Raw genomic sequence first — 54,145 nt, forward strand, 5'->3', positions numbered from 1 at the left:
CATATCTTCAATTTGAGTTTTCGTCAATAATAAAGAGTTGGCTCAAGTCACAACCTCCGAATATGTATGCCGTCGATTCGTCTTCGTTCGGTCGAATCTCTCTCTCAAACCACCACCATCAAACTCGTCTCTTTAAAACGATTCTAACGAGACCGACCTCATTTAATTTGGCAAAGAATTTACGTAGATACAATGATTTTGATAATTTTAAACTGCTGGCAACGAGAATTTGGGGGGGGGGGGGTCGCCAGGGGTGTGGGGGTTGGGGGGCTATGGGGATAGGGTGGGTAGTTAGTTTTTTATTTTTAAATATATAATAATAATATATTTTTAAAATTTTAAATTATTTATATATAATATAAGTTAAATAATTTGTTGAATATAGACCTTTTATTTTTTTAAAATCTAACGGTTGAGATTAATTGATTAGATGTAACGATCAATATTTGATCGAAAAAGATCCAACGGTCATTAATATAAGAAATAATATATAATATGTAAGGGTATAACGGTTATTTTTAAAAAAATTAACACCGTTAGTTGGATTTAATAGAAATGGGGCAATTGAACTGAGTTTTACAAAACACAGGGGGGCTTTTAGCCTGTTCTTATAACAAAAGGGTTTATTTTGCAAACTTTTTAAGACACAGGGAGTTTTATGCATTTTATCCTAAAATATTTACTATGATTCTAACTTATAGCTAAATATTTTGAGTTCACTTGCTGAAGTAATAATTAATAGTCATTACAAAAAATGTAGTCAATTAGTATATTTCATGATTGTTCATTTATATAATATATATATATATATATATATATATGGAGAGAGAGAAAGAGAGAGAGAAAGAGAGATAGAGAGAGAGAGGGTGACGATTATCTCTATAAAATATGGAGTTGGCAAATGATGGTAGTAATTAACAAGGAATAGCCAATTAAAAGTGTTTAAGGATGTTAGAATGTAATTAATTGTTGTCGCATTTTTACTTTCTTGACTTTGGAGAAAAAGCGACTATAGAAGAACTACTTGTTTCCCAATAACAAGAGCGTGAAAAGCGATTCCCGTCATTCGATTTAAATAGTTTGAGATTCCATTGTCATTTTTCGCATATAATTTTATACTTTGATTACTAATATATTGAAATTAATCAATAATTATTATTAAAAATTATCAAAATAAATATAAAAATTCACACAATAATAGATTGTGAATATCATATAGAAGGAATCAATACAAATAGGGGATATTAAATGAGCAGCAAAAACGATAAACAAAACATAAAATAGGATCATATTCCACGTCAATCGGGTTGTTCGTGCATCCACACACCAACTAGTTGATACGAATAAAAAGATAAATAATTTTTTCAAACTAGTGGAATTTCATAACTTCAAAAGCTCTCTCTTCCGACAATAGTTTTTTGATTTTACCACACAAGAGCAAAACAATGCTTTCTCTAGCAAGTGAACCCAGCACTTTTGGTGTAAAAGAGGGAGAAATTAGCCTTAGGACAATGACAAACAACTGTAAGGTTAATACTAACGAGTTGATATCTTTTTCTTCTGCTTAAAAGGTTTACCAGCAAATATGGGAAAAATTAATTTCTCGCACAGGAATGAATCCAAGCAAGATCATAATCGAAACATCCGAATAATATAACAACGTCTAGATGTTAGAAGGGTCAAAATCAGAAGATATTCGAGAATGGTATGATTTTGGAGCTCTGACTTCAGTTCATGCTATGTCACCAAGTTCTGAAAATTTTAAAGCTTTCGGAATGGATTAGTGGGGCGATCTATGATTCATGGCTAAACAACCCCGACTTAAAACGAGGAGATATTTTGGAGTTAAAATTCATATCAATCACGAAACTATAGGAAAAGGATCTCATCCAGTATTCCATTTTATGAAGATGTAGAGACCAAACATGGTAGCTTTCAATAAAACCAGAATTGCCTCAAAAGAAGCTCCAATGTTGTCAGCTATAAGCGAGGATGAAGTCTCCATCAAAGAGAGCTTGGGGACTATGGGTCTGTCTCACCGAGATGGACAAAGTGAAGTATCCATTTAAAATCTTCTCAAATAGTTTAAATGGACCATTCTTGTTAAACTCCATAACAGGAAAAATGTATTAAGTTCGCAGAAAGCTTATTTGAAAATAAGAGAATGTTGATTTGAGAAAATAAGCTACCAACGACCGAAGATACAAGGATGAAGACATGCAACATGCTGCATGTTGTGCAATGGCATAACCATGTATGCCCTTACTGCGAAAAATAAAAAAAACCCCTGTTCGGGACAAAATTTCGGACCACTAAAAAGAAACCCAGAACATGGGTAAAAGAAAGAATTTTTACAAAGTGAAGTAAAAACCGCAGGATGTAAAGACTATTGGCAGAAAACGATAGAAGCCAACAATCAAAAAGCAAGAGAGTTAGCTAGCAATCACATGGCTGACAAGCCATCATGACCAATAGTTGGAAAGGACAAAGAGATGACGAACGCAGTGACGTCATGAAAAAAAAATAAATTGAAGTCCGCGGACAACTATAAATAAAAAGTAATGAAGCAGATGAGGATCATCAGAAATTTTCTCCAACTCTTCAAAGTATAATATTTTAAGTGTCCAAATCTTTGTAATTTTTTTGAATTCTTAGTTCATGGGGGTTTTTCTAATGAGTCAAGTCCTCTATCATATGAGAGGCTAAACAATTGTCTTCTCCAACGAAGGAAATAATATCTATGTAATATTTTATATATTCTTTGAATAAAAGTGATGCTTCTGTTTAATTTGTTGTCCAAAATTCTATTAAGTCTTTATATTGGAGTGTTTCCTACGCCCTAAAGTACAAAACGAAATAGGACTGTGTTGTTTGTTGTTGAAAAATCCAAGTACCTGTAAATCATCTACTATGGTAGTGTGGCTACAGGAAGTCCGTAAAATCAAGGACTTGGAATACCAGGTAATAAAGCGGTTGAAAAATGATACGAATTTATGAGGGCTTAATTTATTTTAGAAGCATGTTGGGCCTAACTTGGAGCTGTAGTGGACTATGGTTATTTTTTTGAAGGGCAAAAAGATCATAAAATAGGTTGAAGGACCAAAATCACGAATATTTGAAAGTTATAAGACCAAAATTGCCACCGCCAAAATTAGATGACCAAAATTGACAACCCCGTATAAATATAGAACCAAAATTGTAATAAACTCTAATCCATTTAATTAGATTTTGAAAAGATAGGAAGTAAAACCCACTGGTAACCTCTCCCTTTCTGTCTTGTTTAAAGGCCATTTTGCCCAAATAAAATGTCAATAGAATACCCATTCCCAAACTTATGTGAGAAACTTGGCTTGATTGTGTAGATTAAATTTTAGGCCTGGACAAATAATTAGACTTTTCAAGAAAAATCATATGCTTTATTTGGATATTACCTTTGATTAATTTTAAACTAATTTTAAGTGGTTAGTAAGAAAATCGATACAACTGATTGAACAAGAATTAAATTTAATGTTTGATGTTAAAATTTTGTCCTAGTTATGAATACAGATTGTAATATAGGCGGTGTCTTGTCGCGTGAGAAATTGTTGTTTTACCTTCATATAAGTCTCACAATTTTGTCTAGGGAAGACGTCTCGCTAGGAGGAGGAGGCATTGTGGCTACTAAGTGACTCAACTTTCTTGTTTGCAACTTATGTGCGGCTCTTGGCAACATCATCAGCCATGTAAATGAGAAGTTTGAGATGGGCAGATGACATTGTTCTATATACACCGTTAAATGATTGCGACATAATTGGTGCTCCATTATACAACATAATATCCACTCTCATTTCATATGAACCTCATGATTTTAATTTAAAAAGAAGACTCGCTATGGACATAAGGCCTTAAAACTTGCTCAGATTCTTGCCTGCAATTTATGTAGGATTGAGTGACAACATCATCAATCACAAATGAGTAAATCAAAGATAAGATATGCGATTTATATATTTAACTAGTGGTGTTTCCATCCAAATTTATTAATATTATATTTAACTACCCAAATTATGCCAAATTATGTTGTCAAACACATGCAATCTTTTACTCATTTTTTTTAATAAAATTAATGTTACAAAATATAATGGTAATATTATCTAGAGTAGTTCAAGATTCTATAAACAAATACAATGCCCTCTACCAATCAAATTTATAACCATGAAAAAGAAATGATGATTGGAGCATGCAATGGACAATCATTTGACTATTAAATCATAAAAGAATGAAACACAATTTCATTATTCATATTAATAGTAATATTAATTAATTAAAATAAAATAAGTAATCCCTTTTGCTATCCAACAAATACTCCATATGGGTGCTTCATTTGCTACCCATGTGAGCAACCAATCAAATAATTACACCTAATTCTACAATGTACAAGCATGGAAAATTCAATTATTATTATAGTTTTTAGGGTTGTTGGAAAAGTACTTCAATATTTAGTTCATTTGCTTTTGACCATTAGCTTTTTGTTTTTATATGAGAAAATAATTCTTATTATGACACATATAGCACTTGTACTATCAATACCCCACCTCCCCAAAAGGGGATTTTTTTAAATTAATTTCATATAATATTACACTATATTTAGTAAATATTATAATTTATATTTACTAATAATTTGCATTTAATTGTCAAAGTAGAAAATGAATAAATAGATAAATATTTGAAATCTTGATTTAGGTTTATTGTAAACACAATAGCTTAGAGCAATTTGATTTATCTTTTATTAGATCGTGAAAAATTTCTAAAAAAAGAGTCAATTCTGTTAAGGAATTCCGTTTTTTCAAATTCTGTTTAGTCAAACACAATTTCGGTCGTTACTTAATTTTTATTCTTAATTTCATTTAAATTTGACCAAAAAAATAAAAATATTAATATATTGATAAAGTTACCAAAAAAAGCTTGTAAATAACAAATCACCGACTCTAAAATTTTAACTGTCGTGTGAATTAAAATAAAATAAATGTGTATAAAATTTATCGTGGTATTTTACTCATCGTTGATTGGTGATCCATAAGCCGCTCCCTTTTTTTACTTAAATTAGCCAAAAGAAAAAAAGAAAAGAAAAGGGAAGGAATTTATAAAAATAGAAAATGATCAAAATAAAAGTAGTAAATTATGAAGAGAATAATAAAAAATTATATAAAAAATACTTTTTCTTTTACAATTTTCTTTCTCTCCTTATAAGTTTCCATCTTCCTTTTGTCTTCTCCTCTCTCTCTCTCTGTGAAATGATTTTTCTCACAGTTGCTTTCTTTTCTCTCTCTCTATCTGTATTCATTAACACACACAACACACACTGATACAGAGGAAGTTACACGCACTCAATCTGTATATATATTTGTGTATAGAATACATGTATATGCGCATACATATTATTATAACGTGAAAAGTTAGGTTTTCTTTTACCTTTTCTATTCCTCACACTGCAATCGAAGAGCGTACAGCTTCAGGGGTACGTTTCCTATATCCCAATCAATTTTGTGAATTCCGATAAGGGTCGTGGTTATCGCCGCGCGATCCTCATTTCGTTCCTTTATTGATTATGTTTCTTGGATCTTAAATTTGGTTGCGTTTTCTTATCCGGCGGTGATATTTGCTGAAACTGGTGTTATTAACCACTTCTCTTTGATCAGGTGGTATTATGCATCCTCCCACTGGTTTCAACCCATTACTAGAGTGCTATTCTATGAGATTTGTTGATTACAAACTCGGGTCCTTGGACCTAGGGTTTTGTTTGTTTGCTGAGTGTAGAAATTGGATTTTTGTGTGACTGATTATTTTGCGGTTGATGTATGGGGAAATGGGTTTTATTTCTTTTTGGCTAAAGTTTGAGCGTTAGGAAAATTTGTTGTTGCGACTCTGTTTGGTCGTGGGAGTGGTAGGTTTTTAAGGGTCAGTAGGGCATGGCTGATGTTCGGCAACAACTACAGCAGAAACCTGAGAGCACGGAGAACGACACTCATTCTGAATTTGAGAGGGGTTTGGAGGAGTTGATGCGTGGGCACTATGACGAGTATATGTCATTCGCCTCCTGCAGTTCACCCAGAACAACTAGTACTGAGGATGAGGAGGACGAAGGGGAGCAGCTTGTTAGAAGGCGGAGGAGGTCGGATCTTGATGGTGATGACCTGGCAGAGTCTTCTGCTGCCAGGAGACGTCAGTCAAGAATTTTGAGCAGGTGGGCTGCTCGTCAGGCGCAGGAGATGATAACAACCATTGAAAGGAGGAATCGCGAGTCAGAGTTGATGGCACTTGCTGGCTTGCACACGGTTTCAATGCTTGATTCATCATTCTTGAGGGAGTCACAGTCCCCAACGTCAAGGCGTCAGGGCAATGTTGAGAGGCTCAGCACCCGGGCCTCATCTATTTTGCAGATGTGGCGGGAGTTGGAGGATGAGCATGCACTTAACCGCGCTCGCGAGAGAGTACGAGAGAGATTGAGGCAGCGGAGAAGTGTGGAATCTAACACAAATGCATCTGTAACTATGTCAGAAGGCAGGGAAGGTGAGAATCAGGGTAGTCAGGCTGATGCTAGTGAGAGTGAGAATGACTATGGTACATGGTCCCATGATCAGTTGAGCCGACAGAATGAGAATAGGGACCATGACAATTCTAGCCGTGAGCAATCCCCTGATCTTGGAGAAGTTGAGAGGGAAAGGGTGAGGCAAATTGTTCGTGGATGGATGGAGAGTGGTATTAGTGATACTTCCTCTAATGTTATGCAGAGGAATGATAGTCCTAGAGCTGAATGGCTTGGGGAAACTGAGCGTGAGAGGGTGAGGATTGTGAGGGAGTGGATGCAAATGACAAGCCAGCAGAGAGGGTCTCGTAGTGGACGTAGGGAAGAACGAGATAATGAGCCTGGCCCGCAAGTTGACAGTGCTCGTGGAGGGTCTACCGTTGACCAAGATGAGGGTCAGCCAGAGCATATACGCAGGGACATGTTGAGGTTGCGAGGACGACAAGCTCTACTTGATTTGCTTGTAAGGATTGAAAGAGAAAGGCAACGAGAACTTCAAGGTTTACTGGAACATCGCGCTGTTTCTGATTTTGCACATCGCAACCGTATTCAGGTAGTTTGTAATTACTATTACATCTTTTTCATCTTAAAATATTGCATCATTCATAAAAGATTGTTAATTTGCTGCGCCTTGGTCTTTTGCCAGGTATATAGAGGATTTGGATATAATACATTAGTCGTTAATATATGAGTTCTATTTTAAAGTTAAAGTTATCAAGAGAAATTCAGCAATTTTTTATGTACCTTGGTAAGTTATCCACCATGGGAGAAATTGTCTTCTTAGTATCATGGTTCACATAATTGTACTATGAGTTGCTACCATATTTAAAGTGGGAAGACACTAATGCTTTCTGTTGGATTATTGCAACTGAGGTTGTAATATATTTTGGTTCATCTGATGCTTAACTGTTTTCTCTTCCAGGGTATAGGTAATTGTATATCTGGCAAAGATTCAACCCACCTGTTTAGCTTGATTACCTTGTTTATGAAAACTTACCTGTGGAGTTTCTCGGTTGTCCTGTAACTCCCTTCTTGTTCTGGGATTTGATATTGGATATTTGTTCCAATTTCATTCTTCTTGATTGTCAAGGGATTCGTGTTCATATCTTGAACATTTATTCAAGAAAATCTCTTTATGATTATTCTTCTTTGGGAAGTCCTCTTAAAATTGGCATATATATGAATCTTCAATAAGAACTTCATTGCTAGTGAGATGTTTAACTGCCAATTTTGTGATATTTGAATTAGTAGGTTAATCTAATACTTCCTAAGTAGTTGATTTTTCTGAAAAACTCTGTTAATTTTCTGCTGCCAACTTTTCTTTTATAATGGTAAATTATGATTATCTTTGATTTCTCAGTCGCTACTTAGAGGCAGATTCTTACGAAATGAGAGGCCTGCGGAGGAAGAGAGACCGCCATCAATGGCTGCTAGTGAGTTAAATCAGCTGAGACAGCGACAATCAGTCTCTGGCCTAAGGTATGTGCATTATCCAAGTCATGCATGTCAACTCTATTTTACTTGCAAAGTTTACCATTGATTTTTCCCCTTGCCTTCCTCTTATCTTTTATTTTTTTCTGTTGCAATTGTCTTTTCCTTTAGCTGACCAATCCAGTGATGAGATACAATTGTTGTATTCAAGATTTATGAGAGAAACACATTTCTTTATTATTATAAGGATAATATGTTGAAGCTTGACAAGATGTTGATCTTATGATTAAAGCAATTGAATGAGCTAAGCTACTGACTTGCTAACAGCTTGTAATTTGTAGACTGGAATGTAATGCCCCATTGCATGTCAAGATAGAGCTACTGTTAAGTTTTTGACAAGACTAATACAAACATGGTTTATTGCTTCAGTGCATAAATATTTTTCTTTCTTTGCTCTTTCCAGAAAATAGCAACACAATTTCAAGGACAAGTGGGAGGGAATTGGAAATTGAACATGATGCCTGATGGTTATGTTTAGGTCATGGAATGATTGAACCGTTTGTAAAAGCATGTTGCTTGGTTTACTGCTATATTTAACATAATGTACTTGAGTAGAATTGTTGATAACAAATTTACTTAATTTCTCTTCAGTAAGCTTGTTTCATGCGGATGCTGAGGCCTCTTCATGTGTGTGTGTATATATATATTTATATCTACCTTTTTCCCACTAAAACTCATCGCGTGCTCTACGTATCCTTGGACTTTTTAGTTGCTAGACACTCAGGGGGGGAAAAAAGAAAAAGAAAATTACGATTGGTTGCAGTTTTGATTGCACTAGGCTCTATATTGCAACAATGTAACCATAACCAGTACTAAGCGAAGAAGCTGTTCCACATATCTATGTCATGATCGCTCTGTTAAAGTGGATAATGTTTACTACTGAAGACCATGGTTGAGTAAATAATAGAAGAGGTTTTGAGGTTTAACTTTTAGCAGTAACTTTTAGGAAAGGTAGCCTTTTTTGGCTATTTTGTTGCCTTGAAACAAAAAATATTTTTAGTTATGTTGCATAAAATTGTTTCTGTTATTATTATATTTCACACTTTTCATCTATACAATTGGACATGACAAACCTCTTATAGCTCACATGTCAGATTTGGATGTTAGAGTTGGGTATAAGTTGTTCGTTTATCTCCCTCCAATCTGCATAGAAGCACTGCTAATACCTGGTAGGTTGAGGCAAAGGAGGAATCCTATGGAGGTTGAATTTGCATATTAAGTAGTTGGTGATGTAAATAGCTCACTAGGCAAAGTTGAGTAGCTGTCCGGAAGGATGACATCGGCATTTGATAGGAGTTTTTGGTATAAGAAAATTTAGATTATAGCTTTGAACAACAACTGCAGATAATAGCTTATCCGTCCTTTGCCAAAAGTAGTCGACCAGAAAAAAACAAAAAAAAAAAAGAAAGTCAACAAAGCAGTCAAACCTAAATTTGAGAAGTAGTTCAGAATTTTTTCAAGAATGCTTCTCAGAATAAAAGGTTCCATATGCATAACCAGATGTATTTGGCTGACGTCCGCCGAGAATGCTTCAATCCTTGTGTTTCTATAAGAAATGTCTTTTGGATTTCAAGTACCAGAGGATGTGCTTATGCTCATGGATAAAAGAGTTGGATACTTCGGTTCCTTTTCTCTTTTTCCAAAATTCCTGGTATTTCTATTTGACAAGACAATATATGTGATACTTATGTTGGGAACAACCTCAGTACCATACTTTTGGAAAGGATTTTGAATTCCAGAAACTTTCTTCATGTTTGGTTCTTATGATTTATTCTAGTCTGCAGTGTTCGTGAGGCCTTTTTACTAGCTGTATAATTTTGTTTACAGACTGATCATTCTCCATATAGTAGCTAAGGAAAAAATAAAAAAACCTATGACATTAAGTTGATGCATCGTTATTTACTTTCGTTCAGGGAAGGATTCCGCTCCAGATTGGAAAATATTGTTCGTGGTCAAGCAAGCAGCAATCCTGAGACCTCATTTGACAGTGGCAGCAATGATTCTAGAAATGATACGTATGCTTTGCAGGAGAGGCAACATGAGAATCAGGAAGTTGGTGTTCAATTGCCAGATCGCATGGGAAATACAAATGGCAGCACAGCTGTTCAGAGTTCAAATCAACATGTTGCACCTGATCAAGAGAGCCATAGGAATGGGCAGATTACTGAAGAGATAAGAGCAAACCAACAACAAAGAAATGAAATTTCAGACAACCAAGATGGGAATGGGCTGGTAAATGCAGTATCTGACTGGCCCTCAGAAGCAGTGGTGACTGAAGATGGAGGGCCACGTCGTTTGCAACAAGTGCATGAGGTTTGGCAAAATGATGGCTCACGAGAAACTGTGGACAATTGGTCAGATGGGCCTTCAGATCCTCCAAGAATGCGGCGATCTGTTCCATACCGAAGAGTTGCCAGGTTCCACCCACCTGATGATGATAATGTATACAGCATGGAACTCAGGGAGCTATTAAGCAGGTTATTATCTCACTCTTTCAGGTTCTCAGCGTTCTTATTTTCTTAGGTTGTTTCAGCTTATTTAAATCTTTTATTATAGGAGGAGTGTTTCCAATCTTCTTCGTAGTGGTTTCCGTGAGAGCCTGGATCAATTGATTCAATCTTATGTGGAAAGGCGAGGAAGAGCTCCTATGGATTGGGATCTCCACAGGAACCTGCCTCTTCCACCATCACCTGAGAGAGACCAGGACCAACAGAACAATGAGCAGAATGAGGATCAGCGTGCTGCTACTGATAGACCTACACTAGTTTTACCAACTCCTCCAGTTCCACCACCACAACCCCTTTGGCATCAGGATTTGCACCACTCTGGGTGGTCTCGTCACAATGTCCATCGTCCAGAAATTGTATGTCAATTTTCTCTTAATGATAATGCTCCAATGTTGTTGGTTTAACTTTGACATGTTATTGTTTTTTGTGTTTTCATAATAACTATTCTTGTTTTCTTATATGCCATAAGGGTCTTGCTTCCTGCTCTCTGTTAGGTGTTTGGATTGCAGTTTTTTGGCCTTAATGGTTGGAAATTTTGCATTGGATGATAATAGTCATGTTGATTGGTCTTGTGTATTGTGCTAATTTTGACACTTCCATCTTTGGAATTGTGTGATCATTGATTCCGGCCAACAGTCTTGTCTCTGATTTCTCTTTACCAGGTGTTGGGCATTCGATTATTCCAGAAATTCTTTTATGAAACAGAACAACTATTTCTGAAATGGTCTATACACCCACATAGGGACATGTCTGGGAATGTGATTGTGCAATTTTATCTTAACTCGATCCTCTCTTGCTAATATGAGCAGGAGTGGGAGATGATTAATGATCTGCGAGCAGACGTTGCAAAACTTCAGCAAGGAATGAATCACATGCAAAGGATGTTAGAAGCCTGCATGGACATGCAACTGGAGCTGCAACGCTCTGTTAGACAGGAAGTTTCAGCTGCTCTTAATCGATCATCTGGTGGACAAGGTCTGCTAGCAATCTTTCATGTGTTTGTGTGTTCCTTCCCATTTTCTGGGAAATAAATGAAATGCTATATCTGGCCTTCAAATCACTGCGAGTTTCTGCTATTCATCCTTTTATTTCTCCATCAAGCCTTTATAATTGAATGCTATTAATGCATATCTGCACATGCAGGGATTGCTGAGACATCAGAGGATGGGTCTAAATGGGGTCATGTTAGAAAGGGAACATGCTGCGTTTGCTGTGATAGTCATATCGATGCCCTACTGTACAGGTATGTTCAAAATCAGGCAAATGTTGTACACCTTAAACCAGACAAACATTTTCCTTTAGTTTTTTCTTTTCCCTTCTAAATACTAAGAATTTAGTGTTTCCTTTTCCTTGTTTAGCATCTTTTTCGTGACATTACTCTGTCTCTGTCACAATACAGATGTGGGCACATGTGCACTTGCTCAAAATGTGCAAATGAGTTGGTACGTGGAGGAGGAAAGTGTCCGTTGTGTCGTGCACCCATTGTTGAGGTGATTAGAGCTTATTCCATACTGTAAAAAGAAGGGGAAAAAAAAAAAAGATGTAGGAGAAGAAACGAATAAGCAGTTCAAACGAACTGAGTGGTAAGATGCGGTGGAGCTGTGGATGTTCTCTCATCTCTGAAGCTCCCCAGGTCTTATCTGTAGAGTCTTTAGTTTACCACTGTTTTCTTGATTATATATTTGAACACCTTGCGTTGTATGATTGGGTCGACAATTGGCTCTAACTGCTTCCCCATTCATTCGTAAATAATATATATATCAATTCTTTTCATCAGTATAGATATAGCAAGAGTTGCCCTTGATTGAATGTTGTCAAGTATAATAATGCTTTATCAGATGATCAATCTTATACAAGTTTGATGTGTGTGGCTCTGTTTCTGCAAACGGAGTCGAATGATTTTCCCATACAGAAGTTAGTTCAATTTATATTTGCTACTAGGTTTCGTTTGTCTCTGTTATTGTTAGAAAGAAATAGTTGCATCAGGAGTCACTGCAAAACATTTTTATACTGTTAGCTGTGCTCTTTGAGTCTTGATGTGATTGTAGAGATTGCTCACACCTTTTCCGAAAGAAGTCATGTGAAGTTATTCAACCCCAACTCTGCTCCTGTTTTCACAAAGTGTGCAACTTTTTTTGGTTAAATCAGAATGGCCTTCTGTGGAGTCAGTTGAGTTACCAATTATGCTTTTTCCTTTTTAAATTTATAAAATTCTTTCCTACAATTTTTTACTTTAAAATTTTCAAAAAGACGGATGGGAAAAAGATTAAATTACTCTTATTTATTTTTTTTAAAATCACAATTATTGAAATCTCATGGAGGTCAGTGTAATTGCTGAGTATGTAACAATTTTTTGAAATGACAAGAAGTTTTCAGTTTGAATATATAATACCTACATGCTACTTCTCCTTCCAATTCCAAGCTTATAGTGCCGCCTCCAAATTTTTTAAACATGTTTGGTCCTAGAATGGAGAAAATTGTATGTTGTTGCCAATTTTTCTGAAAATTTTGTTTTTGTAATGAATTTAGAAAAATTACAAATTTATTGGCCTCATTCCTCCTAATCTTGTATGAGAAAAATAAGAATAATTTCTCCAAATTTGTTTTCTTATTTTCAAAATGCTTATTTTCAAATGAAGTACATATTTATAGACCAGCAAAATGTTATAAGTACAAACATTATAGAAATACATAGCAAAGCGAAACCCCAAAACTTGAAACCCACAACCAAAACCCAAATCCTAAACCCATGCAATCCTGAGACGGCGCTCATCATTACTAGTGGTGGTTGAACATTCAATTTGCGTACTGTTGTGTTATGTCTAGCATCATTGGCTTGGGACTGTTGTGTTATGTCTAGCATCGTTGGCTTGGGCTTACAAAGCGTGAAGCGAATTGTTGGACCTTCATGCCTCCAATTGTAATCCCAGGTCAGGCGGGATTACATGTTGACTTTAGACTTATCAATAAGTGGAAAGAACTTGCATGGATTTCCCTAATAAGGGCAAGCGGATCGAGAATAGCTCACCTTAAGAATTGAGCAGCTTCGCATTCTGCATTGTAGCTTGGAGAAATTGAAGCTTGGAGAAATCTCTTCAATACGGATTGGGCCCAAGTCCCTAAAGAGGGTGAGGTCCTCATCATGTCCAGATCCTATCGTACCACAATGTGTTGTCTGCGAATTGGATTGTTTGAAAATATAGCTTCAATGGTGTGATTGATTCAATCCAAAATAAATACTAGCAATAAAGCTATTATATCTGACGGGGGAAGGTTAATGCTCATCAAGAGTGTTCTCTTTCCTATGCGGATTTATGTGGTTCAAACTCCAACCACAAAAATGCGCGCTACTTGGAGGAGCAATGTGATCATGTCTGGCTGGGCACTGTCAAACTCTTCTGGACTTATGGGACATGGAATGTTGAAAAAAACACTGTGTCCTCATCTCCCTCCCATCAAATCAAGTGGTGCATGATGCTATATTTTCTCACATCCCAATCAATATTCATTCCAAATATACAATACTTTTCTTTAAAAACAAATACAATCGCAATTTTAATCTAAGGAAGAAAGAAATATTTTAGTGTTTTATGTTTTTGCTTCACTTCCTTCTCACACCATCATATATTTTGAAGTTTGAATATCCATATCCTACTTTTAACTTCTTTAAGTTCTAATTCCCTTCGCTTCTTCTCTTTTCTTTTAATATTACAATTCAAATACATTTTTATAAATAACAATTACAAAAATTACAATTTGAGATGCAAACCCCATAATGAAAACCAAAATTTTGGGCTTCCCAAACAAGTTGGAGTGAGTTACAGTTACTGCAAAAGAGATGCATGATTAGGGTGGTGAGGAGGATGATAATGATGGAAGGTAGACGGCGGGGAAGGCGGGGCAGTGCTCGGACGCTTCTACCTATGCGCTCCCCCACCAGGCCACTTTCCAGCACCGTCTCTTGCTGGTAAAGAATACCACTTGATAATTTCCTTTTCTCTTGCTGGTTTTTGTATTATCTAATCACTTGAATCGTATAGGTATTGTGATTTCAAGTTCTCGGCCCTCAATGAACCCTTGTTTCGATTCGGTCGCAGATACTCTAGGTTTGCGCCTTTCTTTTCTCTTGTAATTTTGTTTTGACGCCATTATAGATGGAGGAATAATATTTTCTTGGACTTTCTTGCAGGTACTTGCGAGTCTGGTTTTCCATGGGAGTTGGGTTTAGTTTAGCTGCCCTCCTTGGAGTTTCAATAGTCAGTGGCTTCTTAGAATTCTCATCTTTCATTTTCTTTTTTTTTTTGGCTCTGGAGCATAGCTACTTGTCTTTACATCGCTCAATGAATTCTTGTGTGGTATTGTCAGATTCTTCTTTGTGAATTTGCCCGTGCACCACTTGTGTTTGCTGGAAAAGCCCAGCGTGGTAACTTCTTATCCGGGCTTTCCATTTTGGTAACTGTTCAATGCCCTAATTGGCTCTGGTTCTATGACGTGATATGTTTGAACTTCATCTATTCAGTTAACAAATTATATTATCTAAAAGCTGGAGTGTGTTGATAGCTATGGAAATTGTCCTTTCTCTTGTGTAGATTGCTGGATTGAACATCTCACTTCCTAGTATGGGATACTTGTGCATATCTTCTATCATTGGTGTAATTGTGCATGAGTTGGGGCATGGTCTTGCTGCAGCAAGGTTAAGATTCTTCCACTTTCTCTTAACACCTACAATGCCCAATAAAATGTAAAAGGGCATAAAACTTCTCTATTTGTCATTCTTTTCTACAAGTAGGTAAACGCAATTGCTAAACCAATCCTAGCAGATGTGATGATTTCTATCTCAAACGAAAGCTAAAAGGATGGCCTTTCAGTCCTGTGTAAAAATTGTTTTATCCGTAAATTAAAAATATGAAGAAGTACTCTTGAAGTGAAGATTATCTACACTTTGGTTGTAGAGTTTGATGGTAACAATTCTCAGGATATAATAATTTTCCAGTTGTTTATAGTAATCCATGTAAAATGTTGTCATGCTAAGATTGGAGAGGAGAACAAGTCACCGGCTTGATCTATCTCGTATATTTTACATGCAACTTCTCTTGGGTGCAGTGAAGGTGTGCAAGTGGAGTATATAGCTGTCTTCTTGGCTATGTTGTTTCCAGGAGCTTTGGTGGCTTTCAATCACGCATCACTGGACATATTGCCTGACATGGCTTCTCTCCGTATATACTGTGCTGGTATTTGGCACAATGCAGTTGTAAGTCCACAATATTTTGTTCTCTATTGTTATGTAATCTATATACCAGCTGCAATATGTGTCTAATTATGGTCTTGTGCAGTTTTGTGCAGTTTGCACCTTGTCTTTGCTCCTTCTTCCCCTCATTTTGAGTCCATTATACATACATGGTGAAAGCCCCATGGTATAAAAACACAAGCAGTTTACAGTGATATGAGTTTGTCAGTTACTTCTGAATGCTCATTAGTTAATACTTTTTTTAAACTGAAACAACTTGCTGCTCTGCCACAGGTTTTGGATGTGCCTTCTGGGTCACCATTATATGGTTATCTGTCACCTTATGATGTTATTTTTTCTTTGGATGACTTCCGAATTCATACTGCAGAAGAGTGGAAGCAGATGATTGCTATGTTGACTGAGCAGACCCACCTAGTTACCTCTGGTGGATCTAGTGGAATAGATGTTGGAAAAGGTTATTGTGTTCCTCATTCTTTGATTAAACAAAGCAATCATGTTCAATTCGAAAGGAATCAAACATATTGTCCAAATGAACTTATTGCATTTGCATCGATGACATGTCTGGATGTGAGCAAGTACAGTGATGGTGGCAATAAAAATAATCATAAGAACACAAGAGAAAGCGTTCATTGTTTGGATCCCAAGGATGTCATAAAGCTCAAAAGATGTGCATACAGTGAACAAACTCCAAGAAATGAAAGTGGCTGCCTTTGTTCTGAGGTAATCTACATTTGTCTTGATGCAAATGTCTACAAAGCCATTGGCAAAAACTACTGTGTATATTTATTTGGCCTATGACACATGTGGACGCAGGTTGAGAGATGCTTGAAGCCGGTGCAACTGCCAGGTCTAGGATGGGTCGAGATAACATATTCAAGTCTAGATTGCCAGGATCACATGAGAAGTTTATTTTCAGATGACAAGCATTCCAATTTTCGAGAAAAAAGCTGCCTTCAAACTTTTGTCTTTGTTGGTGATCTCATGTCTATTGCACATTCAATTCGTTTGACTTCATATCAGCCTCGTTGGTTAATTTATTCTGCTACAAATATTCCAAGTCTGTTGGAGAAACTTTTCACATCTGCCTTCCATGTCTCTATGGTACTTGCTCTTTTGAACAGCCTGCCGGTAGGTCAACAATTCATTTTATGTTTAACCTACTTGATAACCAGTAAGTAACATGCATTCGTGCAAAACTCTGCATTTCATTGCTTGTTAATCCATTGGCAACCTACTTGTGCCTTATGCTAGAAGAGATCGTATTGGACTTTGTGCTATAGGTCTGAAAAAAATTTAGACTCAGAATACTTTTCTTAGTCTTTAATAAATGTACTCTCACCTTCTACTTGGCATGATTTATTTTTGCATTAATTTTACCACTCTTCTGCTGTTAAGGTAATTACACAAACCTCATATCATAGTAAATTTTTTAGGATAAAATATATACCTATTCCCCAAGTTTCACCATGATGTAATTTTGTAACTGAGTGTTTATATATGATTTAATTGGTACTTGTGTCTACTACTATTGTAAAAAATGGTACCTGTTAGATGAATTTCATCTGTATGTCTGTTATATATTTATATAAAGACTATTACATTCTATGTAAACTATAGCAGTTGTGCAAGTAGGAGCTCATTCCTGACATTGTCGCTTCAAAATAGTTGAGTTCACCATGATTCTATAAGATATTGAGTTGTGTGGTTGGGAGCAGTCTTATTCAGACGTCTTGGTTCTCGTTTATTTATGGCAGCTTCCAATGGGAAAGGCGCGGATTAAGAGTCATAAGGAGGAATTACTTGGATTATGCAAACATAATGTGATCTTTTGTATTGACGTTTGAGAAATCCTTATTCAGGGTTCCTTTGCTCTTTGTTCTTCGTACTTTTCTTTGCTTTGGAGATGAAGATCTTTTTTCCTTTACCTGTTTTATAGTTTGCTAAGTACATAACCTGTGCCCATGATACATGTTATGTTTATCTTGATAAGAAGTTTCTCTTGAAGTGCATGTTAGACTTGGTTTTACAATTCTAATTTGCTCAAGGTGGTCATAATCATTAGATACTTTTTTGGATGTCAGCAGTAGTCGTGATATACTCATGGGAAAATTGTTTTCTGAAAATATCAGGTATTTTTCCTCGACGGTGAATCCATCCTAGAAGTGAGCCTAAACTACTTTGGTTCTTTCAGCTCCAGGATGAAGCGATCGATTCTGTGGGCCTGCCTGCTTGTAGGGACCTTTGGTTCTACCTATTTTATCTTGCAGACAATCATTGTCGCCGCAATAATGTGATTTCCTCCTCTCATCAAATGGCCATCTGTACTCCGTCCGAACTAGGCTCTATGTTAAACATGGAAGTTGAAGGTGGCAGTCCCTTGGCGGTGTTTTGTTTATAGTGATTTCAACACCCTTTGAAATTACAGTTAATTACACAAACACCCTTTGTCTTTATAAATTATAGATACACCTCTTTAGGGGTGTTGGTACAATGCACCCGTAGGGTGTTTGTGTAAAGTTTTGATAGGAGCTGAATTTGTAATTACAACTGCAATTTTGAAAGACATTTATAGTTTTGCAAATAGGGGTGTTTATGCAATTAAACTTAATCTCATGGTGTTTTTCTTTTCCCTTTCTTTTTCTTTTTGATGAGTTGAGAATTCATTCAAAAACTCAAAATACAACGATTTAACGTATCAAAAAGCTTCTTGGGGGACTCAGAAGGTGGTATGAAACCACACCGGTTAGACCTGCTTGGGCTACCGATGAGTACAACCTCTATGATTTTTCTTGATTCTCCAGCGGGGCCACTTTTCCCAAAGTTCTTTGGCATTTAACTTATGCCCAAGCTATCCAGGTCATGTCTGGCGAATGATTTTTGATCGATGCAGCAGCTAAAAGAGAATAGTCTAAAAAATGGCTTTGTCAATCTTTGCATTATCCAAAATAAGATGGACAGATTTCAGAGCTAAAATTTTGTTGCGGTTCAACCATGAGGCCAAACCCACTCGCTTTTCACACTAATAATTGTACCTTAATAGTTACGAATAGCAGCCATTCCCTCACCATCAGAAAATGCAACATCAGTACTAACCTTAAAGCCATCCTTCAGGTGGTGTCAAAGGAAGAGGGAGTAGCTTTGAGGCTTTTGAGCACTTGAGCTTGTAAGTGTTTGATGGTGCAGACCTGTGCAATTCTGGCAATGGCATCTGCCTTCACTTTTGTTTTTCCATGGAGAATATTGTTTCGGTTCCTCCAAATCATATCCATTCCTAAAATCCAAGAGGTGATGATGAATTCCTCTTGTGTACCGTTAGGAGGACAAAATCTTTGATCCTGCCCATAATTGCCAAACAGCTTTTAGCATAGCTGCAAGTGCTTAATCCAGCACATGCGACCAAGAAAACAGATACTTTCCACATAAACAAGGAGAAAGATACATTAATCAGGAAAGCACATGAGATGATACACAAGTTTTTAATTTTTAGCATCTTACTAGTTCCAGATATCGACTGAAACTAGAGAACAACTGGAGAATATTTTCTCAAATGCAATGTTACTATTTTCAACAAAATTGACCTGGTTATCTATCTACACCACCACATAAAGACTGATAAGGCAATTTTCTTCCCAAGAACTTTATATGGTTGCCAATCATATCTCTAAATTCTGCTGGTACAATGCTGGCTGCAACATCGACCTAAGACATGAACACGAAAAGAACATATGATCTCCACATTCTACAGCAAAATCACATTATATATACAACTTGCCAACACCTTTTGCATGCAAACTTGGCAAGCCAACCATGGCAACCTGGAATGCCTTCTTTGTGTTCCATCAAAGTTGAATGTCTTCAAGAGAGTGTAATCTGGAGGAGCCCTACAGAATTCTTTCATTAGATGACATCTTCTGTTATACCCCAACATTGCATCGTACGGCTCTTGGAGTTGCTCCAGTTCTGTTAGATGTTTGGTGGTCCTGATGAGTGCCACTACTCAAAACATGTTTTCTCGATCATGATTCACAGATGACGTTCACGTTTCCGTAATTATATATTGAATGGAGCCAGAGATCAGCAGAAAATTCTACTAGAGTTGGATGTTTTTTTGAGGCTAGTGCAGCAGTAGTTATGAGCAAGCAGCGAACAAGAACACTGTGCTAGAATTCCCTAATTTTCTCTGCTTTCATCTGTTGAGAGCTTTCAGTTTCATGACAAGCTGTTCTCTTTGAGCCTCCACCTCTGCGTACTTCAGGCTTATTTGGAGGTAGCGTTCACGAATTTCTTGTAGCTCAGCCTCAAGCAGTGATATCTTATTTTCAGTGTTTGAAGTTCCAGTGGTTTCTTTAGGTTCTGATTTGATAGAAGCAACTGCCAGAACACTGCCAGACCATAAACCAAAAACGCAGTGAAAATGGTGCAGTTATTCCATGAAGCATAACATTAGCTTGTCAAAATAATTTGTATTGTGCAAGACCGGAATCTTAAAATATCACAATGAATATGCTCATGAGGTTCCATTTTTAAAGTCCCACTTCATGTAATTTCCTATATACTCTTTATTTGGCATGCAAAGAAACAAAAGTAGGACTAAGATTTCTTCACAAAATCTTTAACTGATTTGGCCAATGAAAACCTGCAGACATTTAGGTCTATCGGATCAATAATTCATATAAATCTTTAAAATATTAGTTGGAAATTTGTCGTCGTGTATGAGTAAGAAACTTACATGAATAGCAAATGTGTGGTTACATACCTCTCAAGCTGTGATTTGTACATGTCCCTGGAGTCCAAAGCTTTGACAAGCTCATCCTCAAGAAGTTTTAATCTTGATTCATAATCCATTTCAGGAACTCGAGATCTTCTGAAACAACGATCTCGTTCACTAAAAGCCTGGAAAGAGGTGAAGGTTTCTAATCAAATTCCAAAGATTATATTCGCATATGAGATACCAGTTTCACAGACACTAAAATATAAACAAATAAATGAGACTGTGGATGCAATTTCAAAGTAGGCGAAGGAGAATTGTGAGACTAACCTGAACTTGGTGCACAGTGATGCCTATATTATCTTGAATATTTAAGTACTTATGAGACTGATGCGGATCAATAGACAATTTTCTCTGACCCACGGCCACGACTGTATCCTCTTCACCCTGTCCAAAAATTGAGAGACCAACACATGTTATAAATCTGATGTTGTATTGGTCCACAAGTAGCACATAAAACACTCGTGGTAAAAGCAGCAGGTATAGACCTTTGGAAGCTTTGACTGTTGAATCATATTTGCACCATGACATCTTGTCTGATTCAGTTCCTCTTCCAAGGCTTGCACCATTCTCTGTAAATCTTCTCGCACGTCTTCGAGATGTTTTACCTTCATCAGGAGTTGTCTGTTTGCCATTTTAATCTGATTGAGCTCATTTTTCATCTCAGCATCCTGGACAGATAATGCATCTTTGGCAACTAGATCTCCTTCTAGCCTTAGAATTTTCTCCTCCAGTGCATTCTTCTTACGTATAGAATCCTCTGCTTCTGACACTTCTTTCTGCATGCTAGAGATACTTTGAACCATGGAAACTCGTTCGTGTTTTAGTTCTTCATAATCTCCTGACACAGACTCGAGTGAAGCTTCGAGGAGCTGATTTTGGAACTTCATTTCTTTAAGCGAGACCCTTAGACTCAAAACTTCATTTTGAAGCTCAGGAACTATCTGCAGCTGCCTATGGAGAACGGAGTTTTCTTCCTCTAACCGAAACCTTTCTAGTTCAGAAAGTCCTATTCTTGATTCTAACTCATCAATGACGGATTTGCGTTTGGATTCATCATGCATGATATTGTTAAACAATTTCTGGAGCTTTTCCTGATTCCCTGCAAGAACTACCTTGTTTTCCCTCTCAGATCCTTCAAGATCGTCCTGCTGGACTCCATCTATACTCATCTCCAGTTTGCTTTTATCTAGATATCCATAATGCTTTTTAGCTACTGCTACTAAAGATCTCGGTTCCTTTTCAACATAAGTTGATACTTGACCACTTACATATGCAACCTTGAGTTCAAGGTTTGCAGCATCTTTTGCCTTCTCCATATATGTTTTATTCAGCAAGTACTTCTCTTTTAGAAGCTTGTCTTCATGTTCTTCTTCTGGGATATTGAAACAATCAAGTTCTGCATTCGGGATTTTCCCTTTTGCAGTAATTTCATCCGTCAGTAAAGAATATTTTACTTCTAAAGTTCCCATATTTTCTGCACAGCTGCAGCAAGAATCTTGAATCTTTCTCGCTTCTGCTTCCAAGACCATACACTGGTTTTGCAACTTCAACTTTTGTTCCCTTAGCTCTCCATTGAACTTTTGCAATGAGTTATATTCTTCAATAAGACTTTCAGTTGTGGTCTGCAGCCTTATGTTCAATTTGCTTAGACTTGTACACTCTTCCTGAGCTTCCGACCACCGTTTTTCCATTTCCAGTAACTTGTGCTTCATATTGAGCTTTTGTGACTCAATTTCTTCTTCCAGTCTTCTGATTTGGTTCTGAAGAACCACAACTTGAGATTCTGAATGCTGAAACTCCAAACGACTCAATTCCCTTGTATCAGTTAGATATCTTAGTTGAGCTTCCAAGCCAGAAACTCGTTGTGATAAGTAAATATTTTCTTCTTCCAGTTCAGTTAAGTGCTTCCCCCACTCTGTTTGGTTGTTTTCTGGCTCCATAAATGTAATTCTGTCAACTTTATTATGTGAAAGATGGGAAATTTTGCTACTATTGAGCAGAATCATATCACTTATCGAGTTGTGTGAACAATCAGAGGTGACAGTACCATCCCTATCAATAATTTCCATATTGTTCTGAAGTTTCATACTGCTCTTGGGATAACTTTGAGCCTCAATCTCTTTTTCATTCCTCAAAGTATCAGCATTAGGCTCAACTACCATGCAGTCACACGTACTTTCATCACTGGAATCCAATTCGTCTTTTGAGCTCATGCCTGGCTCAAGTGTGCTTTCCTCTAAACTAACAGACGCCTTTCTACTTTGGCCTTCACAGGCATTACTCTCGCCTTCTCGTCTAGCATCTTCTTCAATGTTTTGAAAATTGTTTTCATATTCCGTCAATGTGGTATCCAGTAATAGAACTATTCTATTTAAAACATCTTTCACTCTTGCTGTCTGAAATGAGTGGATAGATTCCAAACCATACATATCACAGATTGCATCCTTAGATCCATTTGCATGCAGCAGAGAAAGATCACTTTCCTTCTTTATACTGCCTAGGAAAGACTGAAGCTGCATCAATAATGCAGGAAACATTTCATCCACATCCCGTATAGTTCCTGATTTAAAGACGTTTTCCAGGATACCACCATCATTTGATCCAGGTTCACTTACTAACTGTTTTTGAAGTTCAACAATTTCAGATTCATTCTCTTCTTGTTCTTCATTAGATTTCTGGAGGTCAAGATCAAGATTACAATCTTTAACGATCGAAATCTGTGACTTAAGTTCCTTGTTCTTACCTTTCGCTGAAATATCATCACATGATGAAATGGGACGCACGATGCTATCTTCAGAAACATTCTTTCTTAACTCTTTAAGTACCAAGAGAAGTTCAAGATTTTCTTCTGTAAGCTCATTGCAATCTGTCTCCAGTTCTCTAACCTTTCCCTTTAACTTCTCAATCTCTCCACTTGCATCAACAAGGCTCCCATGTTCATATACTTCTCTTGGCTCATCACTAAGAGCTCTCGACAATGTGGATTCCAGATTCATGATTTCTTGCTCTTTAGCAGCTAATCTACGACTGGAATCAGCTAGGCACCCCTTAAGAATCTGATTCTTCAGATCTTGCTCAATTTCTGTTTCTATTACTTTGTCCTCAAGTTTACTCTCCAGAACCAGAATTTCACTCTGTAAAGCTCGTTTTAGCTCCTGTGAATTCACCAATTCAATCTCTAAGCTGCTACTATTATTCTCTTGTGGAACTTCTTCATGGCTATCTGCCTTCGACATCTCCGAAAGGCTTTTTATCTCAAGTTTCTGTTTCTCCATAGTCTCCTCCATTTCCTGAAGAATCGTAATCAACTCAAAGTTTGACTCTTGAGTTTTCTTAAGCTGTATGGATAAATTCTCATTTGCCTCCTTTAGCAACCTCATCTCATCTTCCAACTCTTTCTGTATACTGCTTGTTTCCGTTTCTTGATCAACTTTTTGCTTCTCTGCTGACTCCTCCAAGAGGGATTTCAAGTGTTTGATTTCTTCAGTTAATTTCCGACTCTCTGATTGCGAGTTAGCAAGTTCCGTATTCAGTTTCGTCATACTCAGTTTCTGATCAGACAACTCTTTCCTTAAACTTTCCATATCAACTGCCATCTTCCTCGCATTTTGTTCCCACATCCTTGCTTCTGCCTCAAGTTCTTGAACTATAGCATCATAGTCTTCCTTAAACATCTTCGAGGAACTGCCATGTTGCTGTAACAATGAGGCAGCAGCATGCGATAATCTTCTGAGTTCTTCTCTTTGATTGTTACTTTGGTTCTCCCTTGCCAACGGCCCCTGAAGTGAACGCACTGATCTGATGGGACCGTGGGGAGAATAAGAGCAGTAAGACGAACTATCATTGGATTCAATTGAATCTTGCCTTCCAAAAACATTGTTTGGCCCATTCCGCTCACTTTGAGAGGAAAAGCTTTGTCTTCCAATAGAATCATCCATTGAATCGAAGCTGTAGCGTGAGACTGAGGCAGAGAAACTTGTTTCCTGTTGCCAACAAGATTACATAAGTTCATTATGTAATGAAACAGTCTACAGTACGACATTTTTCAGACATTCTCCGAGTTCAAGAAATCAAAACCTCGAAAACACGATATCAGGCCTAAAGTCTTACCAATATACACCTAAGACTTTGTTCCATCCAAGTAAATGTTTCAGTTCAGCTGAATATGCTCTTGTTGATATTAAAGTTGCATTATAATTCACTAAGTAGCCATATGGACAGAGATGCATGGAAACTGGTGAACACATTTTAGCCTAATCTTAACAATTAGTATTGTAACTACAGACTTCTGAGAAGATAAGAATGTAAACTTTGTATAAGTGAATTACATAAATATAGATCATTTTTTTTAATCCTTGCTTTCTATTATAACAACTAAATTTACAGTGGAAAAACAACAGGGAAAACACCCTTATCCCTTCAAAGTTACAAGTACACCCCTGGGATTGTAATTGTAATATACATCGATGCCCCATTAGGGGCAAAAATGTACAAGCACACCTTCTAAGATAAATTATATCGACGCCTCCTTATTTGTAATTTTGCAAAAGGTAGGAGTTAGTGTATAATTAGACGTAATCTCATGAGGTCTCAATGTAATTTACATAAAAAAGAATGAAAGTAAATATGATTATTGGTGGGCCTGGAAATAACGTGTTTGGGAAAAGGAGGGGAATTTACCCTGCTACCGAGTTCCCTAGGACGAGATGAATTGCCAAAGTTACTACCGGAGTAAGACTCAGTACTCTTTGTAACTGTAGAATCGGATACTTCGGATCGATTTTCCATGTCGTCATTATCTGTAGTCTCATCCTTATGTGCATTCGTTTCTTTCCATTTCTCATCCCTGAGAATTCATCTTTGATAGTCACACTCAGAGTAAGATAAAATTACAGACAACAATCGTCAATGTAACAAACCTGAGATTTGTTTGTGGTGTCAGGCATCTAACTTCAACCTGCAGAGAAACAAAAACATATGCTTATGCTTGTAGTAGCAAACAAGAGCCAAGAAACCATTGTCTCAATCTGTAATGAATTTATGTTTATGATGTTAGCTACAAGCTGTTTGAGAACAGGGGCTCACTTGTAGACTTGTCCCATAACTGCACTTTTTCAAAGGTAATGAGACTAAAGTCGGAGACTCTGAACTCAAGAAGGCTGCTAAATTTAATGTAGTCTCTCCTAGAATACCAGATTTAGAAGATCCCTGTGATAAGCAGATTATCAGTTGATGTACAGTTTACAGAAAAACAAATACATAGAATCATCCAAACATAAAACGTCTCACCGTTGAAACAACAAATTTGAGATGATAATCACCACCAACATCTGAAGTGCATATTGATTCTGAAAGAATTTCTGTCCATTGACAAGTTCCATTCTTGACCGAGCCTTTTCCCGACTTACGAATCGTTTTTGCTGATTCTGAAGAGATCAAAGATATATAGAGTTTGTCCCATCCTTTTGGTACCTGATGAACCAATTAGATGAGTTATAAGTTCAGCAAGTTCGTACAGATACATATAAAACCACATCGAGCAGTAGCTTTATTAGATCATTCATTTCCAGCTAGTTCAAAGCACATTTTCAACTATATGAGTGACATCGGGTAGCTTGGACAATGAAAATCTGTCAATGCAATGATTCAGAACCCCAGAGAAAACTATTTACTTGAAGACCACTATGTTGGGAAACCGAAGATATATGGTGAAGTGTGTGCAAAGATCAAGAAGGAAAAATCAAAGCACAAGACAAAGTGAACTGCAGTTTAGATAATGATTCTCTGTCCAGGTTGCTCATGTTTCTCGTGCTAGTCATCCATTAGCTATTTAAACCAGAGGTCTTGTAAAATGTTACAGAATTACAAATTTTCCCTTAGGTGATGTTGTGCTCATTGTAATATCCGTCAGGCTCCAGATTTGAACAACTTAACCTTGAGCCATACTATACCCGTCGAACCTACTTGGATGTGAGGTCAAAACTTTGCTCTCTCTTCCTTATTCTTTTTGTGATCTTTAATCTTAGGTTTCTTTATCTTATCATTACCGTTTGGCAACTGATGAATATTGTCATCAAAAGCCAAAATAATTTCACTGTCCTAAAAACATCATTGACTACAAGCCATGTAATAATCAGGTCCCCTCTCACCAGATACTTTCCATTTTCAATCGAGTTGTTGGACTTTTAGTACATGGCAGAATCAATTGTAGAAACCACAATTAATCTGGTTAGCTATAAGAAGTATTCTCAGACATATATTGGTGCACACTTATGTTCTGTCAAAACTATATTTACACATTCAACAATCACTCATTAAACCAACATGTTAAAAGTCCCCATCTCATCAGTTCAAAAACATTTCCCTCTGCCAATTGATTACTGCCAATATTCATGTTACTTCCAGAATTTCCTTAAACCCTTCAACTACCTACTTCTGTCAAGAAAGAATAATATAATCCACATAAATACACAAGACAACTTGGTCCAGTGTCAGAAAATTCCAACCACCCCACGTTACTACAGAGCAATTTGGATAAAAGACATGTGCAGGTAAGGTCTCTCTCTCTCTCACACACACACACACAAAAATTGCATTAAAATTCCCAAATAGAATCACTTAGGATAAACAAGAAATAAACATGCAGAATAGAACAGTTCAAGAATTATAGATACACAGAATGTACATATACAAACACACACCAAGTATAGAGTGAGAAAGAGAACCTGGAGAGCCTGAATTTTGGAGAATGTGAAGTCAAATTTGTGTGCAGATGCATCAGTCCCAACTGATGATGGCTTGCGCCTGTGAACCCTGAAAATCTTTTCTCTTATCATCTCCTCTTATCTGTGTATATGACTCACAACACACACACACACACAGAGTGACACACCTGAAATAGAGTGTGAGTGTGTGTGTTTATGACAGAGTTGCAGAGAGAATGTGTTGGATATAGAGAGAATGTAAGCAATAATAATTGAGGTGGGCTAAGTAGGAGGAGGAGTGAGTGAAGAGGGGGTGGGGTCTGTGTTGGAGTTATTACAGTTGGTATTAGTTTTGGATTTTAGCTTTCTACCTGTTAAGTGTTAACTTTATTCACTCTCATCATTTCTTTCACTTTTGTTTGGTTTTTACGTAAACTTCTATGCACATAATTCAAATACTTCAATTCACCACCAATATATATATATATATAATCATAATTTTTAATTATATCTAACTTTTTAACATCGTCTCAAAAAAAAAAAAAAAGTCAGTCGTAATTAATTATTATAATATAATTAAAGAATAAATTCACTTTCCTCTATCGAGGTTTTGTGTAATTATACGTAAATCCTTCTTATTTGAAAAATTATATCAAATATCCCTGAGTGTTTGCTTCCGTTTAACAAATAGGTCCATCCGTTAGTGAAAATTAACTCAATTTGCTAATATTAACAAAAAAACTGAATAAAATTTGATTTCACCTTCGATTGACTTATTGTAGGTCCAATAATTTTTTCTTATTAAACTACTCTTACTACATTGAAAATATACCTCCTCGCATGCATTTGCGAAGTCGTATGAGGGTAACTTGATTATTTGATCTGCAATAAATCAGTAATAAGTTAATTGGTGGTAAATATCGATTTTTTTCTGTTTTTTATTAGTATCAGCAAATTCAGTGAATTTTGACTACCGGAGAGACTTATTTATCAGATGGAAGCAAACCTTAGGGTGCTACGTGAATTTTTTAAACCACAAAGAATCTACATATAATTATATAAAATCTCAGGTGGAGTGTAATATCCCTATAATTAATGTAAGTTTTTACACTCAATGTATATAATAGTGTCTTTTGATTTTATAACGAGTTATTGGATCCGGGTGGTTCTAGGGGATGTTTGCAATAATTTCTGCTTTAACGGTGAAAGTGAAAGTTGTAGTATTTGGAAATAAAAGTAAAAAGTAGATAAAAGTTGAAGTCTAAGCATTTGGGAGAAAAAATTTAATATGCACAATTTTATTAATAAATTATAAAATTGGTAAGAAATATTGTAATTTGAATTAAATCACATGTTAAATCCATATATTAAGAGGAAAGAAATTGAGAAAAGTGCATATCCCACGTAGGAATATGATGAGAAATAAAGGGCATTGATGTGTATATAAGGTGGATATGGGATGAATGTTTTTACACTCTAGTTTATCTCACATTGAAAGTTTATATCCAAAATAAACTCCTTATATTAAGTTCAAATCCAAATTGTGTTTGAAATGTTATGGAGACTAGAGCGAACATGGGGCTGCCCACACATGTGCGCGAGCTGTCAGCCTCAGATCTGGCGTAGATGTTAGGGCTAATGTCTCATGATATATCTTTATGCAATAGAGATATTTTTGTTTATATGGAGATAAACAAATACAACAGTTTTAAGTTAAAATAGTTTTAGAATTACATTTAAAATTTTTGACTGGCCGTTTTTGGCGGTTTCACTTGAACATTAAATGTCCAGCTTAATGACTGATTTAGTGGCTGTTGCTGGGAGTGCCTGTAAAAGGTTGATTCTTCCTTTATTCTCAAACACACCTTTCAACCGAGTTCTCTCGTCTCTCTCTAGCGCCCAAATTTTCTCTCTCAAAATTTCAGGTTTTGAGCTCTAGTTTCTGTAAGAGGCTACTGATGTTGGTCGAGGTGTTTGTCAATATAAATGCAATACTTAATAAACAGTATTTCGTCTTATCCTAAAAAGAATTGCGTAGTACTCGGTGCACTTTGCATAGGACATATAATTTTTTTAAGGCAAGCAGATTTTCTGCGATTCGATTAGCGTGTAATTTCCGTTGGATTGAGAAGTGTTACGATACAACTCTCCTTATAAGTTCTCCTTTAATGTTATCGTAAAACAACATATTTATCTGTTGCCTCTGTTATTTTGTTCCGACATGAATATTTGTGTTTGGTTTCGTAAACTAATTAATATATTCAATTGTTATTTCAAAAAGAAATTAAAATTATTCATACAATTTTCCCAACAAGAGAAACTTACAGTCGTTGACTTAAATAAATTTAATTTAAGCAATCTAAAAACATAAGTTATATTATTACAATTTATTTTCGACAAAAAAGTAATAAACACTTAAATTATGTAGTTGCAAGCAATTAAATCAAAAGTAGAATTCTTGATCTTGAAATATATATACATATATTTTGGAATTTATTTACTTAATGTATAAAATCTGAGATTTTAGTTGGTTGAAAAGAATGTAGGGGAAAACGACAGATGGAATAATTATATTTTGGATTCCTATAACTAACCACTTATTCAATTTTATTCCCTTAAAAATTTAATCCCCAATTTGGAAATCTGAAGGACCAAACTTTTGAGAAATTGAAATCGAAAAAATAGTTAAATCTAAGGACCAAAAATGTAATTATCCCTCGACTGATCAAATGCCCACAAATCGAAAAGAAATAAATAAAATAAAAGAAAGCAACTTAAGGGTATTATTGGTATAACAAAAAAATAATATCATGGTGTCATAAACTGTTGTTTATGAGTGAGAAAGATATTTCTTTTTAATATTAGTACCAGCTGTCGTGACATACTGTCTTTGAAGAATAATTCTTATATAAGATACGAAAATTAAAAAAGAAAGAAAAAGAAATCTAAAAGGTTAGTAATTTTTTAAATCTACAAATGTGATTTTTTTTTTTTTTCAGAAACTCTTTTTGAGTTAAACACAAAATTTAAGTCTTAGTTGGCCGGAGAATTATATAATTGATTAAAAAATAGTTGATTATTATATAATTAATTTTTTAATAATCAATTTTTTAAAAAATTGATTATAACTTTTGTATTCACAATTTTATAATTAATTATATAAATACAGATTATATATAAATTTTAAAATTAACCACATTTTGAAGGTTAAAGAAGGGATGCCAGCATAATTAGATGCACAGTTATTACGATGGGCTTAAAAGGTATAATTGTAATTTTTATCAAAACACGATTATAATCGCAAAAGCAAACGTCGATTCGATTAACAAATTGATCGCATTATGATAAATTGATAAATAAATTATAATAAACTTATATTAAATCGGATAAATTCTCATATGTCTTAGCTCAATAGTTATAGTACAATTAATATGAGTAAGTTTAAAATCATGAATTTAAATTCTAAGAATTTAGGTAAATGTAATTTTCATTAAATAAATAGTACATTTGTATAATACAACAGTGCTCAATGAGTGGCGTCTCCCTCGACAGGCCAAAGGATACGCCAAAGTTTATATAACGTACAAGAACTAACAGAGTGAGCTAAAAAAGCACTAAAAATCCTCTGTCTAACCTCTTCCACAATGAGTCCAACAAGTGCGGTAGGTTTTCGCTTAAATTGCTCAAAACGTCTCAAGTTACATTCCTTCTAAATATGATACAGATGAAGCCAGTAGCACATGATAAACCAAATTAATATTTACAAAATGAAGTTACTAAGTTTAGAAGTTAGAAGGGAGAGGTTGGCTAACTTGTCATCATGATATTTTGATTTGTAATCCACCTTTAAGGTACATGAGAAGGACCCCTGCTAGCTCCCTTTTTCCTTTCTCTTTTCTATCAGAAAATAATATTTTTTACTAAGGAATAATTATATTTATGCTTTCTAACCTATGATCTATTAATATAAATTATTCATAATTTTATAATTATATAAATTATTTCTGATAGTAAAAAAATAGAGGTAGTTTGTATAATAATATTGAGGTGTTGAATTACACATGATATCATCATCATATTAATCAATGATTTGCAGCTCACGGGGATATAAATGCACATGGACGGCACCAAAATTTTCAAAATTAGGGTTGATAGGATTCTCATAATGAGAGAATGTGATAACCCATATAAGAAAAATTTACTGCTGCCCATGTAAATTTGTACCCATATAAAGTGTGAATCGTTGCAGTTAAAAAAAAAAATTGTGAACCGTTGGATTAACTCATGATAAAGATATCATGTGTGACCTAATGCTTGATATTTTGTTTGGGTATAAACTCACATTGATGGCATCACACACATGAATTATAAGTTGTTAGATCGCAAGTGATATCATTATTAAATGTTAATTCAACGACTCAAGATTCATATGGATACAAATTTACATTGACAGCCCATATGAATTTACACTCAGATAATTAATATGGTATTTGGTTGAATGTATTAATTATCCAGTAGGATTCTTAACAAAAATAACAATAACATTTGCGAAAAAAAAAAGGAACCAAAAGACCTACACTCTCTTTTGTTTCTAGCAAGGGTCCAATTATCTATCTTATTTATTGAGAGGGAGACTCCTATCGTAATATTATGGTTGGCAAAATGGGAAGTTCCTAAAATACCCCTTATATTTATATATATATTATGCATATTATTATCAAGAAGGGCAACATGTCTTGGGTTGGGCTGATTTGGGCTGTAGATTTAGTGAAGCATGGGTCTGGTTAATCAAGCCTACCACACACTTGATTGTGCCGAATTTCTAATCCTATCATTCCTCAAGGTGGCATGCATACGAGACCTTAATGTGTTGACCTTTTTAATTTCAAGGGTAAGTTACAGCAATTTTTATTGAGAGGTTCGGTATAATTATAAATATTTTTAATTATTTAAAAAATTATAAATATTTTTACAAATAAAAAATAATTATGTATTCCTTAGATAATAAAGTAGAAATCACTATTTTATCCTTGTTATTTTTCGCCCCCTAATCCCTCCCTCCCCCCACAAAAAAAAAAAAAGGAAAAAGAAAACATTTGGAGAGATATAAAAAATATATATTTGAGAGGGTAAAGTAAACAATCCGTTGAACATATCAGTCCATATTAATATCTAAAAATATATACTATTGTAATTCATAATTTAAAAGGGCATTTTGAACAGTCTGTCAGAAAAGTTGGATATAAACCTGAAGGAGGCTAACGAGTTTGACTCGTTATTAAACGAACATTAAAATAAGAGAGTATTTATAATTTTTTAAATAATGAGAGGTTAATGCCAAACTTAATTTAGATACACGAGCTGTAATTACCCTTGCAAATTCCAGACTAAATGACATTGACATTCACGACATTTTTTGTGACGTACTATGACGGCATGTTCTCCTGCCAATTCTACACCATATTTGTAATGGGACTTTGCGACAAATCTTATGTCGCAAATATTTGTCAAAATTTTGTATTGATTTTTGCGACTGTCTGTGCACCTAAAGACCATCCGTCACAAATATATGTCAAATTGCATACCAATTTACAACGGTCTGTTTTCGTCCCAAAAATTCATACCTAATAACCTGTTATTTTGTATTCTTAATTCGACCAAATTAAAAAATTTACTAAACATTGCACTAATTTTGCATAGAAAACACTTACCATTTAATATCACCTGAATATAAAGAGATCAAAAAGAAAATCTTACATCGAAACGAATTTTCAAGAAATATTTCATAAAAAGGGTAAAATATTTTTTTAGTTCCATAAAATAAAGACCGAATTTGATTTAGTACCACAACTATGACATGTGTCGCTTTTGGTCCATAAAACTCATAATCATGTATTTCTAGTCCCAAAAAGTCATGTACGTTGTAATTTTGGGACTAAAAAGATGTGATTTTGAGTTTTATAAGATTAAAAGTGCCGCTTGCCAGAGTTGTGGTACCAAAAAAGAAAAATAATTCTGTCCTTATTTTATGGGACTAAAAAAGTATTTTGGCCTTTAAAAATATTCCACATCCAAACAAATTTTTCATCTGAAAAATTGTTTGATCCAAATATCATTATTGCACTTTTATCTCACATTCAAGCACATATTCGAAGTATTACATCCCTACCAAACCCATTTTATCTTATTTTTTCTTCATCGAGACAAGATAAAATGAGATGAAATCACAAACGACGACCACATCCAGCAGTCCACTGCGGATCATAAAATCGAGAACTATGAGGAGTTGATGGCAGCAGCAGTAGCTGCCTCTGCATGCATCTCATTCTTGATGGCAGTTGCTAGCTGATCATAGGCTTCTGCCCACGCACCATTCATCTCCTCACTCCATTTCTCCCCCGTCGCCTCCTTCACTGTTCTCAGCAATGCTTCTTTCACAACCTTAATGTTTGTACGTACATATAATGTTATAACATGTATGGTTTCTTGTCATGAATGAAGCAAGCTCAATTCTGAAAAGGATTATTGCAGAAAGAATAATAATTAATTACCTCAAAGTGTGGATCAATCACTCCCTTTTGTAGATGAACAGATCCCAACCACTTGAGAGTAGTGTCCGCAACCACCACTTCACCTTTCTCACGAAGTTGAATGGCTGATTCACATGTCTAATTACCTCAATTTTATTAATTAATTGTTAGTCTTTTCCAATGAATCAATATATATATATATATATATATATAATTGATATTGTACATGAGCAAATTACCTATACGAAAAAAAAATTTGAAATTTATCCTCTTGTGTTAATTAAAATGAAGCAATTCACCCATCTATTTAGGAAGGTAAATTGCTTCATTTTAAAAATACAAGAGGGTTGCATTTAAAATTGGAAAAATTGCAAAATTAGTTCTGTAACTAAGGGGAGTGGTGTTATTGGTCCTGTAACTTTACGATTAGCAATTCCAGTCCTGTAACTTCTAAAAAGGTTGCGATTTTAGTCCTCCACACGAATCTGGCAGAATTATGGACGATTTTATCCTTTCATAGCTTTAAAATGAGCATTTTAGTCTATTTTCGATTATTTTGCATCCTAATGCATATTCTTGACATGCTCGACTAGAATGGTATCAGAACTTAGATTTATTGAAAAAAATATTTATTTATATTGCATTTAAATATTATTTTTATACTAACGAAGGAGACTCTTTAAGAGAATGGAACCGAATGAAAGTTCGAGTTACAATAGGGAATACTTTCAGATTCTAAAAGATCGAAAATGGAAATTTTAAGAAATAGAGAGGATTATCTCCAAACACCATCAAATGATGGTTTGAGTGACAACCAGGAGTATTTTCAGATCTTGAAAAGACAAAAAAAGAATTTCGTCTTAGAAATTCTAGACAAGGCCACAACAACAATGAAGTGGGAACCTGAACCTCTTACAAAGGAAGAACAAGAAAAATGGTGGAGAATTCACCAGACCCGAAAGATGCTACCAGGGAATATGGTAAAGAGCCTACAAGCAATCGAAATCCATGGTAGAAGGCCAACAAGGAAAACCAGGCTGGGTAAATTCCTTTTTTAATACAGCTGTTAAAAGTTATGATTAAAGGAACTGATTGGAAAGAACTCGAAGTCGAATACCTCGAAGATCTCGCAAGATTTGAGAGAAATTCAAAAGACAGTTCCAAACTATAGATATAAGTTAATTCATATACCTTTGAAAATAGAATCCTTGAGCCAAAAAGTGGACGAGATCCTTAAAATCTTTCCATATCTACACAAGGATCTTACTAGAGGGAGATTATAGATCTAAAGAGAAACCAAAGGGAGAATCCTGATACATCCACCTCGCTATAGAACGATCTACGGGAACGAATTTAGAAGGCATCATCCTAAGGGATGACTAACAAGTTGAGGGAGCATGATCCTAAACATGCCCTTAGAGTGCAGGGCTCTAGACCTCGGATTCAAGTATCGATTATATGAGGCCATTGCTAGACTCTAGTGAAATGACAACAATTGGGATGTAGGAAGTCCAAACTCCTGATGATTCAAGTCAACCCAACACATCTAGGATTAAAGAGGGAGAGATGACACCTCTAAGGCTAAGGTTAATACTAACGAGTTGATATCTTCTTCTTCTTCTTCTTGGCAAGTATAGCAACAAATGTGGGAAAAATTAGTTTCGTGGAAAGGAATAAACCCAAGCAATACCATCATCGAAACATCCAGAAAATACAATAGAGTTTGGATGTTATAGGGATTCAAACCAGAATATGTTCGAAAATGGTATGATTTTGGAGCTTTGGCTTCAGTTCCTACTACATTACCAATTTTTTTGAAAATTTCAAAACTTCCGAATTAGATTAGTGGGGCAGTCTATGAATCTTAGCAAAACAACCCCCACTTGAAAAGAGGAGATATTTTGGAGTTAAAATTCGTAGAACAGCTCCAGAAATAGCAGAAAATGGGGCTCATTCAGCCTTCCATTTCGTCAAGCTGTAGAAACTGGATATGGTAGTTTTTAACAAAATTAAAGTTGCCTCAAGAAAAGCTCCCTTGGTATAAGCTATTAATGAAGACGATATCTCAACTTGAAGAGCTTGGGATTATAGGTCTGTTTCACTGAGATGGACAAAGTCAAATATCGATTCAAAATTTTCTTAAACAAAGTGAATAGATCATTCATGTTAAACTCCATGACAGGAAAAAATACTAAGTTCGCATTAAGCTTATTTGAAAAGAAAGGAATGTTGATCTAGAAAAATAAACTATCAGCGACCGAAGCAACAAGGATGGGCAATTGCATAACCATATATGTCCTTGCTGCTTGAAATAAGAAAAGCATCTGTTCGTGACAAAAAATTGGTTACCCAAAAGAAACCCGAACCAAATGAGGATAAGGGTAAAAGAAAGAATTTTTACAAAATAATGTAAAAGTTGGAGAATGTAAAAAAAGAAAAGTCAAGAATAAGACTGTTGGCAGAAAGCAACAAAAAGCAACAGTCAACAAAGCAGGAAAGCCAGCTAGCAATCATATGACCGACAAGCCATTATTACTAAAATCTGGAAAGGACACGGTGATGACGAATGCAATGACGCCATCCAAAAGAAACAAGATGATGACAAATGCAGTGACGTCAAAATTGCCAACCCCTTATAGATACACAAGCAAAATTGCAATAAGCCCTAAAAAATATAGAGGAGTAAATTGCTAAAAAAATATTTTTTCTACAGGAGTATAATTTGCTCATTTACAATGTTTATATATTAAGAAAATCACAAAATCCAATATCACCTAATTAGGAATCATTTTCTTTTTAACCTACTGTGAACGTATGCCAAAAATATAAAAAAAGAAAAATAACTGTAAGATACAGAATTTAGGTGGGTTGAAAAAAATTTCTGCATCTATGAATATTGCTTAAGATTGAATTTTTATAAAAATATAATTTCGAGTTAATCACAATAAAGTATCATCCTTCATAAAGTATAATTAGTTGGATCTGTAGTCATTGAGACTGAATGCAAAGTTGGGATAGGCTCCAACCCTAATAAATAGTTTTGATATGAATTTATATATTATATATACTCCGGTTTATATATATAAATATTTCAAATATAGAATATGGTTTATGCACTAGAAAAATATAACCACAGAGTAGATATACATTGGATATTATCATTTGGCGCAGAAAACCACAAAAAAAGAATTAAACCAATTCCTCAAATCAAATTTTGAGATAAAGTGGAACAAATTATGAAGACTAATAATAATAGTAGTAATATTAATATTAAATAAATAATGAAAAAAAATGAGTAGTAAGTAGAAAAGTAGTGACCATTTTGAAGACTTTAACAGCATGGGCTTTGAGCTTTGGGTTGTTTTGTGGGATTTCATCTGTGTCCTTTAGAAATGAGAACATGTTCTTTGCTGCTGGTGCTATCTCCAGAATCCTACAATAATATTCATTTTCATCATAATTATATCACTCTATATATATATGTATATGTATGTATATGCACACACACACTCACACACACACTTACAAAGTGAAGAAACGAAGACTGAGGTCAGGAATGTTGTGTTTCATCACTTCCCATGATTCTTTAACCAATGCTTCTTGCTTCTCACTCATACCCCCCATCTCTGTGTGTGTGTGTGTGCGTGTCTCTGTTAATTGTATGCGTATATATATATATATATATATAGAGATAGATAGGATAGAGCTAAGAGGATACAGACTGTGTGCATTTGGAGTAGCATATGCAGCCACCCATAAGATATTGTGCATCTATTTCAATACATTTTGGATTCATCGGTGAAATATTGTCATAAAACATTATATTAAGGATAGGGCAGCTGTCAGACAAACTATAAAAGAATTCAATTTTTGCTACTCTATAAATGATTTTGTCCATGGCATATGTTTTGACCAAACATGTAGAAACAACGGCCAATGACCGTTGTGAAGTCGTGGTTGATTTGTATTTGCCATAATTTTCTTCTTTTGGCCATAGTAATTAACCATACCCGAAAAAATTATATTTTTTCAAATGACATGATATAATGTCTCCTGTCATGTTTGCATTATGTAGTTTAAGTAAGGGTAAATTAAAACTACCTCCCCTAAGATTTAGCATAACTATGAATACCCTTTTGTTGTTTGAAAAATTACAAGTCCCCCTTATTTTAACGATCGTCTAACAATTAGCCCAATGCGTTAAGTTTCCACCATTTTTTTATGGTGAACTGACCAAAATACATTTGTGGATTAAAAGTTATAATTTTATTTATTTTTTAAGAAATTATGTTTTTATGGACTAAGTGGATAATTTTCTTTATAATTTTTAAAATTTTTTCATTCATCCCTTTCGATTTTTTTATAAGTTTTAAATTTTTTTAAAAAAACAAAAAAATACAGTAAGGGCAAATTTGACAATTTCATATTTCTATCAAACGATTACATAATTTCATCAAATACCAGGGATGGTATTTATAATTTTCTAAACAAGGGGTAATCGTAATTATGCCAAACTTCAGAAAAAGTTATACTACGTAATTTTTCACCCTTTAAATAATGAATTAAAATTGGAGTTGGTTGAAAATTCTAATATATTAATTTGATGGGTTGTGAATATATGGGATCATGAATTAAATATAAATGAGAAATTATTACAACACGCATGGATTAATTGATTTCAATTCAATAAAAACTTGTTTAATTTCAATTATATATACTTGTTAATTAACAATGAATTCAATCTTATGAGATTTGAGACGAGATTCGAATCAAATGATGTATTATTCAATTCCTCTACGCAAAGCAAAAGAATATTGAACATCATCTGCTCCACTATATATGAATGTAATTGGAATTAATAATATATATATATATATATATGCAAAGTGTCCTTTTAATAATGCGTAACGAATTAACACTGTAAAGTATAATTATTGATTATTGAACACTAATTAATTGTATAAAAAGAGTTGCTAAGATACTCTACTTTGGTATAATAATTCCAAAAGTAGGAAAGAATAAAGAATAGCGGAACCCCACAAGCCCGCAACTGGTGGTGGTGATGAGGGGGTGTTTGGTAGTCACAACAACTGCGTACTGCTTGTGATAATTGTCTTGTTATTCAGATTTATCTGATCAAATCTCAAGAACTAAATATTATCTTATTGGTGGATTCACGAGCTGGACAAATCTCATTCAGCATTTGATTTTTGTGATGAATTTTTAGATAGAGTATCAATTCAGATTTAAATATAATTAGTTTGCAATTGATTCCATTTTTAAATTAATCGCATGCAATTATGACGCATATATATATATATGGGGTGATGATAACAGATCCTTATTGTATGATCAATTGTTGAGAATTATTATATTATTGGGGGATTTACCAACTCCGATAAATTAACTTTGATGGAGAATCTTAAAAAAAATTTCTCAATGGATTTTGAGATAGAGTATCAATCTAGACTTAAATAATTAGTCTGCGGATGACTTTATGCAACTAATTCCGTCCTCAAATTCATCGAAATTATGATGCATGGTAGTTGTTTGATGATTCCAACATACAAACTTCTCAACCATCTTCAGAGCTCTTCAAGGTCACTAGACTATGGCTTTCACTGCTTCCATGGTTGGGAAGATCTTGCAATATCCCACACCCATCCCTAAGGTCTAGCAAGTTTTCTTTTGTCATAAACTTGTTTAGGTGATAGGCACCACTGCACGCCTTCTGCCAGAATCATAGAGAGTGGGCATGAGGTGAGTAACTCCAACTCGGCCTTAAGAAGGGTAGCTCCCGTTAGACGTTTAGATGGGCTTTCAACTGTCGGGTCGGACAGCTGAGTGGACTTTTAACGATATATTGGGCCAACAAGTTCTTCGTCTACGTAAAAAAAAAAAAAAAAATATATTTAAATAATCATATAATAAGTGAAATTATAAAGTATATATCATATAACTAATCACTTTTTTGAATTAAAACTTAATTAAGTTATAAATACAATATATTTATTAAATAATTAATTTAATTAACAAATGATAATTTAGTACTATTTCTTTTTTTTTTTTAAATTTAGTACTAATTCTTTTTTATTGTGTTGCTGTCACTCCTGATATTGCGGCGATAGCAGTAATGAGTAATGACATTCCCATTCCCATTCCCATGTTGTAAGAATTGAGACACATCATTATGGACCTTCACATCTTGTCCTACCACTTTTTCATATATATTTTCTTTTACCTTTCCAACGTTTTATTATATTTTGTTTTGTTGTGTTGTGGGATAATTTTAATCTTCTATCCATTAGTTTTGGACATGCCATGGACAGAAAATATGGGTACTGAAACTGATTAAGTGATTATTTTAGGGACTAAAATTGTAATTATCTCATGTTAATTAGTATAATCTTTTATTCTGCTTTTACTGTCATTTTTACCTTTTATAACGGCCTCTCCGTTAATTTAGACAGTCAACTAACGAGAGGAAAGACTTTGATAAAATTTGAGGAAACATGAAGTACTGGAACTGATTTAGTGACTAATTTAAGGGACCAAACATTAAAAATATCCGTTTTGTCGTCTATTTACTTATTTCCTATTTTTTTTAAAAGTAACCGCTTGCTACGTGTTTGTGATTTCATCTCATCTTATCACAATTTTAAAGTAAATATTTTCAATTATCACAAATATATATAATCAGCCGAATTATTTTACTTTTTTTGAAGTATAATAACTATAATGACAATTTAGTGAAGGCACAAACACAAAAAATTATATTAATTATGACCGTACTATGATTATATATCGTCCCTAATTGTTTAAAGCGACAACATTAAAACAATTTTTATGTTGTTATTATTGCTGTAATAATTATGAAAATCATTAAAATGACAAAACAAAATTCTTTATTCACTTAATACACATAACTATTATCGATTTTAATATTTTTATTTAAAATTTTGTGGCTAATATTCTCTTTTTCCCACCCCAATAGTACTCCTGGTATGAGTTTGCTTCATTCTCAAACTTGAAGATACTCTGCTTGGCTTATGACTTAAGCTCAAGCAGAAAGCTAGCTTATGACTTATGACTTATCTGTTATGTATGTAAGTGTAGGCCACAGATCTGCTTTTTTTTATTTTTATTTTTTTACTGCTAATCAGCTTTTGGAATATATGTGACTATGAAGCTAAGCTGACGAGGTTGTTTGAATATGGCTTTTTTTTTTTTTTAAGGATATAAACTTTTAAAGAATTTATAAGACATTTTGAGAAGTTTATAAGTTCAGTCAAATACTCTTTTATAAGTAGTTTTATTTACTGTATAATAATAATTATATATCTAAACTTATAGATCAGTTCTACGTTAAGTATGGGGGTTGTAAGTGATGTGAATTGAGCCGAACATATCATTGTTGAACTTGCTTCAATTGTTATCGAGTTTAAAAGATTGTATTTGAATTTAGTCTGATTAATGATCTAATCAAGCCCAAAACAAACTTTAATTGGTAATAAATGAGTCGGGCTCGAGGACTTTGATGTTTTTAAGTATATTTTATTATTTTTGGACTAATTGAATCAAGTTCGGAAGTTTATCGAACACAAAAATTTGATCGCGTTTGGTTTGTTAAGCTTAATAAATCGAGTTCAGACGAGTTTTTATCAATTGATTTCAATCGAGTATCGAGTAGTTTGATTTATTTTCAACCTTGAATAAGTCAAATGAATTATTTATGCCATTCCTTATACCCTAAATTAGGGAATATAGAGGCTTGTCAATAATATAAAATATTATTATAATGTAATTGGATACTGTAATTCGACGCTCTGAACGATAAATCGCGTATATGAAGGATACAATTTTTTTAAAATTAATGAGGTAAAATGTTGTCGAGACAAAAGTTGAACTCTTTATTTTTGGGATGTCATTATCTACCAAGACGCTTATATTTTAAAAGTCAATATTGTCTACTTACCCAATACAAAATCTATCTAAAAAATGGTACCACGATAAATTTTTATAAATTTCTGTCATAACAGACAGGTTTTTTTGGGTGAATAGTATCGTAAGATACATGGTAATATATTGAGATAGGAGTACCGTAAATCTTGAAAATCAAACTTAAAGGGAAATAAAATACAATTTTAATTTTGTAAATTATGGGGGGTGGCAATTTTGGTCCTGCACAGATTGATTTTTTTAGTCTTGTAACATTACACATTTGGCAATTTCATCTTTTTTCAGCCAATTTGACTGGAAAATTGCATATGACTTGCACATGACCCAATTAAATTATAATTTTAATCCTGTAAGTTATGAAACTGTGGTGTTTTTAGTCCTATAACTTGAGAGATTTGGCATTTTTGGTCCTTCATGAATTTAATTGCAATTTTCAATCAAATTGGCCAGAAAAGGACTAAAATAGTCAAAACTATAAAGTTATAGGACTAAATTATGAAAATTAATTTGTACAGGATTAAGAATACCACCTTCCTTAAATTATAGGACTAAAATTACAATTTTCCCAACTTAAAATTACACATGGAATTATCTTTTCTTAAGAAATAAATATGAAATGTGGGACTTGAATGAAAGAAATATTAGATGTGAGGGTCTATTTATAAATACTAAAAAATTGTGTCCTACTGAAGATGACTCTTAAAAGGTTTGTGACAACTGTACAAACAAGTTAGTTCTACACTAACAACTATTAAGTTGTTGGTCAAGTGGTAAGCCAGTTGGATTCTAAACGGGAGTTTTGCTGACTGGTGAAGGTTCGAAACCTAAAATCACACTTGTTGGGAGGAGTTTTAACTCTTTCGCTGCAAGAATAATAGACAGAAAGCTACTGTAGCCGGCAACACTTGTTGGTTCAGTCGGTAAGGATGGACTACTTCCAATCTTTTAATTCTCTCAATTAATACGAAATTTGCACTTACGAGCAAAATGTAAATACTCATAAGCAATCTATGATCCTGAATAAATACACCGATCAGTTATGGTGATTGGAGTCAAAAGTCATTTAAATTTTCTCATAGTGGTGACAATCTGTGTCAAGATTAGTGATATAAAGGAAATATTCTTTTTTTTTTATGTTATTTAATTTTTGGAGATATTGTATTTATGGGCACATGGAAAAAAAATTAAAATAAATGAGTGATGGGTCTGATTTAATAAATATATATATAAATAATCTATGATAGGAATTATATATATATACACCATCTGCCAGTTGATTTTGGTATGTCATCAACTGCATCCCTCCCCCACACACTGTGCTGTCTTCATTATGTATTTAATTACAATTGTTATTTATTATGTACAACTTCCGAGCTATATATGTGCCTTTGTTTTCCAAATTTTTCTTCCAAAAAAAATAGATTTTTATTCATTGGAAAAAATTAAAAAAAATGTGAGTATTAATTTATAATAAATTAATCTTGTACAATTATCGTAAAATAAAAATGAATTTGAAAAAAAAAATAAAGAAAAATACTGAATATAAATATGAAATATAATTTCCATATATGGTTTACATATTTTGTAATGAAAAATTAATAATTATTACTTCCTTTTGCTTTCATTTTATTTAAATTTGGTCCTACCAAATTAATTAATATAAAGTCGTGACTTAGACACCCATGTGAACTGTATTAACGTGCCCATGTTTTTGACCACAAATTGCATCTTACTCTTTTACTTCAGTTTTAAAAAAATAAAATAAAATGGAAAAAAATTGCGTTAATTCAAGAAAAGAAATTCATAATAACTATACTTTTCATATTTTTATGTCATCTGATTCAAATTTAAAAAACAAAAAAAATTAAGTGATAGTTTTGATCAATAGTATCACTAATTATATATATTTAGTGTCAAATATTTATTTTTTGTCGCAATAATAAATTTGAAAGTTTTAATAGTGATAATTATCTTATAAAAATTGTAATTGGCAAGAATTGGCGGCAAAAAGATTTTGCATTGAATTATCACCAGAAACAATTAGTGACAATACTTGTGTTGTTACTTAGTTGCCACTTAGAACGTATCGATAATTATTTACAGTGATAATTTTATATACATAATTCTCGTGACTAATAATTAAACAGTGACAAGTATCGAAATTATTGTCACTTAATACATATTTTCAATGACAGCTTTAAAATGCTTACATGATACATTGTCAGTAGTATTATATTTGATTTATTACATTATCGAATGCTTTCTGCTACGATCAGATAAATTAATACAAAAGCTTAAGTGTTTATCATAATTAATCAAGTTAACATAGTTTTAGCTACGATCATGATTTTTAACTACGGATAATGTTTTGGTTTCGCCTGCAAAAACAACGGTTGATACTCATCGTGAAGTCGTAAATAATTAACATTCACTATTTTTTTTTTAATTTTTAATTAGGGTATTTTACAGCGACCTCCCCTGAGGTTTGGCATATTTTCGAGTACCCCATCATTATTTGAAAAATTATAAATTTCAGAAAAGATCGTTGTAATTTACCCTTTTAATTATGATAATTAATCCGAACAAAAGGTCAAATTTTCTTCTAGTGTTCATCATATATATATATATATATATATATAAGACATCAATTACTAAGTGACCATTAAAATTTTAATTATTTATTAATTATGTGGTGCATCTTTAATTGAAAAATATCTTTTATTTTATTAATTAATTGATTTTATAAATTTCATAATTTAAGAAAAACTTAGAGTAGATTAGTTAAAAGATTCTCTTTTTTTTTAATTATTTTGAGGGCAAAATTAAATATGCATTCTTGTGAAACTCATGTCACATTTATGTATCATTAAAAAATAATCAATAGTTGAACTGCACAAACATCATTTACTACTAATTACTCGTATTCCAATACATTTTTAATTGATTATTATTATCTGACTTTCTTCACATTAATTAATAATTAACTTGTATTAATATTTTAATTCATTGAATATTTAAATATGGAATTAATTAATACTACAGTAAAACCTCTATAAATTAATACTCTATAAATTAATAAACTCTCTAAAATAATAAAATCTTCCGGTCCTGACTTGGGCCTTTGTAAAAAATCATCAAATTCGATAAGATAATAAGATAATAATTTTTTAAAAAATTCTTTTATAAATATTAGGTCCCATTAAAACTCTAAATTAATAATTTATAAGTATTATAATTATAAATATTATGGTAATTTGCTTAATTATGAAGTCTGTAATGCTTTACGTATTGGATCATTCATGGATGATTTTGCGATGCCTTTTAGATTAGAAGACATGGTTGGGTGTTATGAATTATTTTATTTTTATATTAAGATTTATATAGTATATGTTTTCATTCATCATAACATGAATATATTTAATTGGCTATAATAGTTATTTAAGTGCAACGAATTAATGTAAACATGTATGTTTAAGTAATTCCAATGAATTGATACATGCGTCTATGAATATAATAGTTAATTGTATAAAATGAATTGATATTATACATGAATATATTTAATTAGTTACAAAGAATTGATTGATGCATGAATATAATCAATGAAACATATATGGATTCATTTATTTTCAGTACATATGTACTAAATTTGCTGAATTTAAAAAATCTCTCTTTTAATTAATAAAATATTAATTTATCGATAAAATAATATCTCTCTAAATTAATAAAATTTCATGGTCCCAAGGTTATTAATTTATAGAGGTTTTACTGTAATTATGAAATGAAATCAAAATTAGTATTAATTAATTAATTAATTAATCCCATGGAAATTAAGGCGTGTGAGTCACTCAAACTTACAATGTCAAACCTTATGCAGATCATCATCATCATCATCATATATCAACCATCTAAGCCACCTAACTATATATATAATAATACACACATTAACCAATTGATGATCCCATCAAACCCAAATTAATAATTAAATAATTAAATTATTTATTTTTTTATATATTTACACCAAAAAATTAACCTCCAACTTCTTGATTTTCTTTTTCCCTCTGATTTTTGTCACTGTTAATTATCATGATTAAAATTAAAAAAATCATTATAGAGACCGTTAATGATAATTAGTCATTATTTCGATCGACAAGTGAAACAAAATATATTAGTTATATAATTTTCGGTAAGTATTTTTACTTATAGCTATGGACAAAATTATGTAGAGTTTTATTAACAGTGATAAAAAAAAATTATATTTTTGTATCGATTTTATTCAGTAATAATAGATAATATTGATTTAATATAATTTTTAAACCACAATGATTTATATTATAGGAATATATATATATATAGCCATTGAATATTTGTTTTTCTTTTTTTCATTTAATCCCACTAAAAATATGAAAGAAAAAATAATTACAAAGAAGGATAATTGCATATATATATATATATGTATGTATATAATTGCTATGACGTAGAAATAATTAAAACCCTGAAAATTCTAGTAGTGTTTGAAATTTGAGCAGTTTATGTATATGATGAATGAATTATAGACATTATTATTATATATTAATTTGGTCTAAAATTTAAATAAATAATCAATCAGATGATAAATATAAAATTCAAACCAAATTTAATTTTAAATCAGAAATTTTTTCGTAAATATTAATTATAATCCATAAAAGTTTATTGATAAATAAAATTCTCATCGATCAAGAACAAAATAATGAAATTTCAAGAATCTAAAACCATATAATATACTTGAAATTAAAATTTCCGTGTAAAATCTACATACACAAATTCATATAGCTAAGCTTGATCATCTTTCCAAGCCACCACCATATATATCTATATATATATATAAGAGAAAAATAAATAAATAATAAAAATCCACCGTCGATTAACAAGAAGATCAACCCGCGGCGCCCGGCCCCCGGCCGTGTGAAATCCACCTCTTCTTTACATCACGCATCTCCTCTTGGCGGCGGCGCCGCCGTTGATCCCTTCCTCAACTCTTTTGAAGAACGACTCGATTTCCTCTCTAGCCACGGTCTCGAAGAAGTCGAATTCCCACAGCCTCCTCTTGCATGACGCCCCCGTCCGCCGCGGCGGAGGCTTTCTGGGCGCTGGCGGGCAGCTGAGAATCGGAGGGATCATGTGGTGTGGAGACCTTGGCGTGTGGCAATCATCTTCAGCTACACACCCTTGATCACCGTCATGATCATCAGTAGTGATTGGATCGGGAGTAGTGATTTTGATGATCGGCGGTCTGAATTCAAGATCTGCAGACATGGTTTCCGTGGAGAAGAAATGGAGGAGTGGGTGAGCGTTAGCGGCAATATAAGTAGAAGGAGGGGTGGGGGGTGGGTGGGTTGAGGCGTGGAGTGGAAGGTAATTGAGTGAGGAAAAGATGGTTGTGAGTATTTCTTTATTCTTACACAAGTGAACAACTTTTGGAACATGTCCATGTCATGAACTGTTTGCTTTTTGCAGCATCTCTCTCAATCTGCCCTTTCTTTTTTAGGACACCTTAAATTCACAAATCTTTGGCTTTTTCCCACTTGCCCCCCAAACATTTTTCCTACCTTGTTTCGTTTCTCAAATTTTTTACCCAAATCAAATTACATCAATTATAAATAATTTTATTCAAATCAGATTTGGATTGAATTAACTAATCATTTTATTTGAATTATATACCAATCACATGGTTGCACTTGTGATATAATTGGTTCATGTTCGATCGAGCCTGATCCGTGCTAGAATTTTTCATCAATACATAGTAAGTATTATCATAATTTATCATTTTTCTTGAATTGTACAACAATCACACGATAATTAAGTGCATTATACTTACCATATAATTGGTTCAAGTTTAGCTGAACCCAGTCCAAATTAGAATTCTACATTCCACGCCTATAGTCATTAATTTGCATATGTGAGGCTGCATTTACCATATTTGCAACTATTTTCCTCAAACATAATTACAATCTACACTCCAGATCTATGATCTATTTATAAAATAACCCTGTTTTTTGAAAAATTTTACATACACCCGTAAAAAATTAACATAATTTACACAAAGTTAAAATTTGCCTGAAATTACAAATTTAACTGGAAAATGACGTATATATGCCACACATGAGCCTTTAAAATTGGGGATTCCTGTCGAGGCTCACACACCACGCTGCGGCCAAAATTGCAATTTTCAGTGAATTTTGACAATTTTTCCTCGGATTCATAGTCATATTAACTAGCTTTAATTATACAAATTAATGCCCTTTTTGTTGAAAAATCTTTATTCATCATTTTCGTAATAAATGGTGATAATTGCATCACGTTAACAAGTGAGTCCTTCAATATATCAATAAGATGGTATAATCCTCACATGTTTCATCTTCGTCAAGATCATCCATGTCATTCGAGTTTTATATTATATATATGCAGATACATTGTGAATAAATAAACAAAAAATATAAAATAAAATACTGATATCATCGCGTGTGTATGTACGTATATAGTGTAAGTATTCAGACAGTATTTAACATGAACAAGTCAAAAGTTGGAACAGATTCTCAGCTTAGAAGAGGAGAGGAGAGGAGCATGAGGGTCTGATTATTCTCCTTGCTGTCTGTCTAAAGTAGTGATGCTGCGGTGTCAGGCAGTGAAGGTATATATGAGGTGTTTACAGTTTGTCAATACAGTTAATACTATACAATTAATAACCCCACATGAGAAAAGCGTACTTGTAGAGAGAGGGAGCCAGAGTGTCAAATGTTGGCTGATGAATTTGATGCGATATTTTTTCACTTTTTGGGATTTGTGATAACTGCAAGTTTGGAACTTACGTTTCTGCAATCCAAAAGCCATAAAGTGCTAACTGAATGGCCTCCCACCACCCTTACACGCGCTTTATGCACAATCTTCCTTCCCTTTTTCCTTCTACTTCTTCTTCATCCTCTTTTTCTTTTTTTTTTTTTTTTGTTTTATAAATATATTTATACTTCTTAATTTATGGTCTATTTACATAAATCACCATATTTTTTTTATACAAAAATCACTCCTAACAGCTGAAAAATAGTAGTAGATTATGTAATGATGTCGATGTCTTTTAGGGTATATATGTAATTTTTTAAAAAGTATGGATAGTTTGTATAAATGGTGTTGACGGTTTGGCTTAGATATATTTTTTGTCTTGTAATTTTGGAACTTTGGTATTTTTATCTTTTTATCTTTCTAGGATTGCAAAAGAGTCCTGTAACTTTTTTATATTTCACAAGTTTTGTTTTTCGGTGTCAGATTTTGTAAAAGTCGTCAAAATTATGAAATGTCAAAAAGACTATTTTACAAACCCTTCGAAAGATAAAGAATAAAAATGCCAGAATTACAAGGGGAATATGATTTATTCCGATAAATTTCGTAAAATCCAGTACAAGAAAGACCAAGATCACAAAATATTAAAATGTCATGGGACTATTTTCCAAACTTGTCACAGGACCATAGATCAGCAGATGTAAATATAATTTTTTTTCTTAATTTCTATTTTTGGTTAAGGAAAGAGAAATGTATAATTTTATTAGTAAAAACTTATTGAAAAAAATATCCAGATAATTTTTTATTAGAAATCTTAATTGAGACTGCCAATTCTTTAATGTTTTGATTCGACGATTTTGATTATTTTTTTTCCTTTAATAGAAATATTGCCTCAATTACATATAATAATAATTTCATGTGCAATGCAGAGTAGAACTGAAAATATACGGATATTGGGTTTGATCAGATCTGATCAATCATATATGCCAAATATTGATATCGTATTAATTTATTCTCTTAATTATACATTAATCATATAGTAAATACTGAATAAATTACAACCATTTTTTCTAATATTTGATATAACGTCTGGCTAACAACAAATCCATTCTATTAGCATATATCTAATATTTATGGTGAACTGATCAAAATAGCCTTATACATTGTGAATTATAATTTTATATACTTCTTCAGAATATTCTTAAATATTTTATGGATTAATATGTCTAATGATTTGTTTTTTATAATTTTTCAAATATTTTTTTTAAAAAAATAAAAAGGTAAGTGGTAATTTCTATCTCACTGTCTAATGTTACATAAGTATTTTCTAATTAAGAGGAGTATTTGTAATTTTTTAAATAATAAATAGATTTTTTGTAGTTATATCAAATCTCAATAGAAGTAGTTTTAATTTGTTGGACAAATATTATACATTTATATAACTGATTTGAGTTCGACTAAACTCAATCTTAAATAAGGGGTTGTTTTGGGTAAACTTATAAATTTTTTAAAATATTTTATAAGGTGGTTTAAAATTGATAAGATGTTGCAAAGTGTTTAATAAATATTTTAGGATAAATTATGCCGATGTCCCTGAGATTAGGCCTAATTATACCTCTATTCTTTGACAAATTACAAGTATACTTATCGAGGGGGTGTCAATGTAAATTTAACTCAAGCCGGGCTTAAATGCATTTTTGATATTATAACTTCCCCATTTAGCGTCACTACAAGAAAATATAATATAATTGACATTAATGCTATATTTACAGTGACAACATAATATATATATATATATAGAGAGAGAGAGAGGGGAGGAGAGAGAAAGAATACATGGTACATATGTAGGTATAGGAGGTGGCATAGGCATAGGATACCATGAAGGAGGTTTGAATAATAGGTGGATTAAGAAGGTATAGAGATCTCACTAAGTGATAAACATTTGTGTATTTTATGCCAAATACCTAACACCAAACACACCTCTCCATCTTCCTATGAATCTTTCCACGTGAACTCTCTCTCTCTCTCTCAACCCCCCACCCCCCCCCCCCCCCCCCTCTCCCACCACTCTTCTCCCTCTACATCACAATCACTTAATTAATTCACTTAAGTATATATATATATATATATATATATAAGGGTAATTAAGTTGATATTCATTAGATTATATTAGAATACACAAATATTTTTTATATTTTTTTTAAATTATAATTATACCCTTTGAGGTTATAGTTGTAATTACAACTGCATTCTCTGTTCAGATACAAAACTTACACAAATACTCTTGAAAATCACTACACTAACACCCTTTAGGGGATGTAGCTGTAACTTTACAAAGGTGTTTGTGTAATTTGACCTAAACTCAGGGAATGTAGTCAATATGATTTACCTATATATTATTATAAATACTTCCTCCTCAAAGGGTGTATTTGTAATGTTGAAAAGATTTTAGGGTGCTTGTATAATTAAATCTAATTTAAGGGGGCCAATGTAATTTACTACTAAAAACTCAAAAGTGCATATATATACATTTTTAAAAAATGTATTATGTATTAAGCATTAGCATTTTTCGGGTTAATTATTATTTTTTCATTAATGATGGTTAATAAATTGCAGTATCTTCATCTAGAAAAATTAATATTTTAATTCAACCAATACATCAATATGACTAGTAATGATAAATAAACTGTGTTACTTCACATAAATGTGAGACAAATATTCACATGTTCAGTGGGACTCACACCCATGACCTCAAACTTATTTACAAGATTTCAATCTTAACCTAAACTACTAGGCTAAAATATTATTAATAATTTAAAATACAATATGAGTGTCATAGGCTCATAGAACAAATATTAACTGTATGATAACCAGAGATATGAATCAAGCACATGGGCCCAAGAACTCAATTAATTAACTTCATAATACATAATTAATTATACATTTTAATATATTATAATTCTATAAAATCAACCCACAATTAAATAAGGAGATAAATTTTCCAAGTGATCTTAATATATACAAAAGGCACACTAATGTATACAAAACTTAGATTTGTTGTCGCTTCAAAGATTATCATAGTTATTGATTTTTTTTCTCTCGACACTGACTTTGCATATACAAAAATATTATTTTTTGTCACTAATTCATACTGTTGAACGAGGAGTAAAATAAAAAATTTATATAAAAAAAATAATATAGTTGTAAATGGAGAATTTTGAAATGAGGTGTAAATATAATTTCTCATTTTTTTAAAGGACTTAAATGTAAATAGCGACTAATTTAAGCATGCATGGTGAACCGTGAACGTGAAGCAGATACATCCAGATCCAGTTTTACATGGAATCATGTGCAATGATTGTTCCAACAAATGTTTGTTCCTGCCCCTAATTCTATTGCTCTCCTGATTTGTTGATTTCAGCAGACAACTTGCACTTGGTTTCACCATCTTAACTATCACCTTTATTTTTGCCACGGATCATTTCATTTTGGGATAATTACACTTTCTTTCCCTAGATTTTATTGTAATTATATATAAATCTTATATCGTTTGAAAAATTATATTTAGCACCTCTAAGGTTTGCTTTTGTCTAACAAATAAATCTATACATTAGTCAAAATTTACCGAATTTGCTGATATTAACAAAAATTAAAAAAAAATTGTATTTATCATCGATTGACTTATTATTATTTTATTATAGGTCAAATAAATATTTTTATGCTCAAAATACCTCGTACGTCTTCACTCGTTAGTGCATGTGAGGATGTATATCTTTACCGTAGTTTAGCGGAAAAAATTTTTTTACCTGCAATAAGTCAATCGAGAGTACATATTAATTTTCATTCAGTTTTTTTTGTTAATATCAGCAAATTCGATTAATTTTGAGTAACGAAGGAACTTATTTGTTAAATAGAAGCAATCTCAGGGGTGCTAGATGTAATTTTCCAAACTACAGAGTGTTTATATGTAATGTGTAATTACAATAAATTTCAAAGGAGGGGAGTTAATTATCCCTTTTATTTTTCATTCCCTAATTACGACGCTAAATTAATTTTGGTACTCTATGTTCTAATTTTATCGATTTTGGTCCGTAATGTTTGTAAATTTTATCATTTTTAGTAATTTACCGATAGGTCCCGATAGGTCCGTAAGTTTTTAGTAATACCTCGTACGTCTTCACTCCGTTAGTTGAATGTGAAATTTATCGATAGGGCCCGATTTGGAGGGAAAATGAGGAGGGATTTCAACAAAAAATGGTCGTGTTTGGCGGCCTTAGACATCAATGCACAAGAGAGGCTTAAGACAGTTGAATTGAAGGAAAATTAGCCAAAATTCAGCAGAAATGAAGAGAAATCAATTCTCATCTTTCTCAAATTCGTATATGGATTCGTATAGTGAAATTATTTACGTGGAGAAAATGTATTATGAGTGTGGAATCGAAATTTCATTGAAAACTTCTCGAACCAAAATAAATCCGGGAAGAAAAGTTACGCCCAAGATTAGGATTTCAAGAAGTTTTGAATGGAAACATTCTGGATAGGATAGGTAGGGGCATATAATCTGAAAGGAGAGCTTCCCCATATGGTCATCTTTGGTTCATTGGCCTTCATCAGTCTCAGTATAATATCACATCGATGCGTATAATTCAAAGTGGACATGGCCATCAACGGCAACGCTGAACCCGTTCTTCGATCAAAAACTTTGTATTAAAGCGAAAAATGCCAACCGGAACGAGCTAAGATGCCTAACCTATTCTCACATCTAAATGTCGGTAGGGCAAAAGCAGAAACGTTATTCAGTCCAGAGCTTGATGAAAGCAGAGATGAACGCCTTAACGAATGTCAGAAGAGGATTGCTTTCCGGTGTAGCGGATTTCTTTGTTGCGTCTTCTGAAGTTTCACTGTCAACAAATGCATAAAATGGGATTTGATCAGAGGTGGCTAGAGCCTAAATATGCAGGGAAAACAATGGATGAGGAATCTGAGACTTACAGATTGAGTCTGTCCAGTACCGGATTGCTCCGTTTCTTTAGACCTGTCTCGTCTGGGCTGCTAGATTTTGTGCTCACCAAGTTAGAGTCCTCGGAGATCAATCTTTCAGCAGACTGCAGGGGAAAAAAATGATTATGATGGATTAAGAAATACAATTTTCAGCAGCTAAGTGTTTACAGAAGTCGGCATTTGATCATACAAGGCGAATTGGACTAAAGTGCATCGCATGTGATTTCATGTAGAAACTATTCCGAGAAAAAATTTGAACTAATCCTGAAAGAGTACTGTTATAGAACAATGGCGATCGTTCAATCTTGGATTTAGGGACGATGAATGTTTAAGAAGCAAGACACTTCGTTCATCAAGCTTTTCTTGTTCGTCCTTGTTAAGGAAGAGCTCGATATTTTCGAAATAAGACCAGACTACTATATCCAAGTATGTCGATGTTCCATTTAACTATAACGTCACCAACTGCTGCAGCTGAAGTTGAATATAAGTTTAGATACACAAGATTGAACCTAAAGTCATAATCTGAGTGAATCTAAAAACTGTTGAATAATATTCATTACAT

The 54,145-nt window shown here is 33.5% G+C and overlaps 6 protein-coding genes across 7 annotated transcripts in view; 2 read left to right on the top strand and 4 right to left on the bottom strand.

The window, feature by feature from the left end:
• The first annotated feature begins 5,244 nt into the window (after window positions 1–5,244).
• On the top strand, window positions 5,245–12,339 carry LOC105179586 (RING/U-box superfamily protein). The gene is made up of 8 exons (XM_011103222.3): window positions 5,245–5,494; window positions 5,676–7,115; window positions 7,923–8,041; window positions 9,967–10,530; window positions 10,610–10,916; window positions 11,370–11,535; window positions 11,704–11,803; window positions 11,960–12,339. Exons 2-8 carry the CDS (start codon window positions 5,946–5,948, stop codon window positions 12,075–12,077), a joined length of 2,544 nt encoding a protein of 847 aa, XP_011101524.1. The 5' UTR covers window positions 5,245–5,494; window positions 5,676–5,945; the 3' UTR covers window positions 12,078–12,339.
• A 1,631-nt stretch (window positions 12,340–13,970) lies between these two features.
• LOC105179585 (Peptidase M50 family protein) lies at window positions 13,971–18,416 on the top strand. The gene is made up of 10 exons (XM_011103221.3): window positions 13,971–14,527; window positions 14,601–14,666; window positions 14,750–14,816; window positions 14,926–15,012; window positions 15,150–15,253; window positions 15,664–15,811; window positions 15,894–15,974; window positions 16,082–16,528; window positions 16,622–16,936; window positions 17,938–18,416. The coding sequence occupies exons 1-10, from the start codon at window positions 14,403–14,405 to the stop codon at window positions 18,100–18,102; spliced, it is 1,605 nt and encodes a 534-aa protein (XP_011101523.1). The 5' UTR covers window positions 13,971–14,402; the 3' UTR covers window positions 18,103–18,416.
• Window positions 18,417–18,718: 302 nt separating this feature from the next.
• LOC105179583 (uncharacterized) lies at window positions 18,719–27,566 on the bottom strand. 2 transcript variants are annotated; one of them, XR_849320.3, is made up of 10 exons: window positions 27,305–27,566; window positions 25,869–26,051; window positions 25,665–25,787; window positions 25,499–25,536; window positions 25,260–25,425; window positions 21,065–24,562; window positions 20,847–20,963; window positions 20,565–20,701; window positions 19,587–20,190; window positions 18,719–19,143 (listed from the first exon to the last, which is right to left on the bottom strand). XR_849320.3 is itself a non-coding variant. In XM_011103220.3 (9 exons), exons 1-9 carry the CDS (start codon window positions 27,413–27,415, stop codon window positions 19,995–19,997), a joined length of 4,569 nt encoding a protein of 1,522 aa, XP_011101522.1. In that variant the 5' UTR covers window positions 27,416–27,566; the 3' UTR covers window positions 19,218–19,994. The 2 variants fall into 2 exon arrangements, 1 of the variants encoding a protein (XP_011101522.1); XM_011103220.3 differs by lacking the exon at window positions 18,719–19,143 and having other exon boundaries at window positions 19,218–20,190.
• Window positions 27,567–32,973: 5,407 nt separating this feature from the next.
• HB2 (hemoglobin 2) lies at window positions 32,974–37,564 on the bottom strand. The gene is made up of 4 exons (XM_011103983.3): window positions 37,340–37,564; window positions 37,132–37,246; window positions 33,835–33,951; window positions 32,974–33,724 (listed from the first exon to the last, which is right to left on the bottom strand). Exons 1-4 carry the CDS (start codon window positions 37,435–37,437, stop codon window positions 33,560–33,562), a joined length of 495 nt encoding a protein of 164 aa, XP_011102285.2. The 5' UTR covers window positions 37,438–37,564; the 3' UTR covers window positions 32,974–33,559.
• A 9,167-nt stretch (window positions 37,565–46,731) lies between these two features.
• Window positions 46,732–47,064, bottom strand: LGO (LOSS OF GIANT CELLS FROM ORGANS). The gene has a single exon (XM_011103257.1). It carries the CDS (start codon window positions 47,062–47,064, stop codon window positions 46,732–46,734), a length of 333 nt encoding a protein of 110 aa, XP_011101559.1.
• A 5,950-nt stretch (window positions 47,065–53,014) lies between these two features.
• The window catches only part of LOC105180232 (uncharacterized), a 3,842-nt gene continuing 2,711 nt past the window's right edge, over window positions 53,015–54,145 (bottom strand). The window contains exons 4-5 of the mRNA XM_020691616.2: window positions 53,575–53,687; window positions 53,015–53,483 (exon numbers count right to left, since the gene is read on the bottom strand). Of these exons, the coding sequence (XP_020547275.1) occupies window positions 53,375–53,483; window positions 53,575–53,687 (222 nt within the window). The 3' untranslated portion in view covers window positions 53,015–53,374. The remainder of the gene's footprint in view (window positions 53,484–53,574; window positions 53,688–54,145) is intronic.

The sequence above is a fragment of the Sesamum indicum genome, linkage group LG7 (assembly GCF_026168435.1).
Source record: "Sesamum indicum cultivar Baizhima isolate 11 linkage group LG7, ASM2616843v1, whole genome shotgun sequence".
In the NCBI taxonomy this organism is placed as follows: domain Eukaryota; kingdom Viridiplantae; phylum Streptophyta; class Magnoliopsida; order Lamiales; family Pedaliaceae; genus Sesamum; species Sesamum indicum.

What these genes read in the sequence shown, in the direction of transcription:
- HB2 (XM_011103983.3), bottom strand. Translation starts at nt 37,437, where the DNA reads ATGGGGGGTATGAGTGAGAAGCAAGAAGCATTGGTTAAAGAATCATGG. An exon ending in AGTCTTCGTTTCTTCACTTT is followed by an intron (nt 37,247 to 37,339) that starts GTAAGTGTGTGT and finishes ATATTATTGTAG; the next exon opens with GATTCTGGAGATAGCACCAG. An exon ending in CTGTTAAAGTCTTCAAAATG is followed by an intron (nt 33,952 to 37,131) that starts GTCACTACTTTT and finishes TGAGGTAATTAG; the next exon opens with ACATGTGAATCAGCCATTCA.
- LOC105179585 (XM_011103221.3), top strand. Translation starts at nt 14,403, where the DNA reads ATGATTAGGGTGGTGAGGAGGATGATAATGATGGAAGGTAGACGGCGG. An exon ending in TCCAGCACCGTCTCTTGCTG is followed by an intron (nt 14,528 to 14,600) that starts GTAAAGAATACC and finishes TGAATCGTATAG; the next exon opens with GTATTGTGATTTCAAGTTCT. An exon ending in GTATTTGGCACAATGCAGTT is followed by an intron (nt 15,812 to 15,893) that starts GTAAGTCCACAA and finishes GGTCTTGTGCAG; the next exon opens with TTTTGTGCAGTTTGCACCTT.
- LOC105179583 (XM_011103220.3), bottom strand. Translation starts at nt 27,415, where the DNA reads ATGATAAGAGAAAAGATTTTCAGGGTTCACAGGCGCAAGCCATCATCA. An exon ending in TCAAATTTGTTGTTTCAACG is followed by an intron (nt 25,788 to 25,868) that starts GTGAGACGTTTT and finishes TGCTTATCACAG; the next exon opens with GGATCTTCTAAATCTGGTAT. An exon ending in CTAGGGAACTCGGTAGCAGG is followed by an intron (nt 24,563 to 25,259) that starts GTAAATTCCCCT and finishes TGTTGGCAACAG; the next exon opens with GAAACAAGTTTCTCTGCCTC.
- LOC105179586 (XM_011103222.3), top strand. Translation starts at nt 5,946, where the DNA reads ATGGCTGATGTTCGGCAACAACTACAGCAGAAACCTGAGAGCACGGAG. An exon ending in CACATCGCAACCGTATTCAG is followed by an intron (nt 7,116 to 7,922) that starts GTAGTTTGTAAT and finishes TTGATTTCTCAG; the next exon opens with TCGCTACTTAGAGGCAGATT. An exon ending in ATCGATGCCCTACTGTACAG is followed by an intron (nt 11,804 to 11,959) that starts GTATGTTCAAAA and finishes GTCACAATACAG; the next exon opens with ATGTGGGCACATGTGCACTT.
- LGO (XM_011103257.1), bottom strand. Translation starts at nt 47,064, where the DNA reads ATGTCTGCAGATCTTGAATTCAGACCGCCGATCATCAAAATCACTACT.